Here is a 72,089-nt window from a genome sequence, read left to right as displayed (position 1 = left end):
AAACGACTTCCTGACACTTAAATCTATACTCGATGTTAACAAATTTATCTTCTTCAGAAACGATTCCCTTGCCATTGCCAGTCTACATTTTATATCCTCTCTACTTCGACCATCATCAGTTATTTTGCTCCCTAAATAGCAAAACTCCTTTACTACTTTAATTGTCTCATTTCCTAATCTAATCCCCTCAGCATCACCCGATTTAATTTGACTACATTCCATTACCCTCGTTTTGCTTTTGTTGATGTTCATCTTATATCCTCCTTCCAAGCACTGTCCATTCCGTTCAACTGCTCTTCCAAGTCCTTTGCTGTCTCTGACAGAATTACAATGTCATCGGTGAACCTCAAAGTTTTTACTTCTTCTCCATGAATTTTAATACCTACTCCGAATTTTTCTTTTGTTTCCTTCACAGCTTGCTCAATATACAGATTGAATAACATCGGGGAGAGGCTACAACCCTGTCTCACTCCCTTCCCAATCACTGCTTCCCCTTCATGTCCCTCGATCCTTATAACTGCCATCTGATTTATGTAAAAATTGTAAATAGCCTTTCGCTCCCTGTATTTTACCCTGCCACCTTCAGAATTTGAAAGAGAGTATTCCAGTCAACATTGTCAAAAGCTTTCTCTAAGTCTACAAATGCTAGAAACGTAGGTTTGCCTTTCCTTAATATTTCTTCTAAGATATGTCGTAGGGTCAGTATTGCCGCACGTGTTACAACGTTTCTGTTGTTGTTGTGGTCTTCAGTCCTGAGACTGGTTTGATGCAGCTCTCCATGCTACTCTATCCTGTGCAAACTGTTTCATCTCCCAGTACCTACTGCAACATACATCCTCCTGAATCTGCTTAGTGTATTGATCTCTTGGTCTCCCTCTACGATTTTTACACTCCACGCTGCCCTCCAATGCTACATTTGTGATCCCTTAATGCCTCGAAACATGTCCTACCAACCGATCCCTTCTTCTAGTCAAGTTGTGCCACAAACTTCTCTTCTCCCCAATCCTATTCAGTACCTCCTCATTAGTTACGTGATCTACCCACCTTATCTTCAGCATTCTTCTGTAGCACCACATTTCGAAAGCTTCTATTCTCTTCTTGTCCAAACTGGTTATCGTCCATGTTTCACTTCCATACATGGCTACACTCCATACAAATACTTTCGGAAACGACTTCCTGACACTTAAATCTATACTCGATGTTAACAAATTTATCTTCTTCAGAAACGATTCCCTTGCCATTGCCAGTCTACATTTTATATCCTCTCTACTTCGACCATCATCAGTTATTTTGCTCCCTAAATAGCAAAACTCCTTTACTACTTTAATTGTCTCATTTCCTAATCTAATCCCCTCAGCATCACCCGATTTAATTTGACTACATTCCATTATCCTCGTTTTGCTTTTGTTGATGTTCATCTTATATCCTCCTTCCAAGCACTGTCCATTCCGTTCAACTGCTCTTCCAAGTCCTTTGCTGTCTCTGACAGAATTACAATGTCATCGGTGAACCTCAAAGTTTTTACTTCTTCTCCATGAATTTTAATACCTACTCCGAATTTTTCTTTTGTTTCCTTCACAGCTTGCTCAATATACAGATTGAATAACATCGGGGAGAGGCTACAACCCTGTCTCACTCCTTTCCCAACCACTGCTTCCCTTTCATGCCCCTCGACTCTTATAACTGCCATCTGGTTTCTGTACAAATTGTAAATAGCCTTTCGCTCCCTGTATTTTACCCCTGCCACCTTCAGAATTTGAAAGAGAGTATTCCAGTTAACGTTGTCAAAAGCTTTCTCTAAGTCTACAAATGCTAGAAACGTAGTTTTGCCTTTTCTTAATCTTTCATCTAAGATAAGTCGTAAGGTTAGTATTGCCTCACGTGTTCCAACATTTCTACGGAATCCAATCTGATCTCCCCCGAGGTTCGCTTCTACCAGTTTTTCCATTCGTCTGTAAAGAATTCGCGTTAGTATTTTGCAGCTGTGACTTATTAAACTGATAGTTCCGTAATTTTCACATCTGTCAACACCTGCTTTCTTTGGGATTGGAATTATTATATTCTTCTTGAAGTCTGAGGGTATTTCGCCTGTCTCATACATGTTGCTCACCAGATGGTAGAGGTTTGTCATGACTGGCTCTCCCAAGGCCATTAGCAGTTCTAATGGAATGTTGTCTACTCCCGGGGCCTTGTTTCGACTCAGGTCTTTCAGTGCTCTGTCAAACTCTTCACGCAGTATCTTATCTCCCATTTCATCTTCATCTACATCCTCTTCCATTTCCATAATATTGTCCTCAAGTACATTGCCCTTGTATAAACCCTCTATATACTCCTTCCACCTTTCAGCCTTCCCTTCTTTGCTTAGAACTGGGTTTCAATCTGAGCTCTTGATATTCATACAAGTGGTTCTCTTCTCTCCAAAGGTCTCTTTAATTTTCCTGTAGGCAGTATCTATCTTACCCCTAGTGAGATAAGCTTCTAGGTCCTTACATTTGTCCTCTAGCCATCCCTGCTTAGCCATTTTGCACTTCCTGTCGATCTCATTTTTGAGACGTTTGTATTCCTTTTTGCCTGCTTCATCTACAGCATTTTTATATTTACTCCTTTCATCAATTAAATTCAATATTTCTTCTGTTACCCAAGGATTTCTATTATTCATCGTCTTTTTACCTACTTGATCCTCTGCTGCCTTCACTACTTCATCCCTCAGAGCTACCCATTCTTCTTCTACTGTATTTCTTTCCCCCATTCCTGTCAATTGTTACCTTATGTTCTCCCTGAAACTCTCTACAACCTCTGGTTCTTTCAGTTTATCCAGGTCCCATCTCCTTAAATTCCCATCTTTTTGCAGTTTCTTCAGTTTCAATCTGCAGTTCATAACCAATAGATTGCGGTCAGAATCCACATCTGCCCCTGGAAATGTCTTACAATTTAAAACCTGGTTCATAAATCTCTGTCTTACCATTATATAATCTATCTAATACCTTTTAGTATCTCCAGGATTCTTCCAGGTATACAACCTTCTTTTATGATTCTTGAAACAAGTGTTAGCTGTGATTAAGTTGTGCTCTGTGCAAAATTATACAAGGCGGCTTCTCTTTCATTTCTTCTCCCCAATCCATATTCACCTACTATGTTTCCTTCTCTCCCTTTTCCTACTGACGAATTCCAGTCACCCATGACTATTAAATTTTCGTCTCCCTTCACTACATGAATAATTTCTTTTATCTCGTCATACATTTCATCAATTTCTTCATCATCTGCAGAGCTAGTTAGCATATAAACTTTTACTACTGTAATAGGCATGGGCTTTGTGTCTATCTTGGCCACAATAATGCGTTCACTATGCTGTTTGTAGTAGCTAACCCGCACTCCTATTTTTTTATTCATTATTAAACCTACTCCTGCATTACCCCTATTTGATTTTGTATTTATAACCTTGTAATCATCTGACCAAAAGTCTTGTTTTTTTTCACATCTGTCAACACCTGCTTTCTTTGGGATTGGAATTATTATATTCCTCTTGAAGTCTGAGTGAATTTTTTTTCCCCTGTCTCATACATCTTGCTCACCAGATGGTAGAGTTTTGTAAGGACTGCCTCTCCCAAGGCTTTCAGTAGTCCCAATGGAATGTTGCCTACTCCCGGGGCTTTGTTTCGACTTAGGTCTTTCAGTACTCTGTCAAACCCTTCACGCAGTATCATATCCCCCATTTCTTCTTCATCTACATTCTCTTCCATTTCCGTAATATTGTCCTCAAGAACATCACCCCTGTATAGACCCTCTATATACTCCTTCCACCTTTCTGCTTTCCCTTCTTTGCTTAGAACTGGGTTTCCATCCGAGCTCTTGATATTTATGCAAGTGGGTCTCTTTTCTCCAAAGGTCTCTTTAATTTTCCTGTAGGCAGTATCTATCTTACCCCTAGTGAGATAAGCTTCTAGGTTCTTACATTTGTCCTCTAGCCATCCCTGCTTAGCCATTTTGCACTTCCTGTCGCTCTCATTTTTGAGACGTTTGTATTCCTTTTTGCCAGTTTCACTTACTGCATCTTTGTACTTTCTCCTTTCGTCAATTAAATTCAGTATCTCTTCTCTTACCCAAGGATTTCTATTATTCCTCGTCTTTTTACCTACTTGATCCTCTGCTGCCTTCACTACTACACGTCTTTTAATCTACAGTTCATAACCAATAGATTGTGGTCAGAGTCCACATCTGCGGCTGGAAATGTCTTACAATTTAAAATCTGGTTCCTAAATCTCTGACTTACCATTATATAATCTATCTGATACCTTTTAGTATCTCCAGGGTTCTTCCATGTATACAACCTTCTTTCATGATTCTTGAACCAAGTGTTAGCTATGATTATGTTATGCTCTGTGCAAAATTCTACCAGGCGGCTTCCTCTTGCATTTCTTGGCCCCAATCCATATTCACCTACTACGTTTCCTTCTCTTCCTTTTCCTACTGTCGAATTCCAGTCACCCATGACTATTAAATTTTCGTCTCCCTTCACTACATGAATAATTTCTTTTATCTCCTCATACATTTCATCGATTTCTTCATCATCTGCAGAGCTAATTGGCATTTAACTTGTACTACTGAAGTAGGCGTGGGCTTCGTGTCTATCGTGAACACAATAATGCGTTCACTATGCTGTTTGTAGTAGCTTACCCGCACTCCTATTTTTTAATTCATTATTAAACATACTGCTGCATTACACCTATTTGTTTTTGTATTTATAAACCTCTATTCACCTGACCAAAAGTCTTGTTCCTCCTGCCACCGAACTTCACTAATTCCCACTATATCTGACTTTAACCTATCCATTTCCCTTTTTAAATTTTCTAACCTACCTGCCCGATTAAGGAATCTGACATTCCACGCTCCGATCCGTAGAACGCCAGTTTTCTTTGTCCTGATAACGACATCCTCTTGAGTAGTCCCCGCCAGGAGATCCGAATGGGGGACTATTTTACCTCCGGAATATTTTATCCAAGAGGACGCCATCATCACTTCATCAAACGGTAAAGCTGCATGCCCTCGGGAAAAATTACGGCTGTAGTTTCCCCTTGCTTTCAGCCGTTCGCAGTACCAGCACAGCAAGGCCGTTTTGGTTATTGTTACAAGGCCAGGTAAGTCAATCATCCAGACTGTTGCCCGTGCAACTACTGAAAAGGCTGCTGCCCCTCTTCAGGAACCACACGTTTGTCTGGCCTCTCAACAGATACCCCTCCGTTGTGGTTGCACCTACGGTACGGCTATCTGTATCGCTGAGGCACGCAAGCCTCCCCACCAACGGCAAGGTCCATGGTTCATGTGGGGGGGATAATCACCACAATAAAATAAAATAATTAGATCTAACTTAAGTAGCAAAAAAATCAGAAAACAATGGTTGCGATCCCACTTCAGTCCATAAGGTTTATGTCAACAACTTATACGTAGATGTAAATAAAATAAAAGACGAAATTACGCTAACAGGAAAACGTGATAACAAAAAATCTCTGTTCACTGTCACACCATAGTGGCAAAAAGTTTCGGATGAAAGCTGAGTAGCTAAACTCGTATATGGGAGAAATATTATATGAATTTCCAATGTGCCAGTCGATTCACGATTTCTTGGCTTATCTTGACGACTGTTGACACTACTCCTTCAAGTGGCAACCATCGCTTGCATCTCTAAGGGATTTAGTGCGCCGTCTGTAATTTTCGCCATTATGATCAAATATTTGCTCTTAACTTTCTTTCATTACTGTTTTATTTACTTTCACTTATTTAGCTGCTTCAGCCAGAATGTTTAAATCTTTCAGGTTCTGTCTCTAAAGTAACCTAGACTCCTTAAAGATACTGAAAACAATAAAGTTTGAAATTTGCTCGATACGTGATTTTTATGAATAAATAATAATGCTTGTAGTATTTAACAGACGTATTACAGTAAGGTCTGACTTCTTAATTTTTTTAAGTGGACATACGACGAAACAACCAAAATTTACCTACACATCATACTCAACAATTTATGAGTGATTCGAGAATTTTAGATTAATTTTCTGTGTAATGCAAACAGCTGGCCTACTATAATTGGGGAACTTTTTCTTCACAGGTAGCGAAGGTATATCGGAGTGCTAGACGATGTTGAAATGGCGAACAGAAGAGACAACTTACGATCTGCAACACCATACCACACCATCTGCAGGTTTTTCGGGATGACACCATTCACAGCGGAGACTGAGAGGTGTGAACTACGCAGGACCACTGCTGGTACACTGTACGCATCTGTTGTTCTCGTCATGAGCCTGGGAATAACAGCGTTTACGGTAAATTCGTTGCAGTCTGTGAACGCGAGAAAAAAGGATTCCATCACTTTTGTGTAGTTGGTAACCTACATGATGACACACTGCGCCTGCATGGTGACGGCGAACGCCGAAGACCTGTTTAGAAACCCCCACAAGTACCAGAGGATCCTGACTCTGTTGTGGTATCGGGACAGTGGCATCCTGGAATCGCCCCATTCCTCCAGCGCGGCGGTGAGGATCTCCTGCAAAGTGGTTTACACAGGGTTTCTCGCTCTCCATGTAGCTGCTCTGACGTTGGAATATCTGTGGTACGGAATGAAATGGACATATATGTTTTCATTGTTCTCCAGTGGTATAATACCTACAGCTGTTTCCAAGTATGTGGGGCTCGTTCTTCTTGTGAGGAGTGACTTGCGCCAGCTCAACCAGTGTCTGAGAGCTACAGCCCAAGTGAGATGCCAGCCGCGACCACTTGCAGAGCGCTACCGCAAGCTGAGGAGCGTCTACTCCGCCCTGTGCCACCTGTCCCAGGAGGTTCTTTCAGCGCTCCAGGTACTGCTAGCTTTATCCGTGATGACAGTACTGTGCGGTATATCCTGGGATGCAGTTGCCGCAGTCTTAACACAGCAGCAGAAACAGCCAGTGGTGATGCAGATTTTGCTTATGTCGTGGCAGTCGTCACAGGTGTTAATGGTGACAGTGGCTTCGCACGCGCTGTCCAGGGAGGCGGCGCAGACAGCTTCTGCCCTGTGCTGGCTGCTCCTGGGTTCGACTCTCCGTAGCGCAGAAACGGTAGAGCTGCGTTACTTTTACCACCTGGTCCGCCGCCAGACTCCCACTCATGAACTTTACGGCTTCGTTCCATTGGATATGCGGATGTTGGTGGCGTCCTTGTCTTTCATCACAACTTGTACCGTGGTTCCGTTAACTTTCTGGGAAGTGTTCTGAAGAATAAAGAAGAGTACAGTAGTTCTGGCGAACATGGACTGTTATGCACTAAAATTCTATAGCATTTTTGCTATGATTATGAGCTTGTACACTAATTTTCACCGGAACCGCAAATAGCTATTAAAAGTCTGTAGTATTGTAAATGGTATTACCTTCTTCTTGAAAATTTTTTCTTCCTTAGTAGTGCACGACAAAGACAAGGGGTACAGTGATAGACGGATTCAAGCCTGTTGTGCAATTTATCCAGTTATAGTGTGGCTAGCTTCACTTAAAACCAGCATGTAACCTCCCATCTGTGGAAAAGATAGTAAACAAATTAAAAGTGCCGCACTTTCTTCAATACCTAAAATTTTCACGCAATTGGTAATTATCAATAGCAATGACTGAAATGATTTACTTAGAAATGGTATAAATTGCACTAATTTATAAATCTTGAAGCACATAATAAATTATTGCATTTAAGAGAAAGATAAAAGTTCAGCCAGCCGTTGTGGCCGATCGGTTCTAGGCGCTTCTGTCCGGAACGGCGCTGCTGCTATGGTCGCAGATTCGAATCCTGCCTCGGGCATGGATATGTGTGACGTCCTTAGGTTAGTTAGGTTTAAGTAGTTCTAAGTCTAGGGGACTGATGACCTCAGATGTTAAGTCCCATAGTGCTCAGAGCCATTTGAACCATTTAATAAAAGTTCAGGAACAACAACTGGCATGTTTTTAGTGGTTACAGAGTGTCTCAAGAGATTCTAGGGAAGCTGTGTTCCTCAGGACAAGACCGAAGGTTGACAAAGATGTTCAAATGCGACACAGAGCTACAGCAACAAACAATAGTATGCGGCAACAGAAGAATGTCACGAACACTACCTGACGTAGGCGAATGTAAACGGTGTTACGTGACTGTCTTCAGTCGGACATCAAATAAGAGTTATTGCAGGTAGAAAAACCTACCGCTACCAAAGTTATATTGGTGTGAATCTCGGACGTAAAGTTGAGTGATGCCAGCTTTGTTGCATAGAGAAAAGGGACTATCGCAGTCTTAAACATCACGACAGTCTGAGATAATCATCATAAAACATAATCAAGCATTTGTGAACTGGGATCCATACCGAAACCTTAATAACAATTATTATTTCCCTTGACGCGATCCACTATTTATCACCCCACCCGAAAGAATCATTTCACTTTTGTAAAACGTGGACGTAAAAATTTTCTCGTAGATGGCGAACCTTTTTAAACAACTCTCATACCACGTCCAGTGATGGTAGTAGATCTACACTCACACAGACACAAGGCGGAGCAAGAGTCGGAAACAGCACACAAAATGAAAGACGAAATATGCACGGCCTCGACATGAGTGACACTGAGTCTGCTGCACTCACCACATACGCAGTCAGTATAAGCCGCTATGCTTTAAGGTGGTAACTTCACTACACATCAGATTCACTTTCATCGTCACAGCGTACTCGCTTGGCTGAAATATCGACCAAACGAGACATCTTTCACACCATATACTCATCCCACACAGACCAAGAGACAATCATTGCAAATAAAAACTCACTTTTAAACATACTATGACGGAACCATCTCTTCATCTGCTCAACTGTGGAACCATAGAGATAATAGAAACATTTGAAAATATAAATATCCACAACGTATCAGATAGTGTCTACACGTATCTTCCATAAGGCCTGGTTTCTATCAAAGAAGGTCACTCATTCAAGGAAAAATCAGACTGAATATCAAGTAAAGGTTAAACGAAACCGGCATAAATCCCCCCACATAAAATTCACAGCACGTACTGGACCTCACTACATAGAAAATATCCACTGATAATCACGCGTCACGCTTTGAGATTCACAACATACGCAAGTTCTTACCTGTATCTTCTCATTATGTCATACATTATTCAGATAAATCCATTATATTACATCAAAATATTCATGAAAATCATATGATGAAACTAGACATTCATCAAATCAGACCTGATATTGAAAGAAGAAGCTACACAATGGATGTAGAAAATTACCTCATTAAGGAATCAACCACATATAAAATGAACATTAATATTAATAGAATATTCTGCCGGTTTTTGGAGGAAGTTATACATATTAATAACTTCAATACAAAGTATTAGTGTTCCACAATAATATTTACTAGTTTGTTATGAACTGGCTTTCAGCCTGTCAGGCCATCGTTAGATAACGTGATGCTAAACAGCTAATCCACACAACTTCAGCAAGAATCTATAAGTGTACATAGAATGCTGTACAAAGATGTGTGACTTTTATGGCTATATCGATACGAAACAAGTATAATGTAGCACCTAAAGGCCGGCCGGAGTGGCCGAGCGTTTCTAGGCGCTACAGTCTGGAACTGCGCGACCACTGCGGTCGCAGGTTCGAATCCTGCTTCGGGCATGGATGTGTGTGATGTCCTTAGGTTAGTTAGGTTTAAGTAGTTCTAAGTTCTAGGGGACTGATGACCTTAGATGTTAAGTCCCATAGTGCTCAGAGCCATTTCAACTATTTTTGAAGCACCTAAAGACACTCTGAATAAATAAATCTTATATTACGGTATATTCAAATATTAAAAGTACGTGAGCGTATAAAACAGAAATGTTCTACAAATGAGTAATGGCATGGGCTCATACGCCATATGGACAAACTGGTGGATGTGATGAACAGACTAAATAAAGGGAGGGGAAGAAAAAGGCTATGGAATGCGGGTGTACAACAGTTACAGAAAGCTTATTAGCCAATGATGAGGGGCATAATAGCTGGCTACAATTTTAATAAGGATGAGAAATGGAACTGTGTTTGGTCATTAAGGACAAAGTCAGGTTTCTTTGAGTGTGGTTTATTAACGACCAGAGTTCCAAGTAGTGTTAGCTTTCTCCCCTTAGTTCTTTTATGGAGAATATCACACTTTATATTATATGGATAACATACAGTCAGAGCATGTTTAGCGAAGGTGAACTCTTTCTTTCTCAGTCTCCAACTCCCTTCATGCTCAGTTAGTCTAGGAGTTATAGTCCTAACTGATTGATCTACATATAATTTGCCACAGAGATTGCAGGAAATTCTATAAACTCCACTCTGTTCTAAAAGGTGATAAATTTCTCCCATTTGTACGTAATAATTGAGACAGCACAACTTTCAAGGGCAATCTCTAATACTCTCAATCGTCCCATACTAGACATAGTAGTAACATACAGCATATTCAACTGGTTCTCACACAGCAAGTGGTTCTCTGACAGCCTATCATGCGACACATATTTCCCAGTGGTAGTGAGCGGGCTAAAAGACGAACCGTTTCCTCTCGCTGACTACATACATACTAGCTCCACGGTAGATATCACTTTCATCGCAGACGTTTCCAAATAAAGAGCCAATAAGCTACTGGATGTCCCTTCGTCCTGCGGGAACATGGCAAAGAGATACCAGACTGACTCAACAGGGTCCATGAAAACAAACAATTGACGGTGGAGCTAGAACGTAAGAGATGTATTCCAGTTTAGGACGTGCTAACAAGGGCAATACAGATGGTCCCCTAGGACATGCAGTCTATGGAAAAAAGACCCTTTTAGATCTGTTTCTTCATGCAACGAGCTGACATCACTGGCACAGAGATAGTCTGTAACAACTTAGACTGTATGCTGCCAAAATTGACGTGCATTGAAGGAAACAAATGACACAGCCTATCGCAAATAAGAGCAAGGGAAAGAGGAACAGAAATTCAACTTTATTCCCTGTGCTGGGGCTACCTAAGTCAAAACTGGGAGAAACTCCGAAAAAAAATTTGGCCATTTTTCGACCACTACGAAAAACGAAAACTATGTTTATCTCAGTAAAGGACAAGATACGAAGATAAACTTGCGAATACCAGGTTTATATGGCATTCCTTGAGCGTGTCAGCGTCAAAGAAAGGGAAAAACGCAGCACAGTATCTAGCAGCGATGGATGGAATACATTAGATGCGTATGCCTGGGGCATAAAGACAGATCTGCACTGGCTAAACATAGCCTCAACGAGAAGCATATGTTCGATCTTGAGAAAGAAAACACGACACTCTTGTCAACAGGGACGAGGGCTATTAGCTGAGTTCGTCAAGAACGCACCCGACAGTTGACGCTTCGCGAGTCTGGGCAAGACTGAATGCACCGAGGGTCGAATGGCAGTCAGCGCCCCCCACCACACGCCACACCTGGGGAGCGTCGGCCACCTCTCGGCTGTATACAGGGTGTAACGGCTGTATGTGCAGCTATCACTACTGTTGACTGCGGAGGGTGTATTGAACGACATTACATCAAGTCATTTGCCGGCTCATAATTATAGCTTACACAAGTCGTATGTTTGTATTTTGGTTAGCCTATCCAAGTATGTGTGGAAAGAAAAAGCCGTTAATGCTTATTTTCGCGTGGGAAGCAGGTCAGGTGCTGAAGTGTGGACACGTGGACGCTAAACGATTAGTCTATACCGAAAGGTGTAGTTGACTTAGTGGTGTTGTTAGGACCAGGCAGAAAACATCAAATCATAAAGTTTGTGACGTATATGTGAGAAGACTGTAGGATGAAGAGAAAAGACAACCAACGTATTCATGAGCGTACCTATTAAGACACCAACGCCCTTATACCCGTTACACCCTGTGTATGGGACACCCACGCAATCTCGACGTTCTCGCACGAGCGAGGCACATCTGAAGGATCAAGGGAGAAAAGATACAAGTAAGTATTATTATTCTTAGCCAGATATTCGACATAGGTAATATTAATCTGTAATACAAAGAGCTCTGATAAATATAGAAGAGAATAACATAGGTTTTGTACCTGCCAAAAGAAAACAATAAAAAATGTGACTTTGAAATACGTCTGCTTCAACGAGATATTAAATTACTCACTACAGCAGTGGCGTTTAATGTTGCAGAATTCTAAATTTAAGAATCTGTGTTTGAGAGGTGTGGGTTAGTACTGTAGTATATGAGAATGTAGCGTGTTTTCTGGATTCTGTATCTGAGTAATTGCTTGTTACAGTAACAAGTCCATAGTAACTAAACTTATTTATTTCCATTACAAGTAATTTGTCTTATTCCCCTTGATCATTTTAGATTCCAAATACTTTTCGTTTTTTATAGAAGAAACGCCGCTCTGCCCCTTATCCCCACCCAGAAAAATCCTTACTAGTTAAATAATCGCTCTACCATGTATAACGCACCTTCAACATTACTTTACAAACGACTCAATATTTGACATATTGTACTAAAAATTTAGTGTAAGAATAGTCGAATACTTCTTAACAAATAATCATCAAATAAATAATAATAAAAAACTGTCGTAACAATCGTCGCTCAAGTTCTGTGATCTAGTAAGAGGGTCTCACTGCATGTATTCAAAGTGATAACTCCTTAACCGTTAGTTCTCTGAGCGACTTTGTTTCTCTCATGAGATGTACAGTCTTAGACAATAAAACTGACCGCCGGCCGGCCGCCACCGAGACTAAGTCCGAGTCATTCACTTAAGGTGGCCAATAAAACTGACCGCCCCTGACAACTCTAAGTCCGGCCATATGCACAATCTGGCAACACTGTAAGATGCGGACTATGTGAGCCCGTGGTCTAGTGCAGCCGGCACGTTAGATCAGCGTGCTCGGTCAGAGGGTTAGCAGCCCTCTGTAATAAAAAAAACTGAGCTAATCGATCAACAACGAACTCAAACGGATGTTTTACGACGTCCGCCCCGAGCAGATGCAACGAACAAAAGCGAACAAAATGAGATTAAAAAAAAAAAAAAAAAAAGTGGCAAGCGTCGTGCGTTCTAAGCTTATAGTCGCCTGTTCGCGTCCAACTGTTTTTTTTTTTCCACAGTCGGTCTAAAGTTATGAGTCTGACTGAACATCAAAGATAATTCGCTTAACATTCTACCCACCAGCAATAACAAGTATTCCAGAAACAATTCCGCAGGACAGTTCGTGGCTGCGTCGCGATCATAACAGCTTACGCTCGAGCGTTTCCTCGCGCTGCAGCGGCTACCGGCCACCGGCCAGGCGCCACCCGCCGCCTGAAATCCGGCACCGCTCAGGTGAACGCGGCGCGACGCTGTCAGTGTATGTATCAACTGTCATTTTCGAATTTGAAGTTCTAGTTATCATCTTGCAGTTAAGCATTGGATTTTGCATACTTGAGAATCATGAACTACAGTTAAGCATTGTAAAATTGAGTCGCAAGTGGAAATAGGTGTAACATCTGCAACGCAACGTTTACTTTTGGTATAACAGAGGGGTGAATGCAGAGGAGGCAGCTAGAAAGATTTGAATTGTGTGTGGAGCGAGTGCTTTTGGGAAAAATACGCCAGAAAAAGATATTCTTGTTTCAACAAAGATCGTTCTGGCATCAATGATTTTCCACATTAAGCAAGTCTCGACTACTGATATATGTGATAGATTACCATTTTACCATCATGCGACATTTGCATTCAACAGGCAAAGTTCAGAAGTCTGGTGTACGAGTACTACATGCTCTAATTCGAAACAACAAAAATCAACGGAGTGACTATTATTGAACGTCATCAGGTCGCTCATTGAGCATTCGTATGCAGTACTGTAACTGGTGACGTGTTATGATGCCTTTATCATTAACTTCCTAAGAAGAAATGAAAGGCTGAGCCCCTCCAAAAGACATAAACTCGAGCAAAGAGTAGTGTGAACATAATATTTTACATCTGATAGCTCCAAAAGTGAGTTTTGGGCTACGAATTCTACCAAAACACAGCTGGAATTTGTTGCCAACAACTGAGACACCTTTCGGTCTCAGCGTAAGAAAATCGAGCAACACAACTACATCACATGTTCTACTGCATGATAACGCACTTCTTGATTTGAGAAACAAAACTATCCAGGAGATTGAAATTAAAGTCGTCTCTCAGGCACTTGTATTGATAGAGAAGTCCTCTCTCAAGCACTTGTCCCTCTCGTCATATATTCGTTAAGCTTTACCTTTCCCGCTCTTGATCGATCAACCGTCGACGCAATTCATTTCTAGACGAAAATACTCTTAAAACTACTCTGGTATAATTATATCGTTGAAACCAGTAGGTTTCTACTGGCGTAGAATTTGTAAACAACTTTAGCATTGTCAGATCGTTTTAGATATCGTGAAAGAAAATTCTTTTGCTGATTAATTTCTCATTGATGATTACTGTTGCGTTTAGTAAACTATCGGAAAATCCAATTAAAATATTCACTGTACTAATACAAAATAAATTCAGCTTACTACAGAAACATCACGACGGCAGACTATCTTAATAAAGCATTAAGTATCTGTGAGACGATTGAGCGTATTTTAACACGAATTAGTAGGACATTACCGACTTTTGACTTCGAAAAGATCCGTATTTACTTCATTTCCTGTATCATCCGCTATTATTATTATGAAAAGTGGCATTTCATAGATATAATTATGTATTCACAACAACAAAAAATATGTCGTCATTATGAATTTGGCAGTACCGTAAGGTTTTCGCTCTGACACTAAGGGTTACTGAAAGTAGCAAGGCGCGTTGTCTTACGATTCCCTTATTGCGTTTGTATCTGCCTGCTTGTAGCTCTGCTACAAATGAATTAAAAATCTGGCTTTCAGCGAGTCTCGAAAGGCGAACGAAAGCAGCTTGCACCTGGTAGCCAAACATGTTTCTTGGGAACAGGCTAGTTCCTAAGTGGGAAGACATTCTTTTGTGGTTGAATTGTTGGCAAATGTCAGTCAGACGTGTGCTGTTGGTCTAAGCGTTTCGGTGTGTTGAATTTGTACCAATGATTTTTCTACAGGTTTTTTCTGTCCCAAATAGAGAGTTGAAGCCTCCCATTAGTATTTCCACGTCATCTTGGTAAATTTTGCTCATAGTATTTTCGAGTGTGTTCCACAATTTTTCGACATTTTCGGTGTTTTCCTTATTTTCGATGTTGGTGGGGGCATGTGCATTTATGAGTGTATATTTTTTATAGGGGCTCTGAATGAGCATAGTCATAACTCGATTGTTGATGGGTGTGATTTCTTCGACAGAGTTGTTGATAGATCTGTGTTCGAGAAATGCAATGCCGAGGATTGGTGCGAGTTTCGCTACCTTTTGTTGTATTTTGAAGATGCCATGGTTTCCGTAATGCAAGTTTTAATTGTCAATTAATCGTGGTTCTTGAAGAGCAAGGATGAGAATTTTTTGCGGACGATTTCTTTTGTGAGATTATTTAGGTTTCTTGTTTGGATCAATGTATCGATGTTTAGTTTTCAAATGAATGTTTTCTGCTTGTAGGGAAATTTACCAGAGATCTTCGATATTCTCTGCCGTGCTAACCTGGACTCCCCAGAGTGCGAAAATCCAACTGCCGCCTATCGGTGGCCAGTTGTGTTTCATTGGTTTGGCCTGGGTGATACCAGGACCGGACAGGACCAGAGGGTGTTGAAGCCTTTGGAAGCAAATATTTTCAGCCAAGCTCATTGAGCTAACAGACGGTGACCAGAGTAGCGGTGATTTTCACTCAGATGTGTCTGGATTTTGGGTTCAACGGATTGAGTAGCCGTTCAGGATTGTGTTAGTATTTGGTTCACCACAAGTATTTGATTTCCACGGTACCATCCATATGGGGGAGGGTTTCCTCTATCGGCCACACGGGATTTTTATTATTATTGTCATTATTATGTCATCAGCAAATCCGATGTGGTGTATCTTCCCTCCACTGAAATAGATGTGTGTTGTTCGATTCAGTATTTCCATCACATAAACATGGTTTATAATTACGTTACATTGCTGCTAGTAGACATATTTCTCACTTTTTCTTAGACAGTTGCTAGCTGTTACCCCATCATAGGAATTTATGTGCGCAGCATTGTTGCAATACAGACGTTCAAATTATCCGATTTCTGTAATTTCATTTCGATACAAGATCGTCCTAATCGGATTCAGCCAGTCAGTCTTAATGTGGCTATCCGACTACGACGCTCATCATATGATAGACTGGGTGAACCACATTCTTAATCGGACTGTTGAATCCAGATCACTTATCTATGACAGGGAATGAATTCTTAAACACTGTGCTTATTACAAATACGTTATTTAAATATAAATATATGAACTAACGACATAACAATGTATTTACAGGAGCAGAGACCCATCCATCATAGTAGAGCAGTGCGAGATTGGTTTCAGGGCCAAGAGAGGATGAAGCTGTAGCCGTTTGTTCCACGATCACCGAACATCAACCAGATAGAGAATATGTGGGCAGAGGCAACAAGGTCATTGCCATGTGTCCCTACAAATGCAAGCGACCTTTGGACGAATATAGAAAACGTATGGTGGGAAGTAAACCATCACGCTACACTGTCGACGACTTAATGAAATCAATTTCCCTACGCCCTCGAGAAATCTTACGTAATGATCGTGGGTGGGTTGGTTACTAAAAGTATACTCGTCCACAAAGCCCATGTGGACAGTTATCTGATAATCGGTCAAGTTTTGCTTTGTCGCAGCCCTTTAGCATACATCAAGTCCATTTACTTTCAGTCCCCTCCTTACAATTCTTGCAGTGCAAGGTAATTGAAAAATCTCATCCACTCGACGCCAACTGAGGAACTGACTGGTGCATGTGTTGTTCAACACACAGTAGTTGTCACCCTCACAGGAATCAATGACTGTTTGTGTGTGTGTGTGTGTGCGTGTTTTCGTGTTAACGTACGATGTGAATCAATACTATTAACATTAGAGAGACAACCAACAATAAATATTGCATCAAATATGACTGTAAAGTATTTTAATGCGATGGGAAGCTACAAACTGAATTTTTACCCATCCCATGTCCTGCGTATTCCGTTAAGTAAGATCTATTAACTCCATAGTATCGTTAGCAGAGACAGTGCGCTCTTGTTGTCGAGGCTCGCGACAAGTGCAGCGATTAGCAGTGCCCAATGCCGCCGCGATTTGTTTATGTTGGCTGAGCGTGGACACTGCAGCAGACGCTTCGCCCTAAACAGAAAGAAATCACCTTGGCTCTGACTCCAGTGAGCGGATATCACTGCCTGCGTGTTCTTATAGTAACCAACGTGAGACTCTACTCACAGGTGCCATGGAGCAATTGCAACGGGTATCATGTCATTAGTCATCAGAATATTAACTAGTGATGAAACGTCCACTCTATTTGAATCCCAAGACAATAGGAACCTTGTCACAAAGGAATGTGAGTTGATATCAAAACTTATCCAACATACAAAAATTAACTGCAGGGCTTTCATGTTTGCAGTAATAGCACACAAGGAAATATTAGGTCTTGGAAGCGTATATTTCATTTCCTCTTCTCATATTAACGCCCTTGTTTTAATATGAAGTGAGAAAATAAACACGAAAAACTAAAGTTCCTGAGAAGCATATAAGTCATTTCCTCGTCTCATATCACAACTTTTGTTTTAGTATGAAGTAAAAAAATAAACAGTTTAGAGTTCTGAAGCATAATATGACACCAGATTCTTATCGTAGGCGCTATCGGAAACGCCAAAAGCAGGGAGCTGTCCATTCTTTCGTCCAACAGTCTGTTTCCTTTCATGTATTTATTCCTCCCGCTAGGAGATTATTATTTAAGGACTTGTGGGCATCAAGTTCTTCAGCAGAACAAGCCTTATGTTATTGTGCTAATTACCGTATGGAAAAAATGCAACAAAGACGAGTTCCGCTAGAGCAGTGAGGTTATTTGCACATGTGTGTATTCAGCAATGACTGCCAGCTGCCACAACACTTCACAGAATCCTTGAGGCAGGCAACACAACTGTGCGTGCACTTCAGACTTCATTCAGTGAGACGTCAGGAGATGGATGAAAACGTCAAATTAACGTCGCTTTCCGAGTCGTATTCAATCCAGAATGAGGTGTTATTAAGGTAGTTGGGTGATCTAGCAATTCCACTTTTATGATTCCCATATGAGTATTTCGATAGCCAAAAGAACCCGTTAGTGCGAAACTATCGGGAACTGCATTATATCAAACTGTAAGAACTTCAGACAATACGTGGACTCTACTCTTCGCTGGGTGACCTATTACTGTTATTTAGCATTCTCTCCGTCCAAGTCAAATGGTTCAAATGGTTCTGAGCACTATTGGACTTAACATCTGTGGTCATCAGTCCCCTAGAACTTAGAACTACTTAAACCTAAGTAACCTAAGGACATCACACACATCCATGCCCGAGTCAGGATTCGAACCTGCGACCGTAGCAGTCGCGCGGTTCCGGACTGAGCGCCTAGAACCGCTAGACCACCGCGGCCGGCCACGTGCTAGTCGTAATGCAAATGGAACTTCAGAGGCGCTTTCCGCTATTCTTGACAAACATCAGTAACCTGTAATCACTGAGAGTCACAACTAAGTTCTAGGGGACTTATGACCACAGATGTTGAGTCCCATAGTGCTCAGAGCCATTTGAACCATTTGTCACAACTGCGTGATGATAATGGTTCAGGTTGTCAGTAGTTGTGGTGGTGTTACGTTGTCAAACTGCTTACAGTAACGTTAATGGTGGCGCACATACTTTAGCGCTGACTACCTACTTAAGTAAAGATAGTGTTGTGGCGTCATCGCTTGTCTTTATTTGGCCTCAGCTTGAGTAATCCGATTTAACGAACATGGTACTCCAATCGCGGGCTCCTAATAAAGTATGACTGCAGAGATTATCGTGCGGATATTACATTAATTCTGCAATGAAATGCTTAACAAATCTTACCCTCAGATATGCAGCTGGAATGACTAATTACACAGGTACTCCATGTTGCACTAAGTGATCAGTTCGCTGCAATCCTGCTTGTACTGTTCGTAAATACTCTTATACTTCAGAAATGGTTCTAATGGCTCTGAGCACTATGGGACTTAACTTCTGAGGTTATCAGTCCGCTAGAACTTAGAACTACTTAAACCTAACTAGCCTAAGGACCTCAGACACACCATGTCCGAGACAGGACCCGAACCTGCGACCGTAGCGGTCGCGCGGTTCCAGACTGTAGCGCCCAGAACCGCACGGCCACTCCGGCCGGCTTGCCATATGAACCATTTGAACTATTTAACACAAAATGACATTAAAAATTTAAGTTATTCACGAGCAGCTAGTTGAGAATATGTATGAACATTAAATGACACGACGAACCGTCTTGTTCTGCATATGGATTCAAACCCAGCTCATGCAGACTAAGCCAAGATTTCGTGACTGACGGGAACTAACAGTCATTCCTGATTAGGCATACAGAGAGTGATATACCTCGATTTTAGACAGTATCAGTTAGCAAATATCAACTTTAAATTGCATAACGCAAACATTTTCAACAGACGCGAATTCCTACCCAGCATCTATTGTCCCTGTTAACGAACTACGAGAGATGTTAAATATTGCTTCTTCACAAGTAACTTACTTGAAATGCCGTGAGGTAAAGCTGTGTGTTGGACACGGATTCGAACCCGGAACCTAATCGGATTGCTATCGAAGCACAGTCAAATGTGACATATCGGAATTTCGCGGCAGTAGCTAGATGTTTTAACTGAAATGACGAGACGAAACATTAATTTTTTCCTTCCCAGGACTCCAACCCGGCACCTATCGCTGTTATATTCTAGAGAAAACGAACGTTAAATATGGGTTTGTTGCACCAGCAGTGACATGTGAGCATGTTTGAACTGAAATAATATGACGAAGAGTTCAGCGCTCACTGGGAATAGAGCCCCACACATATCGTTGTTGACTACACACAAAGAGACGTCAGCTACCGAATTTTTCTCCACCAGCTGCTCAGAATAGCATCTTGAACTTACAGTCATCTCGCAAATAGTTCTGTGTCTCACTGGGAGTTAAAAACGTCAGATATCGTTAGTGTTGACAGCGAATGAAAATACATTAAAAATCGAAATTATTATCCACCAACAGATAGGTGTTCTCATGTTAGAGCTTGATAATACATAATTAAATCTTTAGTGCCGGGCCAGGATTCGATCCCATTCACGCGTAATATGTGAAGGTGTTGAGGAATCTGCAGTTTTGAACAAATAACAAATTGTAGCCGAGCTGTATTGCCACGAAGGGACCAAATTCCGCGTTAAGGGCGGTCTGAGTTGCATTCCCAGTTCAGAACCAATTTTATCGACATACAGAAGCTCAAATAAAAGATGGAATAAGTGTCGTCACTTGAAATAAATAACTAGTATAAGAAAGGTTACTGGTGAAAGAGTTTCTACATGTCGCCACTGCAGACTTTATTGTGGTTCAACCTACCGTCTACTTGGTAAAGAAGGAATATCATCTTTAATGTGAATTTCCAGACCACGCAGCCATTATATCTCCTTCACTTGGTGTAGCCAGGAGAGAATGGAATCTGTCTCTCCCTATCTAAAATCATTGACAGAAGTGGGAATCGAACCCAGACCATAGGTATAACAACCTACCATCCGTCCAACAGACCACGAAATCCTCTTCTCTGCGAGTCATTTTTCTATCATAACGCAGTTGCGCCACACTGGATGAAAATTCTGACACACAGGCTCCCTGTAGTAATTTGCAGCATGTTCAGGAAATTCATTTACTTGGTTGACCGAATCACCATGAACTAGCTGCCTCGCCTACCCAGTGCATACATTCGACTATTTTGTAACCACAGAAATAAAATCACGTAACTGCCACCTACACACAACTGCCAACAGTGTAGGATGCAGAAGTTTAGCTCAAGTGGAAAGGAACACTTCCTATTTATTCTATTGCGCTATCTGTTACTAGAAAAGTCGTTCAGTCCAAAAGAAAAGCTGTAACTGTTTGTCTCTCAGAAGTTAAGACCTGGCCATATGCATAATCTCACAGTGCTGTGGAATCCAAAAGCTCTGGAGGAATAGTTGCCGAGCTCTGGAGCTGTTGTAGCTACGTGTCAGCTTGTAGCATAGATAAGATGTCGCGAGTTAGAATACATTCAGTGCTACATTTTTTAAAACGCAATTCTGCTCTCTGCTGAAGTTATCAATCTAATGGAACTTTGAACATAATTCCCTTCACTTCTCAACCCAAAGTAGTCGCATGTGGAAAAAGGACTATTAAACCTGAATAGAGCAAAATGTCACAGTAGTTAGACAGCAGGCAGCAGATGCATCTCGAAGATGTGCAGGGAGAGCGCATCGTGCCATAATATGTCAGAAAAGTATTTTCTACATTAGCCGTCGTGTGGTAGTGATATTTTAGTCTTCTTCAAACTTTGTTTGACAGCTTTAACTCAGTCTGACAATGCACATGCAGTTTATTGATTACATGCATGTAGAAAACTTGTTCTGTCATAGGTAACATCAGAGAATTCGCATATATCGTTGATGATTAATGTCTCTCTCATGTTTACTATTGTTTTAACAACACTAAAGGAAACCTTACGAAAATTGTGCACTGTATTATAAGAAATGAAATAAAACTAACCATGATAACCTTACGACGAAAGTATCTGTACACAAGCATGCCTCTATCGACACGAATTAGTAAAATACTACTCACTTAGATTTTGATTGGGTCTGTGTTTAATTGGTATGCTGTGTCATACTCAAGAGGGATGCAAATGTGGCATTTCATAAATATAGTTACGTATTCCTAGAAACCCAAAATTCGCTTGTCAGCAGTGGAAAGAGGCGTTACCTGTTGTGCAGCATTGTAAGTTTTTCAACATTGCACTATGAGCTGAAAGCATTTTCTTGCGATTTCCTTATTGATGTTTGATCTGACTGCTTGTAGCTCTTTCACAGAAGGGATAAAAACGTTACCAGTCGGTGAGACTGGAACTGCGAACCGTAAAAGACGCTGTTTCACAGGTTAGCACGTTACCACAGAGCTTGCGAGGAGGTATGGGTTTCACCTTCCTATTACGAGGGCAATAGTAACTAGAACTCGTAAACCGCTATTTAAAGGTCGAGATTAGTTGCGATTTCCACTTGCAACGACTTTCCTGGGCTGAAAACCGTAAATTTTCAATCTTTTGTTACACTTCAAGCGATAATAACTCAGATTATTCAATGGAAATGACAGGTAAAAATCAAGTGAACTTTGAGGCTTAATTCCGTGCACACCAGGAAGTAACTCGTCGATCACAGAGTTGCCAAACATACGTTGCCTTGTTGCCAAATCTCAGTTACAGTACCAGCAGGAAGAAGACGAACCGATGTGATCCTACAGCGGTCTGGGAAGTGACCATAGCTGGTGTCTCCAAGTCGCGGCTGCTACGGCCTGGAATACGTAATGCGTCTGATTCGCTTTCTGTAACTAGGTTTAGGGACTGGAGCGTAGTTACTAATAATACTCAGAACTGACTGCAAACTGAGCATCATAAATCAGCAACTCTCATTGTTGTTTTTATATTTCTTTCGTAAGTGTACTCAAAACTAAGAAAGTCATTCACAGGCGTTTTCGTGCCTCGCCGATAGTCGAGCACAACATACAAATAAAAATGAAAAAGAATGTGTGTGTGTGTGTGTGTGTGTGTGTGTGTGTGTGTGTGTGTGTGTGTGTGTGAGAGAGAGAGAGAGAGAGAGAGAGAGAGAGAGAGAGAGAGAGAAGAGAGAGAGAGAGAGAAATAAAAAGCAATGAGAGAGAGTGTAAAAAATTGTTGTAAAGAAATTGAATCATGGTATTTAAAGAAATCTTTCATTAAAATGACACGTTCCACAGCATTACGAAATGTCGTATTCATGATCTATGGAACAAGAGTTAATCTAATGTAATCTTCTCACATCATATTGATGATTAGCCATGAAGAGTCATGAATTACCGAAATTTTTGCCAATACCAGTAACCAAATCCAAACTTGACAATAAAAGACGACAATTTTTGTAATAAACCGTGACTCCTATCAAGACCCTTTCGTCCCTGTTATCTAACCACGAAAGATGTCTGATATACCTCCATTCTAAAGTAACAAAGTGTGCATGCATTTAAAGATGAAGTGCATGATGTGAAGTTCTGTGACGGAGATACGAACCCAACACGTAATCCGATTGTTAACTAAGAAAAATCAAATGTTACGTATCGGTTTTTCTTACGAGCCGCTAGGTGTCTGAATCTAAAATAAGGATACAAACTTTTGTGCCTAAGCGACAATCGAACTGCACACCTACCGTGCATCCACGAATAGCTTAAGTATCAGTTGCCTACCCATGAACAGTAAGATGTGTGCGTGTTTGAACAGAAATAACGACACCTGTTGCGATTGTTGGCAACACATGAACAGACATTGAAATTGCGCGTTAATTTTCACTAGCAGGTGGGTGTGCACTTGATAAAGCTAGAAATGAAATTATGAATATTTTTGTACTGGATCAGGTTTCAGACCCACATACTTACCTTTGGAGGAGACCTAGAGAAGATTGCAGTCTTGGGAAAAGGAACGAAATGACTGAACTACTGTTCCGAGAGAGTCAGATCCTCGAAAGAGGAGATACGAATTCGAATCACAGTCCAGCACCAAATGTTTAAACGTCTCTAGTTCAATCAAGTACAAGTAAAATAACAGCCCTGTCCCTTTAAATGGCTATCGGCTCATCAAATAAAATAAAATTTTCTAATGTAAGTAAGCTTGCTGGCGACTGTATTTCTGGTTACCATGACTTCCGCTGTGTCATTTCCCAACGTAAACCGGCTCTGCCTAGTTGGTAATGAAGGAACGTGATGTTTAATGCGGATTCTGGATTATAACGTCTTTCTCTTGAGGTTACCAGAGGTAAAATAAATCTGTTTGTGCCTCTTAAAAGTAAATGCCTGAACCCACGCATTGCACCTGTGATAGTTCTGCCCTCGTAATAGGAAGCTGAAACCCATACCTCCTCACCAGCTCTGTGGTAACGTGCTGACCTGTGAAACAGCGTCTTTTACGGTTCGCAGTTCCAGTCTCACCGACTGGTAACGTTTTTATCCCTTCTGTGAAAGAGCTACAAGCAGTCAGATCAAACATCAATAAGGAAATCGCAAGAAAATGCTTTCAGCTCATAGTGCAATGTTGAAAAACTTACAATGCTGCACAACAGGTAACGCCTCTTTCCACTGCTGACAAGCGAATTTTGGGTTTCTAGGAATACGTAACTATATTTATGAAATGCCACATTTGCATCCCTCTTGAGTATGACACAGCATACCAATTAAACACAGACCCAATCAAAATCTAAGTGAGTAGTATTTTACTAATTCGTGTCGATAGAGGCATGCTTGTGTACAGATACTTTCGTCGTAAGGTTATCATGGTTAGTTTTATTTCATTTCTTATAATACAGTGCACAATTTTCGTAAGGTTTCCTTTAGTGTTGTTAAAACAATAGTAAACATGAGAGAGACATTAATCATCAACGATATATGCGAATTCTCTGATGTTACCTATGACAGAACAAGTTTTCTACATGCATGTAATCAATAAACTGCATGTGCATTGTCAGACTGAGTTAAAGCTGTCAAACAAAGTTTGAAGAAGACTAAAATATCACTACCACACGACGGCTAATGTAGAAAATACTTTTCTGACATATTATGGCACGATGCGCTCTCCCTGCACATCTTCGAGATGCATCTGCTGCCTGCTGTCTAACTACTGTGACATTTTGCTCTATTCAGGTTTAATAGTCCTTTTTCCACATGCGACTACTTTGGGTTGAGAAGTGAAGGGAATTATGTTCAAAGTTCCATTAGATTGATAACTTCAGCAGAGAGCAGAATTGCGTTTTAAAAAATGTAGCACTGAATGTATTCTAACTCGCGACATCTTATCTATGCTACAAGCTGACACGTAGCTACAACAGCTCCAGAGCTCGGCAACTATTCCTCCAGAGCTTTTGGATTCCACAGCACTGTGAGATTATGCATATGGCCAGGTCTTAACTTCTGAGAGACAAACAGTTACAGCTTTTCTTTTGGACTGAACGACTTTTCTAGTAACAGATAGCGCAATAGAATAAATAGGAAGTGTTCCTTTCCACTTGAGCTAAACTTCTGCATCCTACACTGTTGGCAGTTGTGTGTAGGTGGCAGTTACGTGATTTTATTTCTGTGGTTACAAAATAGTCGAATGTATGCACTGGGTAGGCGAGGCAGCTAGTTCATGGTGATTCGGTCAACCAAGTAAATGAATTTCCTGAACATGCTGCAAATTACTACAGGGAGCCTGTGTGTCAGAATTTTCATCCAGTGTGGCGCAACTGCGTTATGATAGAAAAATGACTCGCAGAGAAGAGGATTTCGTGGTCTGTTGGACGGATGGTAGGTTGTTATACCTATGGTCTGGGTTCGATTCCCACTTCTGTCAATGATTTTAGATAGGGAGAGACAGATTCCATTCTCTCCTGGCTACACCAAGTGAAGGAGATATAATGGCTGCGTGGTCTGGAAATTCACATTAAAGATGATATTCCTTCTTTACCAAGTAGACGGTAGGTTGAACCACAATAAAGTCTGCAGTGGCGACATGTAGAAACTCTTTCACCAGTAACCTTTCTTATACCAATTATTTATTTCAAGTGACGACACTTATTCCATCTTTTATTTGAGCTTCTGTATGTCGATAAAATTGGTTCTGAACTGGGAATGCAACTCAGACCGCCCTTAACGCGGAATTTGGTCCCTTCGTGGCAATACAGCTCGGCTACAATTTGTTGTTTGTTCAAAACTGCAGATTCCTCAACACCTTCACATATTACGCGTGAATGGGATCGAATCCTGGCCCGGCACTAAAGATTTAATTATGTAGTATCAAGCTCTAACATGAGAACACCTATCTGTTGGTGGATAATAATTTCGATTTTTAATGTATTTTCATTCGCTGTCAACACTAACGATATCTGACGTTTTTAACTCCCAGTGAGACACAGAACTATTTGCGAGATGACTGTAAGTTCAAGATGCTATTCTAAGCAGCTGGTGGAGAAAAATTCGGTAGCTGACGTCTCTTTGTGTGTAGTCAACAACGATATGTGTGGGGCTCTATTCCCAGTGAGCGCTGAACTCTTCGTCATATTATTTCAGTTCAAACATGCTCACATGTCACTGCTGGTGCAACAAACCCATATTTAACGTTCGTTTTCTCTAGAATATAACAGCGATAGGTGCCGGGTTGGAGTCCTGGGAAGGAAAAAATTAATGTTTCGTCTCGTCATTTCAGTTAAAACATCTAGCTACTGCCGCGAAATTCCGATATGTCACATTTGACTGTGCTTCGATAGCAATCCGATTAGGTTCCGGGTTCGAATCCGTGTCCAACACACAGCTTTACCTCACGGCATTTCAAGTAAGTTACTTGTGAAGAAGCAATATTTAACATCTCTCGTAGTTCGTTAACAGGGACAATAGATGCTGGGTAGGAATTCGCGTCTGTTAAAAATGTTTGCGTTATGCAATTTAAAGTTGATATTTGCTAACTGATACTGTCTAAAATCGAGGTATATCACTCTCTGTATGCCTAATCAGGAATGACTGTTAGTTTCCGTCAGTCACGAAATCTTGGCTTAGTCTGCATGAGCTGGGTTTGAATCCATATGCAGAACAAGACGGTTCGTCGTGTCATTTAATGTTCATACATATTCTCAACTAGCTGCTCGTGAATAACTTAAATTTTTAATGTCATTTTGTGTTAAATAGTTCAAATGGTTCATATGGCAAGCCGGCCGGAGTGGCCGTGCGGTTCTGGGCGCTACAGTCTGGAACCGCGCGACCGCTACGGTCGCAGGTTCGGGTCCTGTCTCGGACATGGTGTGTCTGAGGTCCTTAGGCTAGTTAGGTTTAAGTAGTTCTAAGTTCTAGCGGACTGATAACCTCAGAAGTTAAGTCCCATAGTGCTCAGAGCCATTAGAACCATTTCTGAAGTATAAGAGTATTTACGAACAGTACAAGCAGGATTGCAGCGAACTGATCACTTAGTGCAACATGGAGTACCTGTGTAATTAGTCATTCCAGCTGCATATCTGAGGGTAAGATTTGTTAAGCATTTCATTGCAGAATTAATGTAATATCCGCACGATAATCTCTGCAGTCATACTTTATTAGGAGCCCGCGATTGGAGTACCATGTTCGTTAAATCGGATTACTCAAGCTGAGGCCAAATAAAGACAAGCGATGACGCCACAACACTATCTTTACTTAAGTAGGTAGTCAGCGCTAAAGTATGTGCGCCACCATTAACGTTACTGTAAGCAGTTTGACAACGTAACACCACCACAACTACTGACAACCTGAACCATTATCATCACGCAGTTGTGACAAATGGTTCAAATGGCTCTGAGCACTATGGGACTCAACATCTGTGGTCATAAGTCCCCTAGAACTTAGTTGTGACTCTCAGTGATTACAGGTTACTGATGTTTGTCAAGAATAGCGGAAAGCGCCTCTGAAGTTCCATTTGCATTACGACTAGCACGTGGCCGGCCGCGGTGGTCTAGCGGTTCTAGGCGCTCAGTCCGGAACCGCGCGACTGCTACGGTCGCAGGTTCGAATCCTGACTCGGGCATGGATGTGTGTGATGTCCTTAGGTTACTTAGGTTTAAGTAGTTCTAAGTTTTAGGGGACTGATGACCACAGATGTTAAGTCCAATAGTGCTCAGAACCATTTGAACCATTTGACTTGGACGGAGAGAATGCTAAATAACAGTAATAGGTCACCCAGCGAAGAGTAGAGTCCACGTATTGTCTGAAGTTCTTACAGTTTGATATAATGCAGTTCCCGATAGTTTCGCACTAACGGGTTCTTTTGGCTATCGAAATACTCATATGGGAATCATAAAAGTGGAATTGCTAGATCACCCAACTACCTTAATAACACCTCATTCTGGATTGAATACGACTCGGAAAGCGACGTTAATTTGACGTTTTCATCCATCTCCTGACGTCTCACTGAATGAAGTCTGAAGTGCACGCACAGTTGTGTTGCCTGCCTCAAGGATTCTGTGAAGTGTTGTGGCAGCTGGCAGTCATTGCTGAATACACACATGTGCAAATAACCTCACTGCTCTAGCGGAACTCGTCTTTGTTGCATTTTTTCCATACGGTAATTAGCACAATAACATAAGGCTTGTTCTGCTGAAGAACTTGATGCCCACAAGTCCTTAAATAATAATCTCCTAGCGGGAGGAATAAATACATGAAAGGAAACAGACTGTTGGACGAAAGAATGGACAGCTCCCTGCTTTTGGCGTTTCCGATAGCGCCTACGATAAGAATCTGGTGTCATATTATGCTTCAGAACTCTAAACTGTTTATTTTTTTACTTCATACTAAAACAAAAGTTGTGATATGAGACGAGGAAATGACTTATATGCTTCTCAGGAACTTTAGTTTTTCGTGTTTATTTTCTCACTTCATATTAAAACAAGGGCGTTAATATGAGAAGAGGAAATGAAATATACGCTTCCAAGACCTAATATTTCCTTGTGTGCTATTACTGCAAACATGAAAGCCCTGCAGTTAATTTTTGTATGTTGGATAAGTTTTGATATCAACTCACATTCCTTTGTGACAAGGTTCCTATTGTCTTGGGATTCAAATAGAGTGGACGTTTCATCACTAGTTAATATTCTGATGACTAATGACATGATACCCGTTGCAATTGCTCCATGGCACCTGTGAGTAGAGTCTCACGTTGGTTACTATAAGAACACGCAGGCAGTGATATCCGCTCACTGGAGTCAGAGCCAAGGTGATTTCTTTCTGTTTAGGGCGAAGCGTCTGCTGCAGTGTCCACGCTCAGCCAACATAAACAAATCGCGGCGGCATTGGGCACTGCTAATCGCTGCACTTGTCGCGAGCCTCGACAACAAGAGCGCACTGTCTCTGCTAACGATACTATGGAGTTAATAGATCTTACTTAACGGAATACGCAGGACATGGGATGGGTAAAAATTCAGTTTGTAGCTTCCCATCGCATTAAAATACTTTACAGTCATATTTGATGCAATATTTATTGTTGGTTGTCTCTCTAATGTTAATAGTATTGATTCACATCGTACGTTAACACGAAAACACGCACACACACACACACACAAACAGTCATTGATTCCTGTGAGGGTGACAACTACTGTGTGTTGAACAACACATGCACCAGTCAGTTCCTCAGTTGGCGTCGAGTGGATGAGATTTTTCAGTTACCTTGCACTGCAAGAATTGTAAGGAGGGGACTGAAAGTAAATGGACTTGATGTATGCTAAAGGGCTGCGACAAAGCAAAGCTTGACCGATTATCAGATAACTGTCCACATGGGCTTTGTGGACGAGTATACTTTTAGTAACCAACCCACCCACGATCATTACGTAAGATTTCTCGAGGGCGTAGGGAAATTGATTTCATTAAGTCGTCGACAGTGTAGCGTGATGGTTTACTTCCCACCATACGTTTTCTATATTCGTCCAAAGGTCGCTTGCATTTGTAGGGACACATGGCAATGACCTTGTTACCTCTGCCCACATATTCTCTATCTGGTTGATGTTCGGTGATCGTGGAACAAACGGCTACAGCTTCATCCTCTCTTGGCCCTGAAACCAATCTCGCACTGCTCTACTATGATGGATGGGTCTCTGCTCCTGTAAATACATTGTTATGTCGTTAGTTCATATATTTATATTTAAATAACGTATTTGTAATAAGCACAGTGTTTAAGAATTCATTCCCTGTCATAGATAAGTGATCTGGATTCAACAGTCCGATTAAGAATGTGGTTCACCCAGTCTATCATATGATGAGCGTCGTAGTCGGATAGCCACATTAAGACTGACTGGCTGAATCCGATTAGGACGATCTTGTATCGAAATGAAATTACAGAAATCGGATAATTTGAACGTCTGTATTGCAACAATGCTGCGCACATAAATTCCTATGATGGGGTAACAGCTAGCAACTGTCTAAGAAAAAGTGAGAAATATGTCTACTAGCAGCAATGTAACGTAATTATAAACCATGTTTATGTGATGGAAATACTGAATCGAACAACACACATCTATTTCAGTGGAGGGAAGATACACCACATCGGATTTGCTGATGACATAATAATGACAATAATAATAAAAATCCCGTGTGGCCGATAGAGGAAACCCTCCCCCATATGGATGGTACCGTGGAAATCAAATACTTGTGGTGAACCAAATACTAACACAATCCTGAACGGCTACTCAATCCGTTGAACCCAAAATCCAGACACATCTGAGTGAAAATCACCGCTACTCTGGTCACCGTCTGTTAGCTCAATGAGCTTGGCTGAAAATATTTGCTTCCAAAGGCTTCAACACCCTCTGGTCCTGTCCGGTCCTGGTATCACCCAGGCCAAACCAATGAAACACAACTGGCCACCGATAGGCGGCAGTTGGATTTTCGCACTCTGGGGAGTCCAGGTTAGCACGGCAGAGAATATCGAAGATCTCTGGTAAATTTCCCTACAAGCAGAAAACATTCATTTGAAAACTAAACATCGATACATTGATCCAAACAAGAAACCTAAATAATCTCACAAAAGAAATCGTCCGCAAAAAATTCTCATCCTTGCTCTTCAAGAACCACGATTAATTGACAATTAAAACTTGCATTACGGAAACCATGGCATCTTCAAAATACAACAAAAGGTAGCGAAACTCGCACCAATCCTCGGCATTGCATTTCTCGAACACAGATCTATCAACAACTCTGTCGAAGAAATCACACCCATCAACAATCGAGTTATGACTATGCTCATTCAGAGCCCCTATAAAAAATATACACTCATAAATGCACATGCCCCCACCAACATCGAAAATAAGGAAAACACCGAAAATGTCGAAAAATTGTGGAACACACTCGAAAATACTATGAGCAAAATTTACCAAGATGACGTGGAAATACTAATGGGAGGCTTCAACTCTCTATTTGGGACAGAAAAAACCTGTAGAAAAATCATTGGTACAAATTCAACACACCGAAACGCTTAGACCAACAGCACACGTCTGACTGACATTTGCCAACAATTCAACCACAAAAGAATGTCTTCCCACTTAGGAACTAGCCTGTTCCCAAGAAACATGTTTGGCTACCAGGTGCAAGCTGCTTTCGTTCGCCTTTCGAGACTCGCTGAAAGCCAGATTTTTAATTCTTTTGTAGCAGAGCTACAAGCAGGCAGATACAAACGCAATAAGGGAATCGTAAGACAACGCGCCTTGCTACTTTCAGTAACCCTTAGTGTCAGAGCGAAAACCTTACGGTACTGCCAAATTCATAATGACGACATATTTTTTGTTGTTGTGAATACATAATTATATCTATGAAATGCCACTTTTCATAATAATAGCGGATGATACAGGAAATGAAGTAAATACGGATCTTTTCGAAGTCAAAAGTCGGCAATGTCCTACTAATTCGTGTTAAAATACGCTCAATCGTCTCACAGATACTTAATGCTTTATTAAGATAGTCTGCCGTCGTGATGTTTCTGTAGTAAGCTGAATTTATTTTGTATTAGTACAGTGAATATTTTAATTGGATTTTCCGATAGTTTACTAAACGCAACAGTAATCATCAATGAGAAATTAATCAGCAAAAGAATTTTCTTTCACGATATCTAAAACGATCTGACAATGCTAAAGTTGTTTACAAATTCTACGCCAGTAGAAACCTACTGGTTTCAACGATATAATTATACCAGAGTAGTTTTAAGAGTATTTTCGTCTAGAAATGAATTGCGTCGACGGTTGATCGATCAAGAGCGGGAAAGGTAAAACTTAACGAATATATGACGAGAGGGACAAGTGCTTGAGAGAGGACTTCTCTGTCAATACAAGTGCCTGAGAGACGACTTTAATTTCAATCTCCTGGATAGTTTTGTTTCTCAAATCAAGAAGTGCGTTATCATGCAGTAGAACATGTGATGTAGTTGTGTTGCTCGATTTTCTTACGCTGAGGCCGAAAGGTGTCTCAGTTGTTGGCAACAAATTCCAGCTGTGTTTTGGTAGAATTCGTAGCCCAAAACTCACTTTTGGAGCTATCAGATGTAAAATATTATGTTCACACTACTCTTTGCTCGAGTTTATGTCTTTTGGAGGGGCTCAGCCTTTCATTTCTTCTTAGGAAGTTAATGATAAAGGCATCATAACACGTCACCAGTTACAGTACTGCATACGAATGCTCAATGAGCGACCTGATGACGTTCAATAATAGTCACTCCGTTGATTTTTGTTGTTTCGAATTAGAGCATGTAGTACTCGTACACCAGACTTCTGAACTTTGCCTGTTGAATGCAAATGTCGCATGATGGTAAAATGGTAATCTATCACATATATCAGTAGTCGAGACTTGCTTAATGTGGAAAATCATTGATGCCAGAACGATCTTTGTTGAAACAAGAATATCTTTTTCTGGCGTATTTTTCCCAAAAGCACTCGCTCCACACACAATTCAAATCTTTCTAGCTGCCTCCTCTGCATTCACCCCTCTGTTATACCAAAAGTAAACGTTGCGTTGCAGATGTTACACCTATTTCCACTTGCGACTCAATTTTACAATGCTTAACTGTAGTTCATGATTCTCAAGTATGAAAAATCCAATGCTTAACTGCAAGATGATAACTAGAACTTCAAATTCGAAAATGACAGTTGATACATACACTGACAGCGTCGCGCCGCGTTCACCTGAGCGGTGCCGGATTTCAGGCGGCGGGTGGCGCCTGGCCGGTGGCCGGTAGCCGCTGCAGCGCGAGGAAACGCTCGAGCGTAAGCTGTTATGATCGCGACGCAGCCACGAGCTGTCCTGCGGAATTGTTTCTGGAATACTTGTTATTGCTGGTGGGTAGAATGTTAAGCGAATTATCTTTGATGTTCAGTCAGACTCATAACTTTAGACCGACTGTGGAAAAAAAAAAAAAAAAAAAATCAGTTGGACGCGAACAGGCGACTGTAAGCTTAGAACGCACGACGCTTGCCACTAGACCAAGGGCTCACATAGTCCGACAACGGCTCGGAAGTAGACAATACTTCCTCCTAACACTTCCGCATCTTACAGTGTTGCCAGATTGTGCATATGGCCGGACTTAGAGTTGTCAGGGGCGGTCAGTTTTATTGGCCAGCTTAAGTGAATGACTCGGACTTAGTCTCGGTGGCGGCCGGCCGGCGGTCAGTTTTATTGTCTAAGACTGTACATGAGTCTACGTTGAGCTAGATAATCGTTAGATAATAAATTCGTATAGTACGAAGCACTATAAAATATAACATTGATATCAAACGGTTTGAGAAAATTGGAAATATTGAAGTAAACAAAGAAACAAATTACTGAGCAGAAAAAAAGAGTGGCTTTAAGCTTTCTGTATTGATTCGACGGTTCCTACAGTGGCTATTGAAGTGACAGCCACTTTAAGAAAAATTACTTTCTTAAAAAACTACTTCCTTCCTGCAATATGTCAACTACAGACTACTTCATTTTCATGGTTTAATCAATGTGTTTCTCGTTCATTACCAACGTACAATTGAGAGACAGACCAAATGTTCTGCGTCGTTTCTCACAGACCCGGCATACATATCTGTCACCTCACCCATGTTATTTCAGGGACCAAAAGCGCTGAGGAAGGCGCAGTAAGAACTCTAAGCCGTAACTGCGAAGACAAATTGACTACATGTGTTGGTAACCAGGTTAGTGCTTTCATACAGAATTATATTCAATGACAAATAACTGCCACCCATATTGTTTGTAATTTCGCACGGAAGAAACAAATCTACATCAATGGTCGCTAAAGCAGCAGGAATTTGACCTTGGAGGCGACAAGCAGTAAACGGCAAATTACCTGAAGTGCTCTACATGCTTTTACATGCGGATGGTTTGCATATCAGCGCAAACACACGACATGGATAGAAATAAAGCCACCCGCATATTGAATATAACTGAAGAACAAGTATGGGGTCCCTCATTCACAGACCGTATTTCAACGTTATTTGTTTTGAGATGAGTGAGATGTGCCTCGAGCGAGAAGTACAAATACCAGTACCTGCCGAATGTCGACAGCATCAGAATCTTAGTGTATCAACACTGCATCTTATTATTCCAGGATAATTCTGTTTGGTTTAATCGGATCTCTCGACTGTCATGAGACTATGGAACTGATGGGACCAGCAGGTTCATACCCGAAGTCATGCGGGGTATCCTCGACAGTAGGAGGGCGCTGCTGTTTCAGGGAGCAGATAGAGTGGTAGACTGGGAAAATCCAGGTGCACTTAGTCACTGGAGAGGGAAGGAACTAATTTGTAGTATGTAAGAACTAGGAGATATGTAACATTCCAGTTCTGCTGGAAGAGAATCATTTTGAGCTTTCACTTTTGATGTGATGAGTGTGTTACATTAAAGTTTAAAATATGGGTAGGTCTCTGGGACTATTTTATACGTTGGGAGATAGTGATTATTAAAACTGAACCATTAAAAAACAGGTTTTGTGTTGGATTACGAAAAGTACGAGGCACCAGGGCTGTTGGTACTGGAGTTGACTCACATAAACTGAACAACAGAGAATTCCTTTATTTATACATTGCTGGGATAGTAACAAAAGCAAATGTCCATCAGTAGCACTACTAGCATTAGAGAAGACAAAATATACTTCGAGGCACATTTACGTCGAGTGACTACTGTTTCTTATTAGTTAACATGACAGCTGTTTTTTCACACAACGTACATAGCAGACGTCAGCCAGTGACATATTTAATCTTAACTGATAATATACCAGTGGCAATCAGAACATATATTTGGTTATTGTTTAAGTTTTAATGGTAGAGTGCTTTACATACAAAGATAATGACTAACTTTGCTAAATCACAGACTATATAATTTCACTCCTAAATAGTGTTATCTACGTTAACACGTTATCTAAAGAAAGGAATATGTTTCAACATGAAACACTTAGAGTAACATTGGTGAAATTTACAGCGAATTGTTTTGATTCAACCTTTTCATTCAAAATAATGTCTTGATGTTTTATCATATATAAGAAACTTTCTATTTCTTGTAAAATATTTAGCACATGTCCTTTTTCACTGGTGTGTGGAACTTGTTGTTTTAACGACGAGCCAATGAAGATAATACCATGGCAGTGAGATTCAGATGTGGTATGAACATTGTTTTGAAAATTTCTTCTGTCTATTCTAATGTATATTTTATTTTGGCTTCCATATGTCAATTTATAAACACAAGGTCGTGTAAATTTACAGCACTGATCTAGAGAATGAGATATTTGTGATTTCATTATGTTGCGTATAATGATGTTTATTTTTCTCATACTGGGTTTTTTGAGGTGTAAGTGTAATTTGATCTGTTAGTTTTCCTCAACGTAGCAAATATTTACACTGTTTGACAAAATATAGGTACTATGAATGTCAAATTAGTAAAAGAAGCAAATGGTATATGGCAGGAATCATGTCCAAAACAAACTGCATGAAGAGAACGCTCAGGTCATCCCATCTCCACCATGCAGAGTCAACGTTCTTCATGCTAAACAAAAAACACGAGAAAATCATCAGATCTGACGCAACGACACAGTCGAATCACAACAGTCACCAACCCACCACAACAATCTCAGCAATCTCAGTGCGCCCAACAACCAGCTACTCATTGCTAAACAAATGATTCTCCTCATGAAACGGAATCTCTTGAGATACATAGGAACGAAGGTTTTTAAAAGGCACGCTCCAGGTGTAACTCGAGATGAAACTCCAGCATGTCCACAGAACCCGGTGAGAACCCAGTAATAATTGATTTGAATGTTCTAACTAGAATTGTTATCATTGAAAATCTGGACCCCAAGGAAACCGCTAAGTCTTTTCATACCTGGACTGAAAGAATTCAACCTTGTACAATTTGTGATTTACAGGAAATAAAGAAGGAACCGTATCGAACTCACCACTTAGCAAACCGACTTTGTAACCAAACTTAGAAATATAAAAATAATTATAAATAACTGACAAGACTTTGAAAGACATAATTGACAACATACTACAACATTTTGCAGAAGACAAAAGCATTATATCACATGAACAAGCTGGTTTCAGAAAGACAATCCCGCTGATCCATGATTAAGGCAACGGAAGCCTGCAATTTCACAGGTGCAGCTGCTACCCTCTTTCTGGACACAGAACGCGCTTTTGATAAGGTACAGACATCTTCACAAAGTGCTAAAGCACAATTTCCCACCTGCAATAGTACCATTATTATCTAACCTCATTTGAAACTGAAGACTACGAGACAGGGGCCAAAAGTCGTCCTCCTCCACACCCAGACTGGCAGTGCCCCAGGCTGCCGCCTTATCCACTTAGTTATGAACGATATACACAGCGGATATCCCAAAACCTCGGTGGTGGAATGAAGACATGGTTCTATACGCAGATGACACCACTTACTGGTGCCATGCGCCCACCTCGAATGCAATCAATGAACAAGTCAACAGCTACATCAGCAAACTTAAAACGTAGCCCAGTGAAAGGAGAATCTGATTGATCTAATCCACCAAAAAGTAAGCCTTTCCTTTTCAGACATGGCAATCTTACTAATCGCCGACTACAGGATAACCCAAAACTCTACATTCGACTTTGTGGAAAAGAAATTGCTCCAAAACTAAACGTCAAATACCCTGTCTACATCTATCTAGATGAACTCTTAAGTAGCCAGAAAGACATCACTGAAAAGATTAAATAAGCTGAAAGCCGACATAATTTTGTACGTCTCACGAAATATCAAATACATGGACTGGAGCTACCAGTTTCTCTTCTTGAATTCTAATGAAACGAAAAAATAAACTCTGTCTGCTAACCAGAGGATGCTTCAATTAGCTGAAGATCTACGGTATAGCTTCCAAACAAATTCCCTCCACGAAACACTTAAAACCAAGAACATACTACACAGAATAAAAGAAGCAATCACCGGATTCGGGGTCAACAGACTACGTAACAACAGACTCACAAAATCACTCTTGTAGCCCTATAATACAACGTTCAATTTTCCGAAATTCAAAAGTTCATTTTCCCATATATTTTTCTCGAAGCAATATCCAATTCACTGCAACAGAATCCTCTGGAAAACGAAGAACTCAATGAAACTGTCGACAAACCAAGAGCACCTACAAGGATTTTGGATAATGTAGCAGCGTGATATAGAGAAGAACAACTTACTGAGCAAACTTACTTCAATCAACTCCTATAGCAGAAGATAATATTCTCTGCAGCGTCAAGATTTTAAAGTTTCTCGTCTTCCACAGAATTAGAAAGAAACGTATCTTACACCAACGAATTACAAAATCACACTATAGCATTATCAAGACCACTGAGAGAATATGAACGTACGTAAGACAAACAACGGGCAACAAATTTCTATCTCGGTTTTTTTATCGACAGAGGGGTTTTTCTCTCGGACGTAAGGCATATGCAGGAACATGGCACGAAAGAAACTTAATGAACAACATCTTACTCTCAGCTACCCATCTAGATCGAGTTAAAACTTCTACAAAATTAAATAAGCATCCAGTTGTCGTAAATAAGTGGCATCACAACAACACAGAATACAATTAATGGCTGGAAAGGCCTGTAACCCAACATCTCCTTTGAGATGGAATGAAAGATTTTTAAAGAATGCTTTGTAGTTGCTTGTCACGTAGGAAGTCCCGTCCAGACTGTCTTACTAATATTTTAGTTGGTACGTTACATGCATATGTTTCAGTGCGTTCCAGTCGTACTATGCAAACACAAATTCTGGTTGCTCCCATTCAAAGTGCCGACTCTCGGTCAGTCAGTTAACGACAAATAGCCTGTACAGAACAAGGGGTGCTGTCGTGATCTTCTGTGTGTCCACAATGCAGTGAATCAGTTTCTGCTTCCTTATGCAATTCTGTTCCTCTGGCCGGCCGTTGTGGCCGAGCGGTTCTAGGCACTAAAGTCTGGAACCGCGCGACCGCTACGGTCGCAGGTTCGAATCCTGCCTCGGGCATGGGTGTGTGTGATGTCTTTAGGTTAGTTAGGTTTAAGTAGTTCTAAGTTCTAGGGGACTGATGACCTCAGAAGTTAACTCCCATTGTGCTCAGAGCCATTTTTTTTCTGTTCCTCTTGTGAACTTTTCCTGAACCAAACCACTCGCATTTTATTTAATAATTCATTATTAATATCGCGAAACTCAAGCGGACTGGAACATTACATGTACTAAAATGATTTGCAGAAATACGGCCTATGGTGCGAACTACACGCACAAATAAATTGTGAAGGTAAGAAAATGTATATGACAAAATGTAATTTTTTGTTATAACCCTGAATTCCCGTTCATGACATTAATGGCTAATGCTTTTTATTCGGGACTGGGAAGAAAAGTCCGTGTTGATTCTATTTTACTTCGGAGAGTGTATTAAAGTGGCTCTCGCTTGGAAACAAATGAATACCTATCACCAACACGTCTGTTCCAGGCCAATGCATTCTCCATGGACTCATTTTCTCTTCTTTGTTGATTACGAATGCAGACATAGCTGTAGTCATCCAAGTACACTCCCGGAAATTGAAATAAGAACACCGTGAATTCATTGTCCCAGGAAGGGGAAACTTTATTGACACATTCCTGGGGTCAGATACATCTCATGATCACACTGACAGAACCACAGGCACATAGACACAGGCAACAGAGCATGCACAATGTCGGCACTAGTACAGTGTATATCCACCTTTCGCAGCAATGCAGGCTGCTATTCTCCCATGGAGACGATCGTAGAGATGCTGGATGTAGTCCTGTGGAACGGCTTGCCATGCCATTTCCACCTGGCGCCTCAGTTGGACCAGCGTTCGTGCTGGACGTGCAGACCGCGTGAGACGACGCTTCATCCAGTCCCAAACATGCTCAATGGGGGACAGATCCAGAGATCTTGCTGGCCAGGGTAGTTGACTTACACCTTCTAGAGCACGTCGGGTGGCACGGGATACATGTGGACGTGCATTGTCCTGTTGGAACAGCAAGTTCCCTTGCCGGTCTAGGAATGGTAGAACGATGGGTTCGATGACGGTTTGGATGTACCGTGCACTATTCAGTGTCCCCTCGACGATCACCAGTGGTGTACGGCCAGTGTAGGAGATCGCTCCCCACACCATGATGCCGGGTGTTGGCCCTGTGTGCCTCGGTCGTATGCAGTCCTGATTGTGGCGCTCACCTGCACGGCGCCAAACACGCATACGACCATCATTGGCACCAAGGCAGAAGCGACTCTCATCGCTGAAGACGACACGTCTCCATTCGTCCCTCCATTCACGCCTGTCGCGACACCACTGGAGGCGGGCTGCACGATGTTGGGGCGTGAGCGGAAGACGGCCTAACGGTGTGCGGGACCGTAGCCCAGCTTCATGGAGACGGTTGCGAATGGTCCTCGCCGATACCCCAGGAGCAACAGTGTCCCTAATTTGCTGGGAAGTGGCGGTGCGGTCCCCTACGGCACTGCGTAGGATCCTACGGTCTTGGCGTGCATCCGTGCGTCGCTGCGGTCCGGTCCCAGGTCGACGGGCACGTGCACCTTCCGCCGACCACTGGCGACAACATCGATGTACTGTGGAGACCTCACGCCCCACGTGTTGAGCAATTCGGCGGTACGTCCACCCGGCCTCCCGCATGCCCACTATACGCCCTCGCTCAAAGTCCGTCAACTGCACATACGGTTCACGTCCACGCTGTCGCGGCATGCTACCAGTGTTAAGGACTGCGATGGAGCTCCGTATGCCACGGCAAACTGGCTGACACTGACGGCGGCGGTGCACAAATGCTGCGCAGCTAGCGCCATTCGACGGCCAACACCGCGGTTCCTGGTGTGTCCGCTGTGCCGTGCGTGTGATCATTGCTTGTACAGCCCTCTCGCAGTGTCCGGAGCAAGTATGGTGGTCTGACACACCGGTGTCAATGTGTTCTTTTTTCCATTTCCAGGAGTGTATTTTTTCACAGTCGAAAGATACATAACTCTGTTCCCTGTGTTTATGCATTATTTCAGCGACCATAGCTGCCATGGCCAGTAGAACAAGAACTCGCTACCGAACCTGTAGACGCATGGTCCGCGTCTTCAGGGTAAACAGGTTAGTGTCTTTCAGACAAAGTAATGTTTGATAATAATGGCAGCCGTGTGCCTTGATATTTAATACATTAAGAAATGTTTGTAAATTGCTGCCTATTAAGAGTGAAACAACATGAACATGAAGATGGCATGCAAGAAACGAGCAAATGGTGTGAATAGTACTTGTACCACATTCTGTATAAAAGAAAAGGTTACACAGAGGGGTTTCTTATTCATAAATGGTATGTGAATGTTGATTACTGTAATTTGCATAAGAACGTGGACTGTCTGCCAACACATTCCGGTATTCGAATGCAGCAGTATCATGACCTATCGGGTCTGCAGTTCCACAATGTTGCTGCACGTGTTGTTTGGCATGCCACGATTTCCACGTAAATATGAAATTGATGAGATCATAGCGACTTTGCCGAACACCACGAAAGGCCTCAAGGATCGCACGCGACTAGAGTGCGAGAGGACTGGCTCGGCCCTACAGCATCGTACAGTAACATCACATTTCTTGAGTCGGGAAATGGGCTTGCTTCCAGCAAAGCAAGAATGTATACGCGATGTGCAACGACGAGTGGAGCACCACGGAATGTCAGCAACAGAGGGAGGGAGGTACACCAGCAGAGGAACGGCCACAATGGACACCACAGCATCTCTTGAGACGAGTCTCTCCTCTACGTATTGTGTCCCGAGAGACGTATCCGTGTGCGGAAGCCTCTGAAGTCAGCGCGAGACTGTCGTATGGACACAGCACATGGCGTGTTCGTGTGGGATGTCACTGGGTACGCTACACGATCAGTTCTGGTTCGCATAGTCGATAAGATGAACAACAGTTATTGCATTTCTTATCGGGTCGGTGGCCCCATGACGTTACATCTAAACAAGAAACTATAAAGCCGCAGGCTGCCAATCCTATTATGACGTACCCTGATACTGTTTATATTCAACTCTGGCCCAACTCAGCTTATTGTGGGATGTGTCATCTAGAGAAACTATCTGGTAATAAGTTATAGAGTTACTGGAATGCCTTAATCACTAACTGACCGCCTCCACGACAAAGTTTAAACAGAATATAATGATGTGCCCATATCTGTGATCCAGCTCCGTTTCGGCGACGCACACTGCAGGCTTAGAGCCACTGTTGTCATCTGAGGTGGAAGCTCTGTGTTATCAATGTCACTCTTTTGTTGTGCCACGGTTTCTTTGTACTTAGTGTGGCCGGATTGATGCCAGTAGCCATCATTACTTGACAGAAGAAGGTACATGGTAGCAGGACGGAGGAGGCCGCATAGGCGTTCTTTGGCAAGAAGCTCTGAATGGACCGGTCTGACACAGCAAAAATTACCATTCAGGCCTTGCCATATACAAAGTTACCACACTTCTAGGAGTACCGTCTCCATCAGGGCCGAACACTGGTGACACAGTAGAAGTGAAGGAGTCATAATGTAGCAAGGCCGACCAGAGTTACCACACGTTCTGGACCAACACCTGGCTATTATTTTTCCTATGTAACAAGATATACTGCCTCAGCAAACCGTTCGTGGGTGAATCTCACATTAATGCTGCCCATTTTAGTCAGGCAGCATTAGCCACTGCCAGCAGAGTTCGAGAAATGTTCCGTGCCACTCGCTGACCTGATATGATTAATCTAGCTGGTAGAATTGGACGTGACCAGCATTGGCCGCTACTGGCAGGACCTAGACCTGATGCTGCAGAGTGTCGACCTGGTACCTTCAGTCAGGGGACCGCTCACTTGCTGACAGTGGGTTAGGGTTCGCACCTCAACTTGACCAGTGAGGAGTCATTGCGTCCCTACTGCATGCACACTCGGCTGCTGTCTTTTGCTGGCTCACTACTTCTGCACACGACTGTCGCTCCCGCCCACACTGCCCACCTCAGCACACTCACAGCATCGTGCCTGCACCTCCTCGCCTCCACAGCAGCCTGACGCTGGCCCAGGGGCCTGACTTTGCACTTCTCCACCTGCCAAAGCACTGACGCCATTGACACCTCTCCTTGGCCTATCACCGCTTCAAACTGGCAGGTCTGTGAAGGCTGCTAGCTGAGTTTAACACTTTACTAACATCCAGGACCGACGTCTGACACTTGCTGCTGAGGGCAGCAAATCAACTGCTATAAGTAATGGGATGGATAAATTAATCTTTCTTTCACACTTCGCTGACCTACTAACTGGCATCTCTTTGGTTCAAATTCTTCTACTCAGCTAAATAACACTCACAATCACCATAATCAGCAGCGGGACACCTGAATACAAGCGCAATCCTGACACCACTCTGCACCTTGTACATCTTCAATGAAAAAATTAAACAAAGTATTTCTCTGCCAAGCGTTACATAGTGTTGCACTAAAAATACAACTAAATTATTGACTATGCCTTTTTTGCTCTGTTTTAATGTCCAGCAGTGTACTCTTTGTATTTGGAATATAGTAGGTTTGAGGAAACAAAGAGAGGTGGGTATAGTGGTATAAGGAACAGGACAGCCAATATGAAACAGCACAACGCTAGATTCTATCGAGAGCACTTCAATGTTGTATCACAAAAGGAGAATGAGTTTGTCGAAAACTTTCTAGATATGATATGGTGGATCAGTGTTAATACCTATCAGTGGATAGATAATGTTGAGGCAAATAGAATCATTCTACAGCAAGAAGAACACCGAGCATGAGCCGCTTTCTTATGGTGACCATCAAACCATCAACTGATGTGCCAAGGAAGGTGACTGAAGAATTTCCGAAGAACCTGACTGATCCTGTTTGTGGGATCCTGCCCAATCGTGTAATGCAGGGTGCCTAGGAATCTGCTTTCTCGGATAGCTAAACAACATTTCAGGCAAATCCTATTAATGGAGTTTATTTCAATATGTTAAATTGACAACACTTGCGTTTCCACAAAGATGGACAACAAGCAAATGGCGACATGCAAACAATTAATGTCTCTCGATGTATAGAATTTCCATGCAAGCAGATCATCCAAGCTCATAAGTTACTGCTATAGAGTTTATATCACAGCTCTTCTAGTGCGATAGAGGCTAGCTGGAGGAGCACTTACATTGTCTTTGTACAGATGCCGCTCCTATAGTGGTGTCGTTCTGGTCAGCGTACTATTGGCTGAGGTCGTCTCACAGCCTTCTCTACTGTGAGTTTCCATGCCTACGTGCCGACGCTTGGTGTTACGCCGGGAAATCCCCCCCCCCCAACCCCTCAAGGAGACGGACCGTCGTCGGGTAGAGAGCGCGGCAACGGCAGGGTAGGCCGGAGGGTGGACGCTGCGCTGGACCGGAAGCTGTGGCTGCAGGGGGCGTCGAACTTCCGGTTCGGCTCGCACCGCTCCGTCCGGCCTGCGCTCTGGAAACGTCCCCCGGAAAGTAACCAGAAGGGTACGCATCCACCTCCAGAGGCCAATAAACTGATGTGGAAGGTGTCGACTGCTGCTGTGTGGGCGGATCCAGCTCCAGCGGTAGGACTAGAGAAGGTGGAGGAGGCTCTGTCTCCATGGGATCGTCCCGCGGTGTATCGATGACACTCTCTGGCGGCTGATGTGGCCGCGCTGTCCTGGGGATCCATGAATCTGGGGCAAGAGACTCAGAAAGATCACCGTGCACACGGCAGTGGCGAAGTTGATTTTGATGGCGGTGCTACATGCCGTCTGAACCTGAAATAAGGTACATGCATGCGCCAAGCTGACGGACGATCTCGCCTCACGCCCACCATCTGCTGCCGCTAAACACCCTGTAAAAGACAGTAACATGCGACGCGAAGCGATACTTGCGGCCTTCCTTCGTCGCCGGATGCTGAGGATGGTGGAACAGGTGGAGCAGTATCCGATGGCGGCGGCTGTGAAGCAATTCCGCCGGCAATGAAGGCTTTCACGACCGGATGGCACTGTTGTTTTTAATTCTTCCGGGTTATATGGCCGTGGTCCATGGAATTATTCCATTCCTAACGTTTCGTCCAATACTACGTTGGACATTCTCAGAGGTATGGCTGGTCCTGCTGAGTCCTGCCGGAGTCCAGCAGGACTAGCCATACCTCTGAAGATGTCCAACGTAGTATTGGACGAAACGTTAGGAATAGAAGAATTCCATGGACCACGCCCATATAACCCGGAAGAATTATCAACAAAAATTCCGCTGGCGATGGTGCATCTCGTGGGTGCGAACGATAGGAGGCGAGAAACAGCTCCAATGCTTCATCCCTGGTGTGTGCGGAGCGAAGTTTGGCCATTTACTGTTTGAACGTTGCATTTCGCCGTTTAACTGTGCATGGAACGGTGCGATAGTTACATGCTGTATGCCATTGCGTGCACAGAAAGTTTCAGACTCGTTTGACGTGAACTGAGGTCCGTTGTCTGACACTATTACTTCAGGTAAACCTTCGAGGCAAAAAATGGAGGACAACACCTACCTGACGTTGTCGAGTTCATTGGCACAGCAAAAGTAAACTTGCTATACGAGTCAACCACAATCAACCAACGAGCGTTCCAAAAAAGTCCTGCAAAGTGTATGTGCACCCATTGCCATGGTGATGTTTGTGGCGGAGCGGACTGATTTTCCGCACATGCGTCACTCTGTGACGTCATCTGTTCTATTTTGGAGTCCACACCCTGCCACGTACAGTGTCGACGCGCTAAATGTTTCGTCCGAACAATCCCCATTGGTGAAGTAAGTGGAACACTCCTTTCTGCAAAGCTTTAGGGATCAACACACTTGGGTGTCCACTGTCATTTCGAACAAGAATCACCCATTTCTGTATAGCGAGGCTTTGCCGACATGCAAACTATCGGCGAACGACAGAGTTCTTTATCCTACACATGAAACGAGGCCAAGATGTGCGAATGTATGTTAGCAAAATGTACAAATCTGGATCAGGTTCCGTGGACCGTGTAATTTTGCTATAGTTCAGAGGAAAGGTTTGAAACCTGAGCATCGATGTGACAACGAGATGCAGCAGAAGCATCAAAATCTGTATCAGGGCCAATCTGAAGACGTGAATGTGAGTCCGCACTACCGTGTTGACCAGTCGGACGGTACACAATCTTGTACTGGTACTGAGACAATAACAAAGCCCATTTGTGCAATTTTTGGGTAGTTCGGGAAGGAGCCGGTTTCGTGGGATGAAACAAGGACTGAAAAAGCTTGTGATCCGTTATTAAGTAGAATTTTGTGCCATACAAATAGTGGTGGAATTTGGTGGCACCATACACAATAGCCAAAGCGTCCTTTTCAATTTGTGAATAGTTACACTGAACTGTGGACAACACATTTGATGCGAAATGAATAGGCCTCTCTACATCACCAATTCTGTGCAAAAGTACGGCACCGATGCCGTAACAGGAAACGTTAACTTTCAATACGTATGGTTTGTCAGGATCAAAGTGTGCTAAGTATCGATCCCTGACCAATGAATCTTTAATTTTTGAAAAGCTGCTTGGTACTCAACTGTCCAAACAAAGGGGAGATTCTTCCGACGCAAGCGATGCAATGGAGCTGTAATTTGTGCAGCGTTCGGTATGAACCAAATATAACAGTTCATTGTCCCTAAAACTCATCGCAATTCTGTAACATTGCGAGGAACAGGCAAATCTCGTATTGCTAACAAATGCGACTAAAGAGGATTTACACCTTGACGGTTTATGACATGACCAAGATATTTCAAGTCGGGTAAAAAAAAATCACAGTTGTCCAGTCTACACTTCAGTCTTGCATCACATAACACACGAAACAAAGCGCGCAAATTTGCAAATGTTCTTCAGGTGTGCGACCTGCTATGACAATATCGTCAAAATAGTTCGAACAGTTTGGATCTTGAGCAGTCAGCTGTTCAAAATACCGTTGGAAAATGGTGGGTGAGGAAGCACTGCCAAGAGACAAACGCAAATATTTACACAAGCCCAACTGAGTATTCACTACACACACTTTTTGAGACTCTTCATTGAGCAGTATTTGAAGATACGTGTCGCGCAAATTCTCTTCTCGGATTAACGATGAGCGCTCTTCAGCCTCTCGGCCTAGAGGTGGCTTTTATGCGCTTTCCCGCAGCCTCCAGTGTAAACACTGGGCTGTAGCCTCCACCCCTCGCCAGATACCTGCTGCACAAACATTCAGAAGGAAGCTTTCGCACTCAGACATGAGCTGTACACCAGACGCAGACAGATGAGGTACACAGAGTCTGTGCCACGGGGAGTGGTCGGCTCAGGAACGGTATCTGATCGCCAACAGTCACCAACATCGCTTCAGCACATATAACAATTTCGATCCCGCAGGGAACTGGTAAACGGCAAAGGAGAAAAAGGGGAACTACGAGACACGTAATATTTCAGTTCTGTGCGAAGAAAATGAGTTGGAGCCTTCGCTTCTGAGGGGACGACTGTGCTGTATGAGAGTTAATACGACGGTTTGCTCTCTGGAATTAGTTTATACCGTGTGAGGTGCAGTTTATTAAAAGTGAACTGCAAAAACACTCTTAAGTATTTGGATACGAAAGACAGAAGGAATATGCAGATATAACGAGCACAGCAGACCAGAGCTGTCAAGGATTGGTGAGATAGACTGAGGCTGACTGTCGTAAATTTTCCTGTAGGTAATATTTCTATTTACTTATTTCCGTATTAGAACTGGGATACATACTCATCTCCAGCGGTATCGGCACCACAGAAGACATTTTCCTCAGGTGCATAGTGACCCATATCAGTTATTTTTCCATCTAACCCACAAGTTACGTATATTTTTCTTTGCACATGCCAGAAACGTTTGTCAATAATTTACATATTATTACCTGAGGGTATGCCACTGGTATATCAGAAATACAGTTTATTGATAATTGTCTGCTACTAATCCAATTGCTACAAATCTTCAGGTAAACGAGCAGGTGACCATCTACCTGAAAATCGTTCTGCAAGCCTTCGGCACACTTTTTTCGCCGGCAACACAACTTCCAGTAAGCTTGCAATCATTCTGCTCTGCTCAAGTGTGAGTCTATCAGACATCGGTTCCAACAAACTGGAGCAAAAAAGGAAACAAAATTAAAATTCTTCACATAATTTTGACTCACCCTGTAGATATGGTAGATGACTGTCAAATGTCATGTACTTTAAATCCAAAGGTGATTAACTTGACTGATCACAGGTTATACCTAATCATTTGTACATTAAATTATCTTTGTTAACAGAATATCCTACAAAGGAATGTATTTCAACAGTAAACATTTGTAAGAGAATTCGTGAAATTTTCGATACTTTTTTTGTTTTTTAGCTCCGTCTCTGTGTTAAAAGTAATGCAGGATGTTTCGTCAGATATGTAAAACTTCATTTATCATCTAAAATATTTACTTGCCTACGGTTTTCAGCAGTCGCTGGGACCGCCAGGCGTCGTGTTACGTCACTAACTGAGTTTTTGTAGTTTTAGGTGTGAACTAAGTGAAGACAGTTTCATGTCAATGAAGTTCGCAAATTCCGTGGATATTGTTTTGAAATATTCCTGTTAGCCCTATGATTGTTATTTCATGGCAACCGCATTTTAACTTATACATTCCTGAATATGTGAGGGTTGTTCCACAAAATGACAAGTTTGTCTTCTGTTGCGTGTTCTGATAATTATTCTCAGCTTGGACTTTTGACATGAACGTTTCATATTATCTGACACTTTCCTCACTATGTAAACCAACGGTACCATTTACGAGAAAATAAACACTAACAAAGCAATAGTAACTGACAAGGAAATACAGTAGCAGTCATGTTGAAGACAGTATGTAGAAAAAGAATCTTAGAGTTTCATTTGCATAAAAAATTACATATCTCTAAATAGTTTTCAACAGTTACTTGACAGAAGAGAAGAATACATATTGCTCCATAATGAACCTATCCGCAAATACATTGCAGTCACTACCAAAAAGTCATATACGTAGCAGCCCTAGCAATCTAGTAATAAACTGTATAAGAGATTTGCAATCTGACTAAAACAACAAGGTAATGTATATACTTACTCAAGACTGTATGAGCAGAAATCAGTATACAGTGAATAGTTTGAGCGAAATGATATCACAAATTATAGACATCGATATTCTACACCAATTAAAACATTTTGTTGAATGTAATCAACATGTTCACCAACGTAGCAGTTGATGACACCATTGAAAATGTCAAATATAATGTACTCATCGTCAGATGAACGCAATAGTTGTAGACGAATTTCATTACTTTACTAAAATTATAGCTCTCCCATAAATATTCCAAGTCCAGTAACCAACTACATGTGCTAGAATACGGTTTAGTAATAGGAAACTACCTTGTTGGTACACTAGCTAGTATTTTACTACACCATACTGAGAACTAATTTCCTTATACCATCTCACATGGATTAATAATATTTATTTCTTGTACAGGTGTGTAGATAACACCCTAACATTGCAAGACCGATCAGAAAAATAAATAGATATATTCTACTGAAACGAACAAATTATACAAAAATAGAAGCAATATGGAAAGGATAGATTGCTGCTCACTACATGAGGAGGCATTGGGTCACAGAGAGGTTCGATCAAAGAGACTGTTACAAAACTGAGCCTTAGAGCAAAATTCCTCTTCAGAAATAAGTAACACACACACACACACATTCACACGAGCACAACTCACACAGACATTAACACTGTCGCTAGGCGCCTGAGCACGACATACCATGAGTCAGGTCCTACTGCCCAGAGACAGTGGCCATGTCTGTGTGGACTGTGCTTGTCTGAATATGTGTGTGTTTTCTACTTCTGAAGAAGGACTTTGTCTTGAAACTCAGGATTTAAGCTGTTTCTTCATTGTGCCTGTCTGCAGCTCAGTGCCTCGTCTGCGTGATGAGCAGCAATCTGTTCTTCCCATATTGTCATTCCACTATCTGATTTCACCCAAAAATGTATGTACAATCGAACATGAGCACCGAAATAAAATAAACTCTTTAGAGCTAACTTAAATACCAAAAACAGAAGAAAACTATGGCTACTATTCCACTTTGCACGACAAAACTTTTATTAAAAAGCTACACCGAAATGGAAGGAAAATAAAATAAAAGGCAGCATCACACTAACGAGGAGACATGATAACAAAGAGGATCAGTTTACTGTCATACCATATTGGCAAAAAAAACTTCCGATAAAATTTGGAATACTAAACTCATGTATAGGGGGCAAGGAATACCAATTTCTGTTTAGCCAGATGATGTAGGCTTGCTTCGCTTACCCTGATGACTGTCGAAATTACTCCTTCAAGTGACAACCGCCACTTCCCTCGTCAGCTGATTTAGTGCGCCGTCTGTAATGTTTCAGATTACGATCCAATATTTTCTCTTAACTCTCCATCTTTACTGTCTTATTTACTTACATTTATTCTGTTATTTTACCCAAAATGTTGAAATCTTTCAGACTCTGTCTGAGATGTAAGCAAGACTCCTTAAAGATATTCGTAACAGTAAACTTTGCAATGAGCTTGATAGGTGGTTTTTGCGTAACAATAACTATACTTGTAGTATTTAATAAATATATTACGGCAGCGTTAGTCTTACTGACTTTGTTGAATGTAGGTGTACACAAGAACTTATACGTGAGTGATTCGAGTTCTCAGTATTCACTATTTGCGGCCTGTAAGATGCAGCAACTGTACTGGATGGTCAAGTTTTGTTTTGCTATAATGATCGTACCTTTGTATCGATTTCAGATGCCGGAAAATCGTGACTATGAAGGAGTTTTTTAATCATGACTATGTTTACTCCATTGATCTCCTATTGTTTTGTGGAACCATGACTCATTTACGTTCGAAGTGCTATCTCAGATTGAGTGTACTTTGTTGATCAGTCGTATGTCGTTAATTTTAAATTAAATCTCTTTGTAATGCAAGCAGTTTGCTTACCATAACTGGAGAACTTTTTTCTTTCATCACAGGTAACGTAGACATCCTGGAGTGGTAGCCGATGCTGAAATGGCGAATAGAGGAGACCTCTTAAGCTCCGTGGCGCGATATCACGCCGTCTGCAGGGTTTTCAGGCTGACGCCGTTCACAGTCGACATTGAGAAGTGTGAGCTACGGAGAACACGTTCTGGTACGCTATACGCAGCTTTTGTTCTCGTCATGATCCTAGTAATAACTGCGCATGTGGAGGACTGGTTGCAAGCTACGAACGCAACAAAAAAGGACTCCATTACCTTCACGTGGTTGTTAGGCTGTGTGACGACATACGACTCCACCACAGCCATATCGATCGCCGAAGACCTGTTCGAAACACCTACAAGTATCAGAAGATGCTCACTCTGTTGTTTTATCGGGACAGTGGCATCCTGTGGTCGCGCCAATTCTCCACTGCGGCAGTGAGGATCTCCTGCAAACTGGTGTATGCAGGCTCTCTCGCGCAACGTGTAGCCGCTGTGACGTTGAAATGTCTGACGAACGAAATGAAAGGGACATACATGTTACCACTGCTCTCATGTGGTATTGCACTTACCGCTGTTGCCAGGTATGTGGGCCTCGTTCTCCTTGTGAGGAGTGAGTTACGCCAGCTGAACCAGTGTCTGAGAGCTACAGCCCGAGTCAGATGACAGCGGCGACCACTTGCGGACCGCTACCGGAAGCTGAGGAGCGTCTACTCCGCACTGTGCCACCTGTCCCAGGAGGTCGTTTCGGTCCAGCAGATATTCTTAGTTTCATTCATGGTGACAGCGCTGTGCAGTATATCTTGGAATACAGTTGCCGCTGTTTTATTACAGCACCAGAAACAGCTCGTGGTGAGACTTATTTTGCATATACTGTGGCAGTCGTCACTGGTGTTTATGGTGACAGTGGCCTCGCACGCGCTGTCCATGGAGGCGGCGCAGACAGCTCCTGTCCTGTGCCGGCTACTCCTGGGTTCGTCTCTCCGCACCTCAGAAACGGTGGAGCTGCGCCACTTCTGCTGACTGGCTCGCAGCCAGAGTCCAACTCATTAACCTTACGGCGTCGTTCCCTTGGATACGCGGATGCTATTGGCCTCATCGCCTTTCGTTAAAACTTGCACCATTATTTTGTTAATTTTCTGGGAATTTCTCTGAAAAAAAGAAATATAATGAACAGTGAACTAAAATTATTACAGCAGTATTGGTGATTATGGGTTGTCCTGCACAAACATTCTATAAGTGTTGCTATGATTGCGAACTTGTAGAATAGATGGCTATTACATTAATTTTTACCAGAGTCTCAGGTAGTTATTAAAAGTCTTAGTGATGTAAATAATGGAACTTCATTTCTTCAAAATTTTACCTTGATTAGTATTGTACAATACAGCCAAGGCGTACAAAGGTGGACGTATTCCAGTCTCTTGTGCAGTATATCCAGTTATAGTTCGGTCAGCTTCTCTCAAAAGCAACATGTAACCCCCCATCGCTGGAAACCGAAGGGCACAAATCAAAGCTACTCTTCTTTCTTCACTAAGTTAAACTTTCACGCAAATGGTAACTGTTAATAGCAAGACTGAAATGATTTACTTAAACGAAGATTCAAATTGTAGGAAATTTATAATTCTTAAAGCACACAATAAGTTATTGCATTTAAGTGACAGAGTAAAGATTAGAAACAAAAACTCGAATGTTTTTAGAGAGACGACAGAGAAGCTGTGTTCGTCAGAAGAAGACGGAAGGTTGACGAAGAGGTTCAAATACTACGTGGAAGTACAGGAACCAACAGCATGCGTCAACAGAAGAAGGCCACGGCCCCTAGCTGACGTAGTAAGCGATGTTTCGTCACTGTCTTCAGTTGGACGTCAAACATGAGTGACTGCAGCTCAAAGAAGCTATTCACAAAAATTATACTAGAGTTAATCTCGGACATGAAGATGACTGCTAGTTGCTTTGCTGCATAGAGGAATGGGACCAACACAGTCTTAAACACCAAGTCAGTTGGACACACCATCATTAAACGCAGCGAAGCATCAATGAAACGGTATCCATATCGAGACCTCCATGCTTCCCATGACACAGTTCACCATGTCTCACTCAACCCAAATGAATCAATTCACGTTGTGTCATGTAGAGATACACACTTTCTCGTAGATGGCCAACCTATTCAAACAACTGTCATACTATATCCTGTACTTGTAATCGATGTACACACATCAAATACGTTTTGCATCACCTCGGTTCCGAGAGTTCGCGAACCTGTACAGAAAATTGGAATAGAAATCAACATAAACATCATTTCCGCCTTTTTTATTGATCATGAGAACCACACATTGCATGTTGTACAACCAGACAGCGACACTTTCAGAGGTGGTGGCCCAGATTGCTGTACACGCCGGTACCTCGAATATCCAGTAGCACGTCCTTTTGCATTGATGCTTGCCTGTATTTGTCGTGGGATACTATCCACAAGTTCATCAAGGCACTGTTGGTCCACATTGTCCCACTGCTCAACGGCGATTCTGAGTAGAGCCCTCAGAGTGGTTGGTGGGTCACCTCGTCCATAAACAGCCCTTTTCAATTTATTCCAGGCATGTTCCATAGGGTTAATGTCTGGAGAACATGCTGGCCAGCCTAGTCAAGGGAAGCCATTCACAAGATGTGCACCATCTGGGCGCGAATTTTCGTCTATGAAGAAGAATGGCTCGCCAATATGCTGCCGATATGGCTGCACTATCGGTCGGAGGATGGCATTCGCGTATCGTACAGCCTCTCGGCGCCTTCCATTACCGCCAGCGGCGTACATCGGCCCCACATAATGCCACCCCAAAACACCAGGGAATAGTCTGCCCCCAGTAGCTGAGTGGTCAGCGCGACAGAATGTCAATCCTAAGGGCGCGGGTTCGATTCCCGGCTGGGTCGGAGATTTTCTCCACTCAGGGACTGGGTGTTGTGTTGTCTTAATCATTATCATTTCGTCTCCATCGACGCACAAGTCGCCGAAGTGGCGTTAGATCGATAGACTTGCACCCGGCGAACGGTCTACCCGACGGGAGACCCTAGTTACATGACATTTAATTTTAGCAGGGAGTCTCCACCTAGCTGCACTCGTTGGACAGTGTGTCTAAGGCGTTCAGCCTGACTAGGCTGCCTCCAAACACGTCTCCGAGGATTGTCGGGTTGAAAGCATTTGCGACACTCATTGGTGAAGAGAACGTGATGCCAATCCTGAGAGGTCCATTCGGCGTGTTGTTGGGCCCATCTGCACCGAGCTGCATGATTGCGTGGTTGCGAAGATGAACCTCTTCATGGACGTCGGAAATGAAGTTGCGCATCACGCAGCACAGTTTGAGTCGTAACACGACATCCTGTGGCTGCACGAAAACCATTATTCAACTTGGTGGCGTTGCTGACAGGGTTCTTCCGAGCCATAATCCGTAGGTAGCGGTCATCCACTGTAGTAGTAGCCCTTGGGCGGCCTGAGCGAGGCATGCCATCGACAGATACTGTCTCTCTGAATCTCCTCCATATCCGAACAACATCACTTTGGTTCACTGCGAGACGCCTGGACACTTCCCTTGTTGAGAGTCTTTCCTGGCGCAAAGTAAAAATGCGGACGTGGTCGGACTGCAATATTTACTGTCTAGGCATGATTGAACTGCAGACCACACCAGCCGTGTACCTCTTTCCTGGTGGAATGACTGGAACTGATCGGCTGTCAGGCCCTCTCCGTCTAATAGGCGCTGCTCATGCATGGTTGTTTAGATCTTTGGCCGAGTTTAATGGCATCTCTGAACAGTCAAAGGGACTGTGTCTGTAATAAAATATCCACAGTCAACTTCTATCTTCAAGAGTCCTGGGAACGAGGGTGATGCAAAACTCTTTTTTGCGTGTAGAATCATTAACGACAGCTCCCCGGCAGCAACCTAGAACACATGATAATTAAATAAAACTTGTTGATCAGAATCGTCGCCACTTGTTGCGGCTGTGCCCTCCCGTGATGTTTCGTGATTCCTGGCTGCATGAGGAGAAGGTGGAATGATAGGTGGGTGGACGGTTTCCTCTCACTACAACAAAAAATGCACGCGTGGTGCTTAATTTCAATGATGTCCAATCTGAAGTTCTTTGGTTAACAGCAATCAAAATACTATGTCTAACGATTCTCATAGCTAGCGAAGGTGCGAGACGACGACTATTGCTGTGTAAGACTAGAGCACAGTGTGGCATATTGAGGCGCAATGCCAGCTGAGTCTCGATGCGACATAGCAAGGCAGTATACCTAGATGAGAGAATGGGAGAGCTGTTTTTTTTATGAATTGGGTTTCGATCTCCCCCCCCCCCCCCATGCATGGAGTGGGCTGGTAGCAGCTTAGTACGTCGCTCTTCAGCCTACAAAATATTTAAAAATGTGATAAGAAGATAATAAACAATAAAAGCAGGCGATAGAAACGGTGACCTTTTAAATTGTGAAATGGCGGAAATTCAACACTGAACACTCACGTAAACACTGCACTAAAAAATTATCACGGAGATGACACACCACAACCTATGACCGATGGAGGGATGGGGGTGGGGGGTGGACCCGGACAGATGAGGGGAGAAAAGGGAGGCTGACGAGGGAGACAGGTCGGTCGTCGACGGCTGCCTCTATGCACGCGGCCCAGGGGGCGCCATCGGCGCGTTCCCTGGGGGCGTGTCCTGGTCTCCTCTCCTCATAGGGACGCCTAGTTCAGCGCCTGCTATACAGTGTTTCCTAGTGCCGACCCGTGTGCTGGCGAAGGCTTACGCTAGCAAACTGTGGACCTCGGAATACGGAATTCCCTAACGATTACCGAAGTGGCATATCCGATGCGTGAATCACCAGTTACTACCCCACGTTCAAAGGGAAGCATTTTCACATGAGTCATCTGAGTACAAACGACAGCTCCGCCAATGTACTGCCCTTTCACACCTTGTGCACGCCACACTAACACCGTCTGTGTACGTACATATCGCTAACCCGTGACCTTTGTCACCTCAGTATAAATGAAGCTGAGTTGAGAATATTTTTAATTAAATGACTCTGATACGATTTTCTTTATTGAACATAGGTACTATTCTCGTACTGAAGTAACTGAGCTGCCCATAACCACATGTATATGTAAAACATAGTTTTGGGCAGAAACACCTGAAAACTAGTTTTGTGAAGAGCAGTACTTAGTTGTACGCGCTGGTGAACCTTCGAAAAGTCTGTCACTAAGCAGATAAATTTAATAATACCTCCAGGCTTAGGGGATGAATTTATCTGATATCGAAATTTGTACAATGTTCGATAGCGATTTTTTGTAACTAAGAATAACGAAAATGGAAAACTGACGATCATTAACTGTAACGCTGATTGTCCTAAGAGTTCTAGTGATTATATGGCTGTAGGCCAACATATATCATTCGAGATATACCTGTGTAAGGAATTTTTGGTGCAGCTAACAACTTATGTGCTATAACTACAATTATAGGATATTTTCTGCAGAAAACTCAATTATTTGTTAATTAATTTATTTACATACTTATTTTACGAGGCAATAGTAAGGAATTCAGCCCTTTCTAACATCTAAACTGTCTTAGGGGAGTTAACGCTGAACTTTGCCTAGTTCATGAATTGCACCTCATAATACTAACATTACCAATACTGCTACTACCAATACTAAAGAAAGTGACTGTATGCTGTTACAGTAATGCCGGTGCTATCAAAATTGTGTTAAATAATTATCACGTAATGTTTCATTCCTTTCGAATGGAAACAATGATAAACAAACAGTAGTACAAGTCAACTAGTTATGATGCAGTAATATCGGAGGATCAAGATGACTGCTCCGGGAAAGAGAAAGAAATAATATTGGAAAGTTAGCAGATGAGTTTAAGGGAATAATTACAGAAACGGGTAGTTTGGAGGAAATCTGGGACAGTCTTGACTACGAGCCAGAAATACTGATTCCCCGGTGGACGGAAGAAAGACAGCGGGGATATACCGAGAATGAAGCTATGCCGACGGTAATATGTTAAGCTTTAATCTGCTGTTGAATGGAAGGTGGTTATGGGTAAGATACGGGTTAATGGGTGGTTTGTGAATTTGACTACACTATAAAAAAAGGACAGACGAAAGGACTCGCAAACTTACATACCAATATCTCTAACATCGGCTTTCTGCAGAATCTGTGAACGTATTCGCAGTTTGAATACAATAAATTTTCTTGATGCCGACACGATTATGTCCACGAGTCAGCATGGTTTTCGAAAGCATTGCTCATGCGAAACTCTGCTTGCTCTTTTCTCACGTGCAATACTGCGAATTACGGATAAGGGAAACAGGCAAATTCCATATGGAATAGATCCCCAGATATGCGAGTGGCTCGAAGACTAATAGAACCGAGTATGTTGTCCTCAACGGCGAATTTTCGTCAGAGACAAGACCATCGCCAGGAGTGCCCCAGGGAAGTGAAACAGAACCATTGTTAATTATTATATTCGTAAACGATATGTGAAGAGGGTGAGCAGCAATCTGCAGTTGTTTGGTGATGATGCTGTGTTGTACTGGAAGGTGTCGAAGTTGACTGACTGTAAGGAGATACAAGATGACTCAGACGAAATTTCTAGTTGGTGTGATGAATGTCATCTAGAGCTGAATGTAAGTTAATACGGATGAGTAGGAAAAACAAACCCGTAATTTTCGGATACAGCATTAGTAGTGACCTGCTTGATACATTTACGTATATATATATATATATATATATATATATATATATATATATATATATATAGCTTCGGTTCATTGGGAGAATTTTGGCAAATTGTGATTCATCCTTAAAGGCGACCGCATGTAGGACACTAGTACGAGCTACTCTTGAATTCTGCTTATGTGGTTTGGATACGTAGGTCGGATTAAAAACGAGGACATCGAAGCAATTCAGAGTCACGGCGCTAGATTTGTCACTGGTAGGTCCGACCAATACGCAAGTATTACGAAGATGCTTCCTGGAGGGAAAGCGACTTTCTTATCATGGAAGAACTTTAGAGAGTGTTCTATAAAGTATGATAAATGATGATCTGTGACATATCTGCCGAAAGAGTAGAATGCTGGTGCACGCAAAGGTATTTCGGAGCACCCCGTTTATCGTATGTTGTTGATCATGGAGCTCCGCAGCGGACGACGCCTACACGTTCGCATGTTGATCCAACGACATCGTCAATTATGATTGCAATGTGCAAAGGGCCATCGGGATTCAACAGTCGATCAATATAAACGCCTCGACCCATACGGTGAATCACATTTTTGCTACACTGAGTCACTGGTCGTCTCCACACGCGCCGTCATCGAAGTGAGCAGAGGCTCGAGACGTGCAGCACAGCACGGACACAGGTTGGTGGCAGCAGTATTACGCTGTGGGAGACATTCCCCTCTGCATCCCTTAACGCTTCATGTCTTTCCCGCCGGCGATGTCATCTTCCAGCAGTATAACTGCTCGTGTCTCGGAACAAGGTCCTTACTATGAACTCACGTAAACGTCTAGACGACCAAAATTGCCTGATGTAAATCCCACGGAACCCATCTGAGTCGATATCTGGCCCCTTCACCACGTATGTAAATCAGCGGCCTTTTGTTTAGGCGAGTTACATGACCTGTTGGTAGACACAGGATGCAACATACATCCACAAACCTACCAACAAACTGCCGGATCCCTGATACGCAGAATAAGTGATGTATTTCGTTCCAGAGACGAACAGACAGGCTATTAAGCACGTGGTCGTAACATTCGCCTCATCAGTGGACAGATAGTCGTTTTCGCCTCGTTCTATCTGCGTGTGGAACAGAAAAGGAGATGACTAGCATTGGTTCAGGGTTCGAGGGTACTCTCCACTACGCACCGCACGGTGGCAATCCCAGTATGTATGTAGTTGTAGACGTACGTTTCTTTGTCCCACTTCAGGTTACCTCCTGATGTGTTTCACACAAACAAATAAGTATTCCAGATGTAATCTGTGACTAGACGTAAGCTGCAACGCAGTCTCGCATTTCTTACTGAGTTCCGTACCACCGAAATAGAAACGATAAATCTTTGTTTGTTCTGAAAACACAGCAGTTGTCAATATTAACAACGTGAAGACAGGCTTAAATTATTTTTATTCGTTTTACTGATAGTTGCTGTGTTTTCAGCACATTAAACCACTTTAAAATGATCGAAAGTCGAAATTACAATCGTGGAAATTGTAATAAATTGTACAATTGATAACGAATCTGCTGAAATTAAGCAAAAGGAGAGATAAATTATTACGTAGCTATCAAGATAATCTTATCTTTACGACTACATACAATAACCTGAACACGTATGAGAGAGTTGTCTAAATTTTACCACATTTTGTATTTTATTTACTGTAGACTGAACATTGCGTTATACAATCATTTAAACATTGCTATCGTCAACTGCAGGATGTTGTTCTCGGTGTCTGATTTAAGGAACTGAAACTCTTGCAAAACTAAACACACTACACTTAATTTTCTAAACATCTACAGGCTGAAGAAATTAAGAATCTGGTTTTTTAATTTGTAACTCCCTTATAAACTATGTGCCTGTACTTAAAGATACGTATTAGTCTCTAAGTTTAAGGAAATGTTCCAAGTTTTAGTTCTTAAAACGCTATTTGTATGCATCGCGATACAACTTCTTCCCTGCGTTCCCTTCCCCTGTACACTTGGCAGGAGCCCACATTTTCTTATTTCATGCGTCTGGTCACTTCTTCCATTTGGTCTTCATCAGAAACTCACTCCACCATTTCTGTGTTTTAGGAATGAGTCTCTGTAATGGCCTCCCGCAATCTCCGATGCACTTCCGTTTCGCAGGTCGAACTGTAGTTCTAATTTTCTTCGTCTTTGATTTGATGGACAGCTTCAGCACTGTTTTTGTCTGTCGTTGCTCCTTCTGCATCGAAACTATGGGACAAGCAGACTCGTTCTGCAAAGCCTAACGCAAGTTTTATTACGTCAGAGAAGCTTAAATGGAACATTATCTCTTGAAATGTAAGAGTATATCATGCCAATTCGTTTTCACCTTTGTTGGAAAACATTTTAACATTCCCGTTCGAGTTTTTCTTCTCATTTTCAGCATGTCTCATAATATTTAGCTTAGGGACATTTTATATTTGTTCATATACATTTAATCTATGATTGCCATTTAGATATACTGTTACAACTAAGTCCAATTCATCTGCGCTTCACTTGCATAACGCCTTTGTGTTACCATATTATAATACAACATTATTGTTCGATTAATAACTTAGCATAAAAATGCATGATAAATGCATCACATCATATGTAAGAATTATGTTGCACTTATAATGCTAAACAAGTTTTTTCAACTCGAGTATAGGAACAACTTTCTTAAATTGTAACTGAAACTTATAGCGGTACATTATAGGCAACGTCGCCTTTTTCTTGTCAATTCCCTACAAATCAACCACAACGAATACAGAGCCATGGACGTATGCAAATTAAAGTTGTTTCATATACATCAATCAAAAATAAAACATTATGTGACCATTTACCTTGTAATGGTAATGCTCTTCGCCACGTGTGCAAAAGAAAAAGGTTACGGTAGAAGAAAACTACATCAAAATGAAAGCTGTCTTCATATGACCTGTTCCTCAATAAGCAACGGATAATATGGCTCCAAGAAGCACGTATTTCACGCTGAAGTCACAATATGTCGGACACGGTAATACATATATGTCATAAACAGACTCTGTACTCATATTTTTATCGATATGTGCCTAAACAGGAACCAAAATCGCGAAGAGACGTGACCTAAATTAAATACCAAATGTATTGCACTAGAGGGACGCACGTAGCAACGGCTGGTACCGCAGCAAGATGTTTGTTAGATCAGTGGGACGGAATAAGTACCACACCAGCGAGAAAGCAAAAGATATACATACGCTTCAGTTGACTTAAGAAGTTGCTATAAGAAACAAAATACTGGGATACGTAAAAAAAATGAGAGAGTGGTAACGGGTAGGGCCACAGATCAGCAAGACTAAACATAAAAGGCAATGAATTGCAATATCACATCACAGTTTCGTAAAGTAATATAATCCTAAATATATACCAAGCAATTAGATATTAATCGATAAGCGACAAATAGCACTCTCTGCTCGCTGAAAAACTACAAGATAACAAACAACAATGTTAAAAAAAATACCAAAATCCGATTAGGCTACAATCTCATTTAATAGCTTTTAGTTGCAACAGGTTCCTCGCCAGTGGTAAACCGCTTGAAATAAATTGGCTTCCTGCTTTGGTTGTTTTTTATATCTATTTTATTTTTACTTTGTATACCTCGATGTTTCCTCTTTGTAGGCACTTTCAGTATAATGTTAAACTCGGGATACAGTCATATAATTTCATGAGTATTCCGTGACTGGTCGGGTTTGAGAGCTGTAGCAATGATAACCGGTTCGGTACGAACAGCAGCACACAGGAAAGCTTTTTACCAGCGTGAGATGGCTGTTAACGCTGGGCAGCGTTACAAACGACTTTTTCGCCAGAAGATGTCGCTGCGCACAGTTCAGCGCTCCCTGGCGCTGGTAAATGCCTCGGCAGCGTGCTGATGTTTGTACAGCTCCAAGTACGCTTACATATCTCAAGCACGGCCAACCATTTGCTGTTCAATAAATTATGTAACTTTAACCAAAAATTCTTTGCAGAAATTTTTCAACATTTCAGACCTCGTCAAATTCGAAAATCGTCCGCGGGTCACCACATTCTCCCGTCTCTCGGATAGCACAGGAATCCCGCGGCGGAAGAACTGGGCATCTTTTGAGGAGATCCATGAATCGATCTAATTTTGCACCTGCTCATATGACCGGATGCACTGGTCAGCCAGGCCTTGTGTGACTGTCCAAGAAAGGTGGTAGTCAGAGGGAGCAATGTTTGCAGAATACGGCGAGTGGGTTATTACATCCCATTTCAACGTTTCCAGGCACATTTTGACGGGTTTTGCGACAGTAGGTCGAGCACTGTCATGATGCAAAATCACCTTTTCATGGCTTTCTCTGTACTGTGGCCGTTTGCCTTCCAGTGTTCCGCTCAAAAATATCAATTGCTTTCGACAAGTATCTCTTGTGACTGTTTCTACTCGGTTTCAGTCGCTTTTAAAAGCTTCCCACTTCCACCGCTATGCCGGTCTCCGACGTCAAAATCACCGTTATTGAAGAGCTGTAAGCATTCTCTACAAGTACTTTCACTAAAAGGTCCATCACCATAGATCTTAGTTACCTGCTTACTCCTTGGTGCTACAGCCCATGTAGGGCCTTGGCCTCCTGCACAATCTACGCCCAATCTTCTCTGCTGGGTGCCTCGGCTCTCCATCTTCTGACTCCCACTCTTCTCAAGTCCTCCTCCACGTTATCTAGCCGTGTGATTCTTGGACTGCCCATTATATGGCGTCCCCCAGGTTTTCCTTTGAAAACTTTCTTGGCTGTTTCTTGGCTGTCCTGATCTCCACCAGTCTTTGTGTACGTCCCAACTAATTTAGTCTATTATTCTTTATTTGTGTCACGATACCTGCTTTATTATACACCTCTCTAATCTCCTTATTATTTCCGATTCGCCAAAGCTCCCCTATCATCCATTGGTCCGTAGATTTTGCTTAGTATCTTCCTTTCCTATCTCTGCAACAACTCCCCGCGGTTTTGCCTTATCGTCCAAGTCTCCGAAACATACATCACCACAGGTGTCACTGCTGTAGGATACACAGTCAGCTTCAGATTCCTACTAAGGCTTCTTGCTTTTAATACTTTAATCCATGCAATGTAACTCCTGTTACCAGCTGCAATTCACGTATGTATTTCTTCTCTCATAAGATTATTCTCAGTTACCAGGGGCCCAAGATACTTTAAGCTCTCACAGTGCTCATATTCCTCCCCATTCAAAGTCATGCTTATTTCTCCTTCACCATACCTTTTCCTAGATGTTAACATACACTTGGTATTTGACTAATTAATTGTCAGCCACATCTCCGCTCCATATCTTTCTAATTTTTTAACCTTTGAGAGGCACCTACATGCCTTGCTCATACTGTGGCATCAAGCAGTCAGGCCTGCAAGATGAGTGGTCTGCCAAGCGAGTGGATTCATTCTTATTTATCGAGTAACATGAACTCTAGTACTCACACTTAAGTTACAAGTTATCCTCCTATATGATTAATACGCAACGGAAACACGCATCTGACTATCAGTAATTTACAGAACTCTGACTGTACACTACGCACTGGCAATACCACATTTTCTTTTTTATTTAACGGCTTTTGTCAACACGTGACCACCGCACTGAATATGAATGGCGCACACATTATAAATTCGGGACATTATGACAACATACAATTCGAAGGAAAAGTCCACCCATCTTTTTCTTTTCACTATCTTATTTATTCCGATAAATTCTCTAACCTAAACACACAAATTCTATAACCTACAACAATAAAACATGAGAAATTCCGCCCAGTGGACATGGCTTTACATTGGTGAATCTCTATATTATGGTCTCGTAATTATTTAACGCTACAGTGCACTTTCTGGATAGGATGGTGGATCTTTTATTATTTCTCAAACTTCGACTCTCACAATCATCATCACGAAACTTTCCTCCAGACCGAGCAGTACAAAAGGAACACACATAACCCACTAATCTTTTGAAACTACCTCGCTACTCTCCCTTGCAAACCACACATACCCAAATTACATGACATACACCACACTACAATATGAAATACTACACAGAGAATAGTCACAACATTATCACTTTCAGCTTTCCCACTTCAATTAATATTTACCCCAGTTTCACACGACACTGCCCCACTTCGTAATTCTACTTTCCTACTATGAACTCTGGAGATATATGCACGTCTTCCTGTGCAATGCAAGACAAGTGGCGTTGCTGGATAGACGGCCGACTCACCTTGCTTCTCTCTCAGAGTTTGAATCTAGCGTCACACGGAATCATATCACGCAAAGTAATATTAAGAACGTATTCATCACACACGCGAGTCCTCAACTGATACCATGGACGAGTACTTCTCTTTATATTTTGTCTCATACACAGTTTGAGACTCACACAGTACTCACCACGTGGAAGTACTCGTCTCTAATTTCAAGTTCTGCACACGCCATTTCTTAAATATTTCAACTTATGGTACACACGCTCTTTCCTAAATATTTTAACTTATTGTACACACGCTAGTAATTCAGCTTAACTTAAGCACACGGAAGTATTTCAGCTTATTGCTACACGTGGTTTCATTGTGACCGTTGGTCACTTCCGAAGATTACTACAATCCCATTAATATTACCTGCCTGACACTTAATTCTCCCCACAAAAGTTCCTGAAATAGAGAAATTATTATTTCAAACTACTCTTAAATATTCCACATGCATACCATGTCTCCACTCTTTTGTCATTACGGAGCACACCTAAGACAGGTCTTAACAGCACAAGATCCAGCGGCAGAGTGCTGAAAAATGGCCGTTCTCTAGGTCCTCTCGCACATCTGCTGAAGTGGGGGAAGACCATGCTACCGTATTGGTCAGCCACATTTCAGGCGCTCAAAGCTCCGGTAAGTTTCATCTCTTTGGTGCCACCAAAGGTGGCCAAAGGATCGTCTCAAAGATGATGATATATTCACATTCACTATCTGCGGTTAGCAGACGACCATACATTCATTCATTTCACAGATCTCACCAAACTGGGTGTAGGGATTTATTTTGTGGGAGTGCACATGTGATCAGTTAAATAAATAATTTGTCATTCTTTCCCACACTGGTATCCGGCTTCGCTGTATTAATTGAAATTGAGTTATTTTACAAAAAAAAGTGTTGTTCTGACAAAAATAATGAAGTATGTTGTACCTATTTTCAATGTCGGGCGGTACTGTACCCTTTCACCTTTTCTCTCAGGTCCCGTTTCCTCCTAGATAACAAATCATTATACACTCAAACACCAAAATAAGACTGATATAGGCATACATATTCAATTACAGAGATATGTAAACACGCAGAATACGGCGCTGCGGTCGGAAACACCTGTATAAGACAATATGTGTCTGGCGTAGTTGTTAGTTCTGTTGCTGCTACAATGGCAGACTATCAACTTTTAAGTGAGTGAGAACGTGGTGCTATACTCGGTGCAAGAGCGATAGGACGCAGCATCTCCGAGGTAGCGACGAAGTGGGGATTACTCTGTACGACAATTTCAAGAGCATACCCTGTGTATCAGGAATCCCGTAAAACGTCAAATCTCCGACATCGTTGCGGCTGGGAAAAGATCCTACAAGAACGGGACCAACGATGACTGAAGAGAATCGTCTAGTGTGACAGAAGTGTAACCCTTTCAAAATTGCTGCAGATTTCATTGCTGGGCCATCAGCAAGTGTCAGCGTACGAACCATTCAACGAATTATCATCCATTATGGACTTTCGGAGCTAAAGGCCCAATCTGTTCCCTTGATGACTGCATGACACAAAGTTTTACACCTCGCCTGGGCCCTTCATCACCGAAATTGGACTGTTGATGACTGGAAACACTTTGCCTGATCGCATGAGTCTCGTTGCAAATTGTATCGAGCGGATGGACGTGTACGGGTATGGAGGTAACCTCATGAATCCATGGACTCTGCATGTCAGCAGCGGTCTGCTCAAGCTGTTGGAGGCTTTGTAATGGTGTGGAGAGTGTGCAGTTCTGTGTTCGTGCGTGATACCTCTAGATACGACTCTCACAGATGACAAAGTGCGTAAGCATCCTGTCTGATCACCTGCATCCATTCATGTCCATTGTGCATTCCGAAGGTCTTGGGCAATTTGGTCAGGACAATGGGTCACCCCAAGCGTCCAGAATTGCTACAGAGTGGCTTGGCTCTAGGAGCGCTCTTCTGAGTTTAAGCACTTCCGCTGGCCACCAAAATCTCCAGATATGATCATTATTGAGCATATCTGGGATGCCTTGTAGCGTGCTGTTCAGAAGGGATCTCCACCTCCTCGTACTATTACGGATTTATGGGTAGCCTTGTAGGATTCATGGTGTCAGTTCCATCCGGCACTACTTCAGGCATTAGTCAAGTCCATGACACGTCGTGTTGTGGCACTTGTTTCTGCTGGTGGGGGCCCTTCACGATTTTAAGCAGGTGTACCAATTTCTTTAGCTCTTCAGTGTATCTGCACATGCAAGATCGTTGTGTCAGTCTATTAAACAGTGGTCCCCCAGGGTTGCCGCTTTGTGTCTTTCGTATTACCCTGTCCAAGGCGACATTGAACAGAATAGTGGAGAGCTCATTACCATGTCGCAGTCCTCGGTTAACTTCAAATGCCGTTGATAATGCTCCCTCAATCTTTTCTTTAGATACTATTCTTCTCAAGTCATTTGAACTAGTCTTCCCAGTTTATTGGGTACGCCTGAATCTTGCACTGCATTCGAGAGTTCATCCCTTTTGATTTTTTCATTAGCTTGTTTGAAATAAATGAACAGCTGGTAGACATCGATGTTATACTCATAAAATCTTTCAAGGGTCTGCCTGATAGTAAAAATCTTATCTGTAGTTGATCTATTAGTTCTGAAACCACGCTGGTAGTATCTTAGATTTATACATTTCTTGTTAGAGGGCCAACCATGTTTTTGCTATTACATTATATACTATATCGAGCATTGAAATTCCTCTATAACTCGCACGGTCGGCTTGTCGTGTTTCTTCTGCATAGGGCAGAGTATTAATGTATTTCATTGTTCAGCAATATTTTCTTTCCACTATAATTTCATACAAAACCCTTATTAGTTTTTGTCCGCCATATGTTCTCATTTCTGTTGTAGTATTGTCTTCTCCCGGAGCTTTATTGTTTTAAGAGTCTTGATACTACCGTTAACTTCTTCAGCGTAGGTCCGTCTGCTGATACCTGGTACTCTTCTCCTTTGTTTACTTCTTGCTGCAGCTCCTCTACGATACTAGCATCAACCTCACCTTCGTTTTCAGTTTCTGTATTCAGTGCACTAAAATACTCCACCCATCTGTCTAAAACTGATCTTTTCCTCTAATCAGATTTCCTCCAGTTACAGGTAATTGCTCTGAGTTCGGATCGTTTCTTTATATCTTTCACCCACATATATATTTTCCTTGTTTCCTGGGCAGTCTTTCTCTCTTCTAACTCATCAGTCCACCGTTTTTCAAATTCTCTCTTTTTCCTCCTATGTTCCTTATGTACTTCTCTTTTCCTGGTATTCTTTTACAGTGTTTCTAGTTCTCCTCTCAAGCATTCTTTTTATTGCGTCATTCCTTTATTCTGTCTTCATCCTACAATCTTCATTAAACCAGACCTGGGATCTCGATTTCTTCTTTCTAGCCTGTATAGTTTCAGCAGTCTCACTGACCGTTTCCATCTTTCTTCAGTATCCTCTCCTACGCAATCTTTGGCTTCGTTAAGTCTATTTGCCAAAATAGTTTTACGCTATTGTTCTGTATTTTCATCATTTGTTAACTTGTCGTCATCAAACCGTGGCACAGTCATGCTGCAAAATCACCTTTTCATGACTGTCACTGTATTGTGGCCATTTGTCTTCCAGGATTGGGCTCAAACCCTTTCGAGAACTATCACCTGTGATTGTTTCCGTCGGTTCCAATAGCTACGAAAATCTTTTCTCTTTCATCGCCACTCCGGTATTCGATGTCAGAATCATCGTTTCTGAAGCACAGAAACCATTCTCTAATAGGTAACTCACCATAGATCTTACGCAGCATTTGATGATCCTCTGCCGCAGATTTCTTCATGTTAACGCAGAAAATTATTACTTCTAGCAGACGACTAGAGCTGCGCACGGAAGTTGACATATTCCGTCGAGATTATCTTTATGATGCCATCACCAACAGACAAATATTCTGATGGCGGTATGCTCACAGATGCATCAGCTTATTTTGTGACACTTACTAGCTGCCACCTGCACTACCATTTTCCGCTGCTACCATCTATTGCAAGTGGCGAAAGCAAAGTTGTAGACCTAATAAATTAGTTTATGAACGACGAAGAGGACCATAAGCTATGAAGTTAGACTAGCCTAATCTTAGGCATGGCGTTTAATCGGCCCGTTTCACATATATCATTATTCGAGGGAGCATTGATTATTCCACTTTATACATGATCGATACAATAAACTCCAAAAGACAAAAATTTCCCAGTGAGGCAGGAGGAGCTAATCCAACAGACTTTCAGTCAAGTTAGTTTGATAAAAAACACAATGTTGACGCAAATGTAATTAATGGTAAACTGTTTAGAACCGTCACGATAAAAAGAGGGTCAACCAACCACCAATATTGCCATGTGTCACAGAAACGAATCTTCATTCTTTACTGTACCCAAACAACTATTTTGTAATTTTTTGCTTTTGTACACTTTTATACGCCCAAGTGAGCTTTTATTTTCTGCTACTTCACTGCTAAGAAAGTACGTATCGACCTTCCGTAATCGATACCTTTCAGCGTGAAAAGGACGGTACACAGACTATTTAAGGTATATCACATAATACGTATGTTCTTTACCTCCATTAGTAGGCGCCCGGTGTACACAAGGTTGCAAAAGTACGGCGATGTGTAGCAGCGAAACTTCTTCTAAATGCGCCAAGGGCAACTTGGTTGACCAGTTCAGTCGAACATTGCCTAGCAACGGACCAGTGCTTCGTTCACAGAACGTAACAATGAGAGTAGCTGGCGTAGAAGTCTGTAGCGGGGAACGCAGACAAATAGTTCTAGGGAGGTGTGCATGATCGAGACACTAATTCAAGAATTACTGATTACAGTAAAAGGGGTACTAAGCGGGTAGGAAGAGTTGTAGCGGTTGTGAGCGTATTCGGGAGAAATCTGTAACTGTTAACAAATACAGTGTGTAGTAGAAAAGCGGGGCTATTTGGATATAGCGAAACAGGTAGAGAAATATACTGTAAGAAATTTTCAATCATAACAACGAAACCCTTGCGTATTGCCATTTCACGCACCGTTCATGTTTGGGAAATGATGTTTTATAGATGGACACCATTGTTACGTTGACCCTTGCAATCTTCGCTGTAAATCTTTTATTGGACAGACAAGCAACTTTATAGGAATGATTCAGATTTCAGCGCGAATGCTGTCTTTCATTTCGGCAATTCTGTGCAGAAGTCGATCTTGCGCCCTTTGTTTAAGGGACTCACAAAAGAAATAGTCACAGATCGATAAATCGGGAGGCCTTGAAAGCCACAAAATGTCTCTAATCCTTGAAAGGATTTCGTTGCCAAACCATCTATTCTCTGATGTCATTGAAATTTGAGGACATTGAGACGTACCACCATCTTGCCGAAACCAAGACTTACTGGCAGGAAACTGTTCAAGTTGAGGTGCGAGGAATGTGCCACCGATGGCAGCATACCGCTGAGATGTGGCTGTGGTCGCGAGTTCATGTTCGTCATGAAAAAAGAAAGTATCCATTACGTCCATTGAGGAGGCAGTGCAGCAAACTGTGTCTTTCTGGCCGTGTAAGGGGCCTTGTGGAGCTGTTGAGCATTATCCTCGCGACAGTAACGTCCTCTATCCGTTCCTGTGAGTGACAACTTCTGGGCCTTCCTGGCGATTTCAGCTTAAGTGCACTTCCTGTTAGTTCAATGTTTTTCACTCACAACATGATTTGATGTGCCGACGGTAAAGAATCACTTCGTCCAACGCCGAATTGACGGCGGTATTCCCGTCTAGCAGCAGCGACACACAGCCACCGCCCTCGCGAGAGGCCTTCACAGCCACAGCACGTCCAGGCCCTCTCCACTGCTCCATCTTGGCAAGTGGTGGACCTGCCTGGAACGTGTGACTGATATTAAGTGTCGCCAATAATAACATTCCACTCTTAGAGATTAATTAAAATAGTTCATTTTTCTGCCTCATCCTGTACTTTACTTGACTGTGGGTAAATGGAGAGTTTGGACCAATACTGTAGCTACCGCAAAAGTGTACTAAATGAAAATACTGGTATTTTGTATCCCTAACTCGATTAAAGTGGGACCCAAAGATATAAGTAATTTACGTGGATGTATTTGCTTTGCATTACTTCGTTGGAATCCATTGTAATCGCTACTGAGTGACGTTAATTTGTGATTTTGTATTATAAACTGTTCTTCGTAAGAAAAGAGAATAATCTGAAATATTTTTGAATTTGTATAACGCAGTGAAACAAAGTTCACGTACAGCAAAAGAAAATAAAAACCTGAAGCGATGCTCGCCATCCGGCATTAATATTAACTGACCCTGGAGTATAATAATCTGGCAACAAAATTGTGATCAGGAGAACAGGTCCAAGCGAACAGCCACAGAACACACTACAGCTCTAACGATATGCGTCGTGCGGTTATTGCTCCACCACTCGTGCATTGATTTATTGAAAGGGCTCGGTATACAATAATTATTCCATCAGAAAATGTGCGAAATAACGAAGGCAAGAAAGCGAACCCGGGAAACGTGTGCTCAGACCGATCGAGGTGGCGCAGTGGTTGGCACTCTGGACTCGCATTCCGGAGGACGACGGTTCAAACCCTCGTCCGGTCACCCTGATTTATGATTTCCGTGATTTCTCTAAACCGCTTCGGGAAACTGGTGGATGGTTCCTTTGAAAGATCACTGCCGACTTACTTCCTCATCCTTTCCTAATCCGATGGGACCGATGACCTCGCTCTTTGGTCCCCTCACCCAAACCAACTGATCATCCTGTGCCCAGCTTAAACAGGTGGTGTGCAACCTTCTTATAAATACGATGAACCTGTTACTGCGGCGTATAGTGTTACAAGGTACACACCATTTTGAGCTGAAGTGACTTAGTGCGTCGAAGATATGAATATCGGATATTCCATCCCGTTACAGCAGCTGAAATATGTTACAGCTCAGACAATCGCTTTCCAAACCCTTAATAGGTTGGTTTGTTTTGGTGAGGAATTGCTCGCTGTCCTACTGATTAATGAGGCCATTCTTTCACCGAAGTGTCACTTTCATTTTAAAGAAAGTACATTCTTACTGAACAGGATTTTTATTTGAGACAGAAGTGTCCTTTCGCTAATCTATCATTGAGTCCATTTGCTAGATCTTTTACTTAGCTTTCACATGTTCTTTCACATGAGGAATTCGGTGTTGACTTTGTAAACACGCACAACACGTGGTTAGCTAAAGTATTACTAGTTTGGAGTTTTGACACTTCTACGAATGTTCAGCGTGTTGTAAAATAACCAACTGTTACCAATGCCACTCGCTAGCACTGATAACCGTTACTGATGATTATGGTCGAACTGACTATATTTAATTCTGAATCAGTGGAGGACCAGGTGTTACCTAATCTCGGCACTGTTCGGTACGGGTCATCATCCTCATTATTACATTGATATTGAAAGACGCTGTATGCTATTGAAAGCTTAATTATTTTACTGTTTTCCAACACTTCCATTTTAAATTCTGTCAGGCAAAACTTAGAAGTAAAAGATCTCTTCGCCAGGTACACACCGCTGCCCCAACATTTTATGAACGTTCGTTTATAATAAAAACATACTTTTTAAAGAAGTACAGATGTGTAAGTATGGTTTAGTACCTGAAACTGTCTTTTAGCATACACACTTAGCAATAATGACTCAGAAGTACTACCAAGGACGTGGGGGATACCTTGTGACCGCCACAAAAAGTTTTAAAAATACAAATTTCGTTAGTTACTGAATACCTACACTCACAGAAAACCTTTTAAAGAGATTTATGTCGAACTAGGTTTCCTAAACTGGGAACTATGGAATGTAATAGGATTTCATTAAAAACAAAAAGTATTTTTTTCAAAATTTTAAAATAGACTGATGGAAAAAATTGCATCACCAAAGAATAATTTATGTAGAATAATGAAATTTCCGGAATACGTTTGTCGTCCCATGATGTCCCATATTCCCTGGAATATGGGAAACATTCCTTGGAATATTATTCATGAATGGCAGCACAACAGGTCGAATAACCAGACTGAAGTACAGTTTCGCAGTCGGGATCACTTGCTCCCGTTGTCATATGAAATTGCACCTGGTGTAGGTCCAGTGTGTCGTCTGGCACGAGAACAGATTGGCTGCAGACCCTGCACTGGCCTCCTAACCAACACACAGCCATCACTGGCGCTGTGGCAGAACCAACGTTCAGCAGACATGCATCCGGCTATCCAATGAGCTCTCGCTTGACCACTGAAGTCGCAGTTCGCGGTGGTTTGGGCTCAGTGCGTCCGGAACGCCACAGCCATACGCCGAACACGATGGCTTTCCCTCTCGGTAGTACCACGTGGCAATACCGAGCATCTCCTCTCACGTCAACGGATACAGAAAATGAGATCCATTATGTCTCTACGCAAGTGGAGGAGACCATTGTAAACAATATTTACAAGCGACCAAATGTGCCATGGCCACTGGATGTTCTGCCAATTACTGCCCACCCATCGATTTATGCTGGAGTTTTTAATGGTCACCACGGTCTCAGGAACTATGCACGTTGTGGTGTCACCGACAGACACCACACTTGCTAGGTGGTAGCCTTTAAATCGGCCGCGGTCCGGTACTATACGTCGGACCCGCGTGTCGCCACTGTCAGTGATAGCAGACCGAGCGCCACCACACGGCAGGTCTAGAGAGACGTCCTGGCACTCGCCCCAGTTGTACAGCCGACTTTGGTTGGTTCACTGACAACTACGCTCTCATTTGCCGATACGATAGTTAGCATAGCATTCAGTTACATTTGCTACGACCTAGCAAGGCGCCGTATTCAATTGATATTGAGATTCTATTAATGTATCATCAAGCGCGGTG

The sequence above is a fragment of the Schistocerca nitens genome, chromosome 1, assembly GCF_023898315.1.
Source record: "Schistocerca nitens isolate TAMUIC-IGC-003100 chromosome 1, iqSchNite1.1, whole genome shotgun sequence".
Lineage (NCBI taxonomy): Eukaryota > Metazoa > Arthropoda > Insecta > Orthoptera > Acrididae > Schistocerca > Schistocerca nitens.
Note: the sequence above shows the minus strand (reverse complement) of the source record.